Below are 72,089 nucleotides of genomic sequence, written 5' to 3'. Positions count from 1 at the left end.
TTTTCACATAAGCCAAAGTTTGATATATAGATCACTTTTCTTTTTTGGAATTAAAAAAAGAAAGACATAAAACAAAATATATTTAATAATACTTGTATAAAAAGAAGAAATTAAAAAAAAAACAATGATAAACATTGACCATAAAAGGTTTTCACTAAATGGTCAGTGGGGAGGGTCTAATGGACCAGTTGTAGAGTCCAATATTATTAAAGTCTAGTTAAAAAGTCAAGAAATATTGTCTGATGATTTGGATGGTTCAGATTGATTGGATCTTTGGGAATTTAGTGGGTGCATGCCTTTTCATGTTTTAGGTAGGATTCCAATTAAGTAATAATAGTTATTAATAATCAATTATGTCCTAAAACTTATCCAATATTTTATTAGTACATAATCCAAATACATCTCAAAGCTAATGGCTTCAAGTGAGATTATGATGTCATAACTAAAAAAGAAATTAAAAGAAAAAAAATCAGCACTTTTATGATTTTGATAATCACATAGACAAATTAAATCCCTCCAAGTATTTCCTTAATTTATTAATTATAGTATTGATTGAATTAGTGGGAAGTTTGATTTTGCACGACCAATATATTAATACATATGTATCCACACTAAATGCATCCAATAATATATGAGTATCTTATAAAAAAAATGGTGTTGTGGATTTTCCACATCTATATGTTTGGATATTTACTAGTTATAAATTATAAATTTAAACAAACTCTTGTGTTTGTTTTGTTTTGCATTTGCTTTTTTAAAAAAGAAAAAAAGAAAAAAATTCAAAGTGCTTATACATTTTAATATAATAAAAAATAGAGTAACTAGCGGTTAAAGTCTCTATTCTTTTACAAGTGTAACATTTAAGTCTTTTAAATTTTTTTTTTTGAAAAATTCCCTAACGTTACACAATTGGTACACATTTTTCTCAAACCGTTATCTTTCTCTTAAAATGAGGATTAAACATGAATGTTAGGGACTATTGCCATAAAAAAGAAAAGATTGGGGACGTAAATGCTTCAATTTTGAAAGAACGATAAATTTAGCCGCCAATTTTTTTTTTTTTTCAAGAACATCAAATACTCTATAATTAATATATATATAAAAAATATTTCTTAGAATTTTTAAGGGGTTATTGACTACTCTAGACAAGTTGTGGTTTGTTAGGTTTTATACCCTTATAAAACCATGAGGGACATGTAACGTAATTTTATATTGTCAATAAAAGAAGTATAAACTATTTAGTTTGACAACCGTATTGTTTGCTTGTTTTATTACATGATTATTAGAATAATACAAACATTTATAAAATCTCAAACATATAAATAGATATAATTATAGTGACTAGGTCACAATAGATTATACTTGTAATTATGTGTTCAAAAGAATGAGTCCTAAGATTAAGTCAGTGCACTGGATTTTCACTAATCTCGTAATCTACGATATGATCTACTTACATATTCGAGGTGTGATGTCTTATCCAAGGCATTGAACAAGTAGATAAGATCAAATGTATATGAGTACATTGGACTAGGACCGATATTGATTATTGATAGATAAATAAGTATCGTTGTTATTGAATCTAATCAATGTCACAACGTTGATCATGGGTCCAGTTGATCTTAATTCTGAGTGATAATATTCTGCTGATTATATTATTTAAATATTTTGACATGTTCGTTACCAGCTTATACCCTACGGTCTAGCCTATACTTACATCTTGGAGATTTAGTAGTGTAATTGAATAGGAGTATTAATCATAGATATGAAATCTATAGCTTTTGTATGAGAGGTGAAAATATGACTTCCTTAATAGCTTAGTCTAAAAGGGTAAATGATTGAGCGCTCATATCTGTGATTAAGTTCACTGAATTATCATTTACAAGGGACTTAGTGGGAGTTAAAGATAAAATACAAATGAGGGGTTAAATGGCAATTTGTACCCGACTCGTTAGTAAGTAATCGATAGAGGATTGACTGACTGTAATAGTTATAACAGTGGATAAGTATTTGTGGTTTGGTAAAATAGGTTCTGTGAACTCAAGAGTCCAATTTATGAGTCTATAGTAGAGTCGCGAGGAATTAATAAGTTGTGAGATAATTCATTGTAATAAATAAACTCATGGAAACTTATTGTAGCTTGGGTTCATGGTCTCCATGTCGTCTCTTATCAAATCAAGGTTAATAGTCTCAAACAATTGATTTAATTATCAATTAGAAACATCAAATTGATTAGGTCAATTTAGTGATATTTACATGTAGTAAGAATTTGGGAATAAAATAAAATCTTTGGACAAATTAATTAATATTGATAAATTTGTGTCAAAATAAATAAATAATATTAAATCAAGTTTTAAATTATAATTAGTTAATTTGAATAAGGATTTAATTAACTAATTGAAAGATATATAAATAAAAAATATTTTGAATTTATGCCTGATTGAGATTTAAATTTAAAACAAAGAAATTGGGCCCAAATCATTTGTGGGAGCCCAATGCTTTGATTTTTTTTGTTTATTATTTTAATTAATTTAAATTTAAATAAAACTAATTAAGTTGCCTATATAAAGAATGTAATGTTTAGGGTTTTCATAAGTAAGTCTTAGTTGATTCATTGGGTAAATGAAAACCTAGACAGTCTAATCATTTCTTGGTCGCTCATTATCTTATTCTTCCCTCTCTAATTCAATCTCATGTATTGAGAATTTATCCACTCTTTGTTAGACTTAATTTAGAGATAGGCTTAGAAGACTTTGACGTAATTTAAGCAGTCAATACCTTGCTACCACTAGGAATCAAATGTTAGAGAATCTAAAGGAATGAATCATTGTTCCGCTGCGTATTCGTAAGTTTCTATATCTTTGTACTCGTTTTAATTTACGAATCTAATGTTCATATATATGTCATGTTATTCTATGTTTCTATCATGTTTTTAGAAAAATAACAGGGAACATGCATCTAGATTTAAATTCCACGATCCTACATGTATCTACCACTATATAATATCATATTAATTTTTTGAATTACAAAATTAAGGCAAAATAAGTTTTTTTACATTTCGTCATATATCAGTTTCTCTAATATTTTCTTTCTTTACATTATTTAAATATTATATCTTTAAACATTTTTATCAATTAAAATAATAAAAAAGAATAAATTTGGAGAGAGAAAGAAAATTAAATAATTTTTTTTTCAATTTTTTTTATAGGAGCTCTAAAAAATCTATAAATATAGATAAAAAAATTATTAAATTAATAATTTCATACTCGACATTTATAGATTTTTAGAGCTCCTTTAGACATTTTTTCAAAAAAAATATTCAATTTTCTTTATCCAAATTTATTAGTTTTTATTTTTTAAAATTTTAATTAATAAAAATTATACAAAGATATAATATTTAAATAATGTAAAGAAAATATAGAAAAACTGATACATTGTAAAAAAAATATTAGCTTAATTTTGTAATTAAAAAAATAATATGGGATTACACAACGGTAGAACACAACTTGTCTAGGATAGTCAATGGCCTTTATCCAAATTTATTAGTTTTTATTTTTTAAAATTTTAATTAATAAAAATTATACAAAGGTATAATATTTAAATAATGTAAAGAAAATATAGAAAAACTGATACATTGTAAAAAAAATATTAGCTTAATTTTGTAATTAAAAAAATAATATGGGATTACACAACGGTAGAACACAACTTGTCTAGGATAGTCAATGGCCTCTTGAAAAATCTAAGAAATAATTTGTTTATATGCTAATTATAGAGTGTTTGATCTTCTTGAAAAAAATTATATGGAAATTGGCGGTTAAAGCCCCCACCATTCTTTCAAAGTTGAAGCATTTAAGTTCCCGATCTTTTATTTTTTAGCGGTAATAATCCCTAATATTCATGTTTAGTCCCCATTTTGACGGACGAATAACAGTCTTTTGAGAAAATTTGCACAAATTATATAATGTTTGAGACTTTTGCCAAATATATATATATATAAATTTCTTAAATGCTACACTTGTAAAAAAAACAGAGACTTTAGCCGCTTATTACCCTAAAAAATAAACATCATGTTTAATTCAACAAGCATTATCTAGGTTTAGCCTCTAATGTTAAAGCATATTAATGGATATATATTTATAAATACAAGGTATTTCTTAAAAAATAAAAGCATGTATTATTTATATATTTAATATCTAAACTAAATTACTAAGCTTTTTCTTTTTGTTTTGCCCATTAAAAAGTGAAATTAACTCTTCAAACTTCCCTAGCCACGCGCATGCATTAATAATGATTTTTTTTTGTTATTTCATGATGGCTTGTGAAAAAACATATTACCAATAAAAAGTGCTTCTAGCTAAATGCTTAATTAAATTATGGATTAATTTGATTGTCAAAAAAAATTATTGATTAATTTGATTTTTGGAATTTATAATTGAGCCATTGAAATCTTGGCATGTATTCAAAGCAAAATGATTTTTCAATAAGCACATAAAAATAAAAAACTAAGTCCTAATAATGTTAAAATTGACTGAATTCATGACACATTAACTCACTAATTAATTTTATTAACCTATTCAGAAAACTTTATTATGTAAAATTTAATTTTCATACAATTTAGTAGACCAAGGCCCCCACCATATCAAAAAGGGTTCCACCAAACAAGATTTTCTTGACACCTAACTAATTATCAAATAAATATATTTTCAAAACTTTGTTGGAAAAATCCAAACCCACATGATCATATCTTCATCTATCTTAAAACTTTTCAATTAAGCATGAGAATTCTATGTGTGTGGTTTGAAATTTGTTTGAGAAAATCTTGGTGATAATAAAAAAGTAATAGTACTTGAGTTACGCATATGTGAAATAATCACTTGGACTATATTTGGTAGAGGAAAAGGAAAAACGTGAGAAGAAAGAAAAATTTAATAGAAAAATAGAAAGAAAAAAAAATTGTTTGATTGGAAAGAAAAGAAAGCGGAAAAAAAAAAACTAATGTCCCACACTAATATTTTTTCTTCTCAAATTGAAGAGAAAAGTAGATTGAAAGCTTTTATATATTTATATATATAAATATATATATATATATTTATAGGGAAGGATTATAACGATCTTTGTTTGCAATATTGGTGCATTCTTTTTCTATTTCGGCTCCTGGATAGATATAATTCCAAATTTTTTTATATGACGGTGTATATTGTAGGTATTTAGAATATCCTGCAAATTTTCAAGAAATTCTGAATAGTTTACGAAGCCGAAAACAGAGTTCAAACTGTCAAATTTTACACGCGTGCAACATACAATTTAGACCATGTTTTGGTACCATAATTTATTTAAAATTTCTTGAAAATTTGTAGGATGTTCTAGATAGCTATAATGTACACCATCATATAAAAAAATTTGGAATTATAACTATTCATGTGCCGAAATAGAAAAATGATGCATCAGTGTTGCAAAAAAAATGGATGCGTTATAGTTGCTCCCTATATATATATATATATATATATCTAGATCTAAATTAAAATTATTTATTTATCCATATTATTAATCAAAATAATTCAAATAAAATTATTAAATGGTAATTTTACCTTTTTATCCTTATTTTCCTTCTTTTTTACCAAATAACTTAAGAAAAATATATTTTCTCTCCTATCATTTCTATTTTCTATCTTTCATTATTTTTTTCGGGTTTATACTTTTTTGGATTCTATGTTTTATCCAATTACCTGTTTGGACCCTATGTTTTGACAAATGACTTTTTGGACGCTGTATTTTGTAAATGGTTCAAATAGAACCCTAAATTCGATTTGGTCAAAGTTTTAGGAGCTAAAATTATAAATAATTCACCAAACTAACAATTTAAAAAAAAATTAAAAAATCAAAATCATTTTGCTTAACAACTGTGTTGTTATATTCAAATTTTTCTTCATCAAAATTGGATTTAAGGATCTATTTGAATCATTTTATAAAACACAGAGTCCAAACAAATAGTGAGACAAAATACAATGTCCAAAAGGATATAAACCCTTTTTTTTCCTTCAATTTTTTTTTCTCCAACCAAACATAATATTAATTATTGTTATCTTTATTCTCTTGGTTTTATAATAATAATAATAATGAAAGACAAGTGACAAATGAATGTAGGGGCATAACGGAGGACTTCTATTCTACATATCCAAATCAAAAAAACACAAAGTGGGAGTCAGTATGTTTCTTGTTCATGTATCCACTAATAATTTTCTTTTAAAAAAATTATTCATTATATTATTATTATTAGTAGTAGTATTATTATTTTAACTGTGATACATATATAGTGGATGTTCACTGTGTATAAAAATAAAATGTTTTTATATAATTTGATTTTGTTTATGAGTAGTGGATATTGCAAAAGGATTTGCTCCCACATAACATATTGAGATTTTAAATAATAATGCTTTTTTGGTTGACACTGATGTTACACTTGAACGATGTTGACCACTTTTATTACGTCTATATATGTGTATATATATATATATTGTATATGTGTGTGTGTGTGAAAATCATGGATCATGATCAACTTGACCTAACAAGGATTATGGAAAGGTCACGCAAACTAGTTCATAAGTTGTTTGGGGAAGTTCCATTGGTACTTCTTTCTCATTCTGATCATTATGAACTAATGGCGGGTTTTTCCATATCGGTTAGGTTACTTTATTAAGAGGATTGTTATTGGTTTTACAACTTAAACTTTTTCTCCTTTTAACAAATTAACAAAACTTTTCAATAGTCATATATGTATATATATATTGTAATTATTTACAGTATCTGTAAATTTTTAAAAAATTCTAAACAATTTACAATATCAAAAATTAAATTCAAATACTGTTAAATGCGTGAATATATAAGAATTGTCATATAAATATATATACATATATTGATTGTTTATTTATTTTCCCTAATTTTTTTGAGTAAAATTTTATTGGACGGAAGTAATTTCTGAGTGTCTTACTAACAATTTCAAAGAAAATAATTACTTTTTAAATTATTATTATTATTATTATTTTCCACTCTTTACTTTGGAGTTGAGGTGGCAAAAGTTATAAAAGTCTGATCTTGGGCCTTTTATGGGCCTGACCCTATATAGTCTTATTAGGATTTGTGAGGATGAATCCAATTCAAGTTGTCCAGTCCAGTCCAGTCCCCCAAAAAGCAACCAAACATGGGACAGAACACAATTGTCCAATCCCTTCCTTGATTTTGTGCAACAAACATGCTCTTACGGCAACTCCAATCACAATTTTTTTTTTTTGTTATTGGTTCAATACCAAAATAATTAAATTTTACCACCATATTTTTTTTTATCCCAATCATAATACTAAAAGTTATACAATAAAATGTATTTATTATTATTATATTATTTTATTAAATCATAACAATTATTATATATTTATAAATATATTAATACCAAAAGTTAAAAAAATACCAAATAACACTTTTGTTGTAGCTACAATATCCTACCAAATATAATGCGACACTATAGCTCATTACCAAAATGGTGAGGGATATACTTATTGGTTGGAATTGATTTGGTATGAAAAACAACACCAAAATGGTGATATGTCGTCCTGTTGGAGATGGCATTAGGACAACTCCAACTGTGAACAACAAAATGGTGTTGAACCAATACCAAAAACAGGTCATTTTAACACCATATTTTTTTCCAATCCAACCATAACGCTAAAAATTACACCAAAAAATATACTTAACATTATTGTATTCTCCATAAAGTACACATTATATTATTATATTATTTTATCTTATAAATTAAATAATATACATATAATTATATGTATAAAATATTAATATAAAACACAAAAACCAAAAAAAATTACCATGGTGAACATAGTCACATCAATAATGTCGTGGCACTATTCACGTCCACCATTTTGCAATGCTATTTGCAGTCCCATTTGAGTGATATATGGTGCAGGATCAACACCAAATTGGTGTTTTGCAAACAACCCAACTCCATTTATCTCACCAACAAATATAGTACTAAAAAAGCACAAAATTAAACCCAACTCTATCTCCAACCGAACTGCAAAACAACAAATATAGTGCTAAAAAGCACAAAATTAAATCCAACCCAACTCCATTTATCTCACCATTATGCTGTCAAGCTACATTACCTCACCATATTTGGGGGGTAATGTAGCAATGCCAAAAACAAAAGACATTACTATTTTGCTTTTTATATTAGTATTTAATAATAAATATATACGTATATTATTTTATATATAAAATAAAATAATAAAGAATATATTTTTTGGTGTAATTTTTTATTTTGTGGTTTGAATGGAAAAAAAATATAGTGCTAAAATTTCTTAGTTTTGGTGTTGGTGCAACAACATATATGGTGTTATGGGTTGGAGATGGCCTTAGGCCAACTCCAATAAAACTGCAAAACACCAATTTGGTGTTGATCCTACACCATACATCACTCTAATGAGACTCTAAATGAGATTGCAAAATGGTGTACATGAACAGTGTCACGACATTATTGATGTGACACTGTTCACCACGACAAATTTTTTTTTTGGTTTTTGCGCTTTATATTAATATTTTATATATATAAATATATGTATATTATTTAATTTGTAAGATAAAATAATATAATAATATAATGTGTACTTTGTGGAGAATATAATAATGTTGAATATATTTTTTGGTGTAATTTTTAGTGTTATGGTTGGATTGGAAAAAAAATTGTGTTAAAATTACCTCATTTTGATGTTGGTTCAATACTATTTTAGTGTCCATGGTTGGAATTGCCCTTAGGGCAGTTCCAACCAGACTGCAAAGCAGCAAATATAGTGCTAAAAATGAACAAAATTAAATCCAACTCAACTCTATTTATCCCACTATTATGCTGTCAAGCTACAGTATGGTGGGGTACTGTAACAACGGCAAAAACAAAAAGAAATACTATTTTGCTTTTTATATTAGTATTTAATAATAAATATATATATATTATTTTATATGTAAGATAAAATAATAAAAATATATACTTTTTTGGTGATGTGCTTGTAATGGAAAAAAATATGGTGTTAAAATTCCATAATTTTAGTATTGTACTCCATCTTTCTTACCAGGCATAGTCTAACTAAGGTTGTAATAGAGCCAGATGACTTAATACTCAAGCCTAATAGTTACTCATAATACGAAATACGCCATCGTGTTAAACCAAATATTGTAATTAGCTAACCAATTTACGTCTAAAGTATATATACATGTTTGTGAAAAGACTTGACACCGACTAAAGAAATTATTGTAGAAAAGTATAGATTAGTGCGAATGCAAATATGCCCTGAAAATCTTTTCACAAAACATGTATATTTCATAGAAACTTTGTAATATTCTTTTGTATTAGAATGAATATATTTGTCAAATTCAAGTGTGTACCTACATTCATGTTATTCAAAAAAACACAATTTTAAGTTCATATTAATATGGTGTACCACAATTATTTCAAATTAGCTTCGCTAGAAAACAAGTGCAAATGCAAATACAGCCAAGCCAGCATTCCAAGATCCCTTCCTTCTATCATTTTCAATGGAGGACATGACATTACCCACTTCTCAAGGCTTTATTTTGGAATTAAAGTCCAATCAAGACAGCCCCTCTCTCTCAATAAGACAAGGACAACAAAAGCAAGAAGATAAAATGTGAGTGACTTTAATGATCGGTCTAAATTCCTAAAATTCAGATAAAGGTCAATTAGAAAACATTATCTTATTTAAAGCACCTCCCTAAACACCATAAATTTTAGAGATAAGATCACAAGATCAGAGAGATCGAAAAAAAGAGACAATAAATAGAAATAGAAAGCTAAAACAATATTCAAACAAGACGACTACCTTTGCATTTACGTTTCAATAGTAGAAGAACATGAAAATAACAAAAGATATACAACTTCAAATGTTTGTATAGACAAATTGACATTACAATCTCTGTTTTAAAAATCATTTGCTGCCTAAAACCTCCCAAAAACCTGAAAAATACAATTTTCACAAAGTTAGCAAACAACATATTGCCAAATTCGGAAATTACAAGTACCATGTTTACAGTATGCCTGTGGATCAACACATCTTTGAAATGGGTTCACCCTGCAATACAAAGAACAAAAAAAAAAAGAGAGAGGAATACAGAGCAGCAAATCTGTGACCCTTAATAAAACCGGCCACCAAATTTGTATTTTTTTTTCTTCAACATTTTATATATCTGGTTCTTTCTTTCGTTTGTCTGAGCGCGAAGTAGAGTGCGTAAGAATGAGTAAAAAAATTGATTCTACCACCCCAATATGAAGGCATGAATTTCAGCCCAACTAGAAACTGTGTAAAGTATACCATTTGATCCTTTCCAACAAGAAGAGCTCCCTTCAACGTTTTCTTTTTGTTTCTTAACCAAGCCAGGGTACAACGGGACAAAAGAAACACCGAATTGTGTTCCCACTCTCCTAAGGCTTGAACTTGACCCAACCACGATTCCTATATCCGCCTCAAGCAGGCAAAGCAAGTCACCCACAGAGTCTCCAATGTATACAGTCAAATTCTTTTTGTCTTTGTTTGAATTAGCTAAAATATCATTGAAAGCTTGAACCTTATCGATGGGAGACTCAACTTTCTTAACAATTTCGCCAGTGGAAATGGATCCGTCAAAAGTGAACTCATTTGCATGTACATTCATCTCTTGTAGATCTCCTGCTTCAATTTGAAGAAAAGAAGGCGTAATTATATGTATATCACATTTTCATGTCCTATGTAAAGACTAAAGATGACATTAAGCCGAAACAATCCTCAATGCGCAAGAAAAACTAATAAGCAACAGAAGAAGACAGAACATGTAAAAAGACTGACCCACTAGAAGAGTTGGATAAGATGGGACCTCACAACTGACATGTTAAAGTAACACAATTTAAATAGAACTCTTCATCACTTGACATTCCACCAATAAATTTTTTGAAAGTACGTTTAAAAGTTTTAATAGACATTATGAATGGTTATGAGTCAGTCACACAAACGGCAAAAAAAGAAAAACAAGAGTAAGACTACTACGTAAAATGAAAGATACATACCTGATGAAAAAGCCGACCTGATGAGATCGCCACACCAACAGTAAGAAAGGATATGAACATTTGCATTCAAATTTTCATTCTTAACAACATTCTTAAAGAAAGCAGTGCAACCTTCATGAAGAATGAGACGTTCACCGGCTTTTTTGACGTCTTCAAGATTTATACCTTTAAGTACCCCAGACTCTATTACTCTATTATTTGCCCTTTTCTCAAAGTCCGAAAGTTGCTCCAATGCATTATGCAAGTGTTCATAGTTAAAATCCACTGCAAAGCCATAAAAATTAAAAAACAAACACCTACGATCTTATCAAATGCTTCTCAAACACTAAATCAGCTAAGGTAGTTGTGAAACTTCATGGTTGGAAGCTAGTACCTTTTTCACTAGGTACAATGCTTTCAATGCACTGTTCATATTCTTCTGTGAACTGCCTGGAAAGAACACCCCAGGTACTTCTCAAATCAGCTGAAGACATGCGCACAATTTGAGTTTCAGGTTGATTCTGATCAGATTTTGGGGCTGTTACTATAGCAATTTCAGCCAAAATGGCAGATGAGTCAACAACAGTGCAAGTCAAATCAAAATCCGAGAAAATCATAAGCTGATCTTCTTCAGGTTTATGCTCTTTTATCAAAGGAACTACAGTTGGCTGAACAAGTGGTTGAGATAAAAAGAATTCTATCTCAAGTTTCATGGCTTGGTGATAAAGCTTTTCAATGATGTCAAGCTCCTCGCCTGTCAAAGAGACACTCAGCTTATCGAGCAACTCTTCAGTTTGCGCAGAAGACGCCTAAATTCAAAGATAAAAAATATTGAGCTGTTGTAGTAAAGAAGGCCATTCATGTAATGTATGATCCTCCATGACTGTAATCAGTAAAGTATATTCAGACAAATCAAGATAAACATCCCATCTCTTAATAATATAACAAACCTGAAAGCTTTCCGAAGAATAATTGTCTATCCACTTCTGATATGGGTGACTGTCTTCGTTGTCCTTTAGAAGTTCCTGGAACTCCTTTCCCAGAAAAGCATACAGCCTCATGCAAGGAGTCATGGCACCAAGAGTGTAAGCAGCCACTTTGGTTCTCTCAAAAGGGGTAGCAAGTTTACCGGGAGCTTTTACACCTTCAACCTTCCCAGAAGCTGTTGCCAATAAGAAATCTGTATACTTTACTGTTGCAGAGTTGACAACATCCTCTTTAGCAAGGTCTGAAGCCCACTCCTGCATGGAAAAGTTAATTGTTTTCAGCCGCAATGACTTATCAGGAAAAACATATAAATAATCACAGATGGAATAAATTCAAATATTTAGGTCATTTAGGCAAACTTCTTATCACAAAAATGCATCCTTTTCTTATCACAAAATTCAAATTTTTAATTTTGTAAATTTTTTCTCTCAAGTCTTTTAGTCCTTTGGAGCCTTCATAAAACTATTTAGAATTTTCTACTCCATGACAGGTAGATCAAACATCACAACTTATAATAAACTGAGTATGCTAGTTCTCTCATGCCTTAACTAAAATGACGCATAGAAATAATTCAAAGTTCAAAGATCACAATTCAGCACCAAGGTATACTCTAAATGATCCACACCACAAGGAGGAATCCTTCGTAGTTCGTACCTGTACAAAAGAATCATGCAATTTCAACTCATCCAAAACAGCAGTCCTTAATTCTGAAATTGCAGGCTTTACATCATCATCATCATCTGCACACTCTTCTGCCAATTCATAACTAAGAAGACAAAAAGACAAAAAAATCTAGATTCTCAGTAAAACTAAGCAACATACGACAAGCTTTTAAATGTATAGGATAATTCATAGGATTGCAATCTATATAACATCAAAAGATTAACATTTTTCTAATTTCATTGGTTTTAACAACAAAGCTGGGACTTTAAAATTTTATTTCATTCTTTCTCTCATTTCTTGAAGTAACAACAGAGAAACTTAACAACAACTAGCATCGAAATTAACTAAAGGCATGGGCAGTAGGTCATATAAAGTAAAAACAAAATCTGCAAAAACTCAATTCCAAAACAATAAAAGTAAAATTTAAAGGATCAAATATACATATCCTAGCTAATTTTACTGGCGCTTCTAAGCTTCATAACGGAACTACCAAGAAAACAAGATATTCCAAATGTCTTCATCAATATAAATATATAATATATGTATGTGTAGAAACTAAATGTCTTAATCAAATCCTATAAAGATACATAAAAAAATACATCTTTTCTTTTTCTTTTTTTTCTTTCTTTCTTTTCTTAAGAAACGAAAAATCCTATTACTTTTTTCTTGCTAATTGTGTCGCGATCTACCATCCACTATCTCATTTTCCTAAACTTCTTGCAATATTTTCTTAGAAACCAAACAAATTGCAACAGATAGCAAGAGCCTTAATAGTTGTGAATTGTGATATTGTAAAGTCCTACACCAAAGTAGGATATAAACTAAATTTTCACTTTGATTGGACGATCATCTATCAACTATCTAATTTTCCGCTATAGTTTCTCAGCAACTAAACGCATCAAATCCAAGAAAACATTAAAGAAACAACTACATCCTCCGATTCAGGTTCTACAGCTACACAATCAGACAAGAAGAACAAAGAAAATTGAAGACTTACGCGTGAGCAAAGGCCTTAAGAAAATGAAAATCTTGGGCAACATAATGCCGGAAAGTTTCAATCTTAAGGTTCCCAGAGGCCAAAGCGACGGCAAAGGGAGTGTACATAGTGAAAACCGATTCTCTACGGAACTTGATCCAAAACCGGCGAGCTAGGCCGACCTCGTTATCTATGGTGGAGATGGCCGACTTCGGAGGAGGTATTGCCATTGAAGCCGGCGACGATCTCCAAGCCGAGTCGCAAGAAAAGGATCGGAACCAGTTGGGGCGGAGGAGTCGAAAAAGGAAGGAGTTAGAGGAGGAGACGAGGGCGGTGACAACAGCTGGAGCAGGGCTCTTGATTGGGCTTTGGCTTAAGAAAAAACGCATCAATGGAACATTTGTAGAAGAGAGAGAAAGTGAGGATGGTCTAAGCACGAGGTTAGAAAGAGAAAGAGAAAGAGAGGGAAGAAGAAGAAGACCTTAGAGAGAGAGAGGGAGAGAGGTTTGAGTAGTCTGTGTATGAGTTGGCAGTTCGGTGGGTGTGTAAAAAGGAGGGAAGTAAAGTTTTTTATCCAATCTTGTTGTAGATTTTCTTATTTTGTCTGCAAGCTCTTCTTTTGGGCCTTGGCCCAATCACTTTTTTTAAAAAAAAAAAACAAAATTAAATTAAAAAATCTTTTTAACAAAATTTAAAACTTTAAAAATATTATTTCTATATTCGGCCAGTAAGATTGACGGTAGGGTACAATCTTGATCATTTATTAAGATTGTATTAGTATGATCTGGTTATTTATTATGATCGGACATTTTTAATGAATTATCAAGATCGTACCTACCATTTTTTATTAGAGATTTTTCTATATTTTATGTAACAAAATTTTAACTAAATACTACATATAATTGAGTAAATATTATTTTGAACTTTATATTGTATAAAAGTTACCAATGAATGGTATTTTCTGTTTTACAAAATGAAACAAATTAATACTTAAGTCTAACTTTTGTCAATTTTTTTTTTAATATGATCAAAATACCTTTAAATTTTCTATTTAAGAAATTAATTAAAAAACTAAAAATATATTTTAAAATATAAAATAAATTTCATATAACTTAACTAAAAAAACATTTTAAAAAATAAAAGTAAAACATAAATTGCATAAAAGCAAACATAATTATCTAAAAATCTAAAACAAAACTCATAAAACATAAATTACATTTAACCCTAATCATAAATCTATCATTCTTTTTTTTTCTTCTTCTTCCTTGCAGGTCGTCTGACTGGATTGGCGTAGGATATCGACACAGATTTGGAGATCGACCGGACTGGTGGAGGAGATCGATGCAATAACTTCATTTGGCAGAGGAGATCGGCAAGGTTCTGGAGCTTGGAGGCGTTGGGGCAACACGTGGTCGAGGGAGGATGAATTTAGGGTGATTGGGGCAGTTGCAGAGGCTCCCAGGTCCGACTGACACAACAATTGGGTCGACAATAGGAACGGGTATGGAGAGCTTTTCAACTTCTTCTTCGTTTCTTTCAGCAACTGTCGAGGCTCCTAGGTCCCTCCAACCATGTCCCTTCTACTTCTTATTTTGTTCTTTTTCTACAGATCGGAGTCATAGAGTGAGGCTAGATTCGATGTTGGGCGAGACTCAACGCTCGACGCTCATTGACCTTCTAGGCACCACGGCAACTAGATCCGAAAGTCGATTTCATATCTGTATTTTTTTTTCACCTCGTTTTGGATCTAATTTTGGATTATATATGTTTATGAGTTTTCATTCACCCAATCAGAGTGAAATATGTTCTAATCACCTCTGGGTTTGAAGTTTTTGATAAAAGTTGTTGTATTGATTCTTAAATTGGTGTTTGAATGATATACTTGAACATGTTAATGAGTATGTTTTTTAGTTTATTTTAAAAAATCAGGTTTATGTGTGAAAATTTTAGATTTTGTGTTGTAGTGTTATTAATAATATAATTTTTATTATAATGTTTAGTTTTTTTTTTAAATTTTTTTATTTTAAAATTTTTTTAATTAATTTAAATATATTTTTAATATAAAATATATTTTCTTATTTTTTATTAATTTTTAAACCATTAATTAGAAAACTTGAGGATATGTTGGTCATATTAAAAAAACTTAATCAAAATCGGGCTGAGAGAATTAATTTATTTTATTTTGTAAAATAGATGGTCTAAATTGTCATTTAACAAATAAAAGATCTCATTGGTAATTTTACACAACACAGGATCCAATACTGATATTTACTTTATATAATTTTATATTATTTAAATTTTCACAAAATTTCGTGATTATCACAACAAAAATTAATTTAAAATTTAAAATAAGACATTTATTTTATTTAATTTTATTGAGAATATTTAGATTTTTTATTACTATCTTATTAATAATTTGTCTATAATAAGATCAAAAGATATTTATGATATATTTTAGAAATCATGAAATTTGTTGTGGAATTTTTTAAAATATAAAATTATGGGAACAACTATGGTATTGAACCAATATTGTATTGGGCGTTCTAATTCACACGCATGGATAAGTTGCGAACTCAATTTTTTTACATGACGGTATTTATTATAGTTAGAACAACTTTCCTGTTATTTTTTTAAATTTTTGGATATTTTAGAATACTGAAAACAAAATTCTAGAATCATAGTGCCACCACGCATACCGAAAACCTGAATCCTTATTTTGGTACCTTGAGTTATTCAAAACTCCTTGAAAAAATGCACAAGAGATTAGAAGTAAGTATAATTTTAGTTTATTATTTATCATCCATTATTATAAAAAAAAAAGGTTATTATTTATCATCCATTATTATAAAATTACATAATTTGGTGCCATAGACACGTCACAAATTTTTGTTTCAAACATATGGAAAATGAAAAGAGGGTTTGGATTTAGATTGAAGGAATAGCCTTATCTTTTAATTTTGATTTAAAATGTGGGTGTGAGAGACTTAAGTGCTTAAGGGTTTGAAAAAGTGAAGGTTGGGTCCTCCTAAATATAATTAGAGATGTTTTTTCAAGGGATTATGCTTTCAAATTATTCTTTCCTTTTTGTCTTATCACAAGGTTTGGATTGGTTGAAAATGGAGATGAAGCTTAATTATAGTGGAAGTAAGATATTTCTTAATGAATTAAATGGGTTTTTTTTATTTTTTATTTTTATTTTTTATTATTATTATGATGATGTTCTTGAAATGTAGAAATTGGATCATCTTGATTTAAGGTGAACAATATTAGTTTTTATGTGACACAAAATAATTTTCACGAACAAACGCACTAAAGAAGGCTAGAAATGATGATGTGAATGACTTTTATTTATAAAATATAATAGTTTTCTTCCCAATTGCAAAAATATTAGAAAGCCGAAAAGGTTGTCAACAAAAAAAAAGAAACAAGATGTCTCTTTTTCAAACTTTTTTAATTCTAATGACTTTTTCAAACTTTTGAATATAATAATGGAAATTTCAATCTTGGGCTTTAAAAATCCCTACCAGTGGGCTCTTTTGTAATACCGAACATATAAATATACACACAAGTGTAAGTATAATATAATTAAAGTCATAATACATGGGTGATTTATTCTCAAATTCTGGTGCCTTAATTTATCTAAGCTAGTATTGTTTGGGGTACTATAATATTAATTACATTTGATTATTTGAAGTACTTTTTTACTCACGAGAAAATCAAAATATAATTTGTTAGTTTCTTATATAATAATTATATATACATAAATGTTTGTGGTTTTGCAAATATTTTACTATTGAAAGGCAATTGGCTTGGCAGCAGGCACAATGCTGTAATCTTATCAATAAATTAATTATACAAAAGAGCTACAAGACATGTTATATGTCACGCTATTCTCTGACGGTTATTATTTTAATTTTACAGGAATCTTTAAAACAGAATAAAATAAATAACAATTAACCTCATTAATCAACGTAATCACCGAATCGCGTTGTTGATAAAATAGTCCAGACAGAGAACAATTTTTAAAATGTGTATACATTATTAAGATATTTATATGGTAGAGGCATAAAAAAATAAGCGCCTACTTACTGATGCACACGGGGCAGGGCAGGGAATTGGCGGGGAGTGTTCTCGTCTCCGTTCCTTTTTATATTTTTAATTTCTGTCCCTGCCCCATCTCTACTTATTTCCCATCGAGGGCGGGGTGAGGAATTTCTTATTAGGGCGGGAAATACTTACGGAGAACTCATTTATTTAAAAAATAAATTTTAAATTAAAATTTTTAAATAAAGATTATAAATTATATGTAAATTAAAATATTTCACAATATTTATTATTTTAAATATTAAACATTATTCTAAATAAAATTTAAAATATTAAAAAAGTTACTACTATACTAAAATAACATATAAAGAAAGATATAAAATACATATAAAATATTATAAAAAAATATAAAATTTTAAACGGGGCCCCGTCGGAGCGGGGAGTGTTATCCCCATCCCCGTCCCATTTAACATTCGGGAATTTAAAATTATCCCCGTTCCAGCCTCGTTCCTCATTTAAACGGAGATTCCCTGCCCCATTAGGGGCGGGTCCCTGCGGGGTCCCGTCTCCATGGGGAAAATATGCATTCCTACGTCTACCATGAATTATTTTCGATGCAATTTTTTTTTATGATCGTGTGTTATTTAGAGTATCTGTTAGTTTTTGTGAAATTCTGAATACTTTTCAGTACTGAATATAATGTTTAAATAAGTTGTTGCACGAGTATTTAATTTTTTTATGTGTGTGGAAGACAACCCATTTAAATTTAGTTTTCGACACTATAAATTATTTAAAATTTTTGAAAAATTTATAGAACGATCTAAATAATTACAATATACACAGGGCCAAAAATAAATCTACCTAGAAAATTGTTCATATTAGGGAAATACAAAAGAGACACACTAGCCCCTACTATGGAAACACCATACATTCTTAATTAAAATTTTGCTACATAATCAACAATTGCATTATTACATATACCCTCATGAAAATGATTCTTCTTAAATGTAGTTGGTAATCTTTTTTTTTCTTTCTAATATTTGTATTATAGTTTTATGGACTATTTTATCTAAAAAAAGAAAAAGAAAAAGAAAAAGAAAAAAATAAATGTTTGGTGTTGTTTAATGTTTATAAATTTCGTTCATATTTATTATAAATAATGCACCCTAGAATTCATATATTAGATTTTATTCCGCACTAACTTCTTTAACATATTATTATTATTATTATTATTATTATCTCATATTAATAGTTTTGAATTTTTATACAACTGTCTCACCACACCACAAAATCAAAATCAGTAATTATGATTATTATAGGCAATATGACTCTCGTATAAATAATATTATAAATAGTAGTATTTTGATTAATTTTTAGTCTCATCGTATATTTTCATATATATATATATATTATATAAATAATGTACTCATGTTCCAACCGTGGGGGCGTAGTTATCCACATAATTAATTAAAGCTAAGCTAAGCTTAAGCTGTATGAGTTTTACGAAAATCTGACTGACAAAACGCAGAGATTGGCTTTAATTAATTTTAAACCAAATTAATTAAGCCTTTAATTACCAAGCTGCCAGACTAGGCAACTTTAATTAATGCATATTGGCATATGCTTATTAGTTCACTACTACTGGAGCTAGCTGGAGCTCTATTTATTTAGGAAGACAATAAGAAAAGTCTTTAAATGATAATAACTATAAAAATTATTGGATTGTTTATTTAATTATTTATTTTGTTTGCTTCAAATTTAATTTTGATATATGTATTCTTCACTCTATCACACATGATCTTTCTTAATCAACTTTTCTTTTTCTTCTTCTTATATTGAAACAAAGGAAGAAAAAAAAAATGAAGTCGACTTGATACTTTAATTATATTTTAGTAGTTGAAATTTAATCGTGTTGAAATTCCCTTAAAAAGCAAAATTGTTATTTATTATGTTTATTGAAATTAGGTTCTGAGTTATTATTGATGACCAATTAAGGCTGCTAATTAGTCTTCTTATAATCACGTACGTTGCTCATCCTGGGCCGAATTTATGATGGGCTTTATTGGGCTTTTTTATCCTGCAAATCAATTTAGCTCTGTTGATATGGGCTTTAGCATCATGTGTCGGAGGACCCATATAAGGTTAATAAATTGAGCCCATTCTTGTTTTAAAAAATATGTTTGTTAAAATATGGACAAACTTTTTAGTAATTTTTTAAGTGTTAATTGTAGTTATGTAATATCTATATATGTTATGTTTAAAAAGAAATCTTCCTCATCAAGATATTACACTTTTGTAAATTTATTACGGTGATTCTGAAGATTTTGGAGATGATGATACATTATTACAGGACATTCACGGTGTTCAACACCACCAAATATTAGAACCTACATAATATATTTAAAATTAAAATATTTGGAATCGATTTAATATTAAATTACACTAATAATGATATGACATATTAGATAGTCTTATAAGTAAGTTAATAAATTATATTGTCTTCTTCTTAGTCAACTTTAATTACATTTGTAGATTCTGATCATGATTCAATTTATTAAAAAAAAAAATCAAATATAGGTTTCTTGGAAAGCTTATTCACATTGAGCTATGATGTATCCACAATTTTATTGAATTAAACATCTTTTATTTAGCTCATTAGATCAAAAATCTCAAACTTATGCCTTAAACACTCTTTGTAAAAGTTATCAATTAACTTGAAGAATGAGGAATAATAAAAAAAAATATCATATATCATAATTTATATTTTGGAGCTTACAGTTTTGTTTCTTGGGTTATGAAGAAGAATGAGATTTTCATCATGAAGTGGCCAAAAAAAAAAAAAAAAAACTAAATTATTGAAAAAAGAAGAATGTGAGTTCACATATGGTCTTTGTTTTTCACGTAAAAACGGACTTTGTTTTATAATATTCAAGATTTTTCAAAATGTCCCATTATTTTCCCATGTAGTTCAATTTTTTTTATTAATATTCTAATTTTTATAAAAATATAGACCACTTTTTTCATCTCTCTAAAAGAAAAGAGGAAGACCAATTTCTTAAATGTTGTAACAATATAAGTTTATATTTTGAATAGAAGAATGGATGTCATATCAGAATAGTTTGTAATTTTTCCAAGTAAAGTATGTATTAATAACCAAAAACAAAAAAATTATAAATATTTGCTTCCATTAGTACCAATACTTATGTGCACTTTCTTACTTAATCTCAATTCAAAGAATGGCCGATTGAGAGAAACTAAATAAGGTGTTCATTGTTATTTAAAAGTATATACTTTTTAACAATATTTGAATTTTTCTTCTATTTTAATTTTGACCCAAGACTGAGATATGATTATATTTCTTATTATAAGGTGTCAATTCAAGGAATGATTTTGTCTCAAAATCTTGAAGTTAATAGTCAAAATTTTGGGAGCATGTTTTTTGTTGTTGTTATTTTCCTTCTAAAAATGAGTAATAATATTAACTATAAAATTGGGTTTTCTAACATATGAAAGGGTTTTTCTCGTCACTTTGCCAAATAAATGACGAGAAAGGATGTTCTTTCTCATTGCTTTTTTCAGGGAAGTGATGAGAGAGGATAGTAGGGCTGCACATCGGGCGAATTGGTTGGGTTCGGGTTAGTCAAATTTGGGTCTGTCGGGTTGCGGGTAAGAGAATGTAATACCGAACCCGCCTGAAATGCAGTCAGGTTAGATCGAGTTCAGATCGGGTTGGGTTGGGGAACATCGAGTTCGGGTGGTGTCGGATTCAGGTGGGGAAGAAATGTTACCGAACCCGACCGAAATAGACTCAGGTGGGGTTGGGTTCGATGGGCTCGAGACTTTACTTGTTTTTATTTTTTTTCCCTTGTAAAATTAGACTATTAACTTTTTTTTTTTTTTTACAATTGGGTAAATTTATAAAACTATTGAGTATTGACTTGACTATGACTAGAGAATATTGACTATTGGCTATTCCAATTCACACAATTCAATTAAAAAATATAAAACTAACATGAAACATCCAAGTTCCAATTCTAACCAAAAACAAAAATCCACAATTTTCAAAGTCATTAATTAAAACTATAAAGTCCATACCAATACCATAGTCCAAAAGTCCAAATTCAAAGTCCTTAACAAAAGTTACTAAACTACTAAAAAATTAAAAAGTCCACAAAATGTCCAAACTCCAAAGAAAGTAATTTCCAAAACATGTCATATGAGGTTCCCATCTTCATTCATTCAGTTCCTTATGCATCAGACGAGGCTGTAGATGGAACATTAATAGAACCAAAAAGCGAATGCGAAGCAAAAACATTTTCACTATCACTAGCAGCAGTAGTATCACCACCTATGATCTCTGCAATATATCAATAAATTCCATATATTATATACTTCCATTAATATGATTCAAACAATAATTACAACTAAAATACCAAATAAAAGTTTGTTTAACAACTTACCAGACTCGAGAATCTCTAATGTCTTTAGCACTTCTACTTCATCCATGTAGTCTCGAACAATGATTGGTTGATGTGAACTGCTCCACCAGTTTTTGAGAGATATTAAACATTCAACTATTTTAGGAGTCAGTGAAATCTAACCACTAGTCAAAAAGGTAGTCTCAGAAGCAACAGTTGTAACTGGTATGGCTAACACATCACGAGCAATAGTTGACAAGATCTTGTACTTGGATGCATTCTGGCCCACTATTTCAAAATGTCAAAGTTGTCACCCTCAATCATAGGTGTTCAACATCCTTAGTTAGTTACCTATCAACTATTCTTTGTCTTACCACCATCTCCATCTTTCCTTTGTTGTACAAACTTATCATGCAACGAAGCATACTTCTTCAAACTAAAAGTAGAAGTATATGAGGAAGAGGAAGTTCCACTAGGCTGAGGCTGAGGCTAAAGTAATGTATGACCCCCACCACCATACAAATCAAACAGTGATCGTAATGTTTTTTCTACCTCATTAACCATCTGAGTGCATGTCAGTGGACCATAAAAAGCTTTGAAGCAATGGTTGAGATACTTTAGCTTGTATCTTGGGTCAAGAACCAAGGCAATTATAAGGTTCTCGTTACATTCCTCAATCTTTCCCTAGTATTTGTCATATTTCACTTTCACGCTCTGTGCCATACTCGCTAACAACGGGTCATCCTCCTCAACTGCCATTCAATACAAAGTGCACTGCATATTACATATTTCAATAAAGTACTTGTCTGTCGTAACATAGGTTGATCCACTAAACCTTAATGTCACATCGTAGAAAGTCTCCAAAAACTTCACAAAGACTGTTGCATTCTCTCAGTCCATTTCAGTAGGCGACCTCTCTTTTTCCTTCCATCTTTGTCATCCTCATCAAAATACTTCAAGAAATTTGCATCTGACATTAAAATTTCAAATGCCTTTTTTAATGCACAATTAAGTATGAGATATGTAGAGTTCCACCTCGTCTAGACATCTAAAGGTAGAAGTCATTTGCATTCAATTTCTTCTTCTATGACAACTTCTTTAAACCTTTTGAGCCTAGCGGGAGAAAACATAACATATCTTACAGCATGTCTAATTGTAACGACCCAAATTTGCTAATAAGGCTTAGGGCCTTGATTAGCGTGCATGGAGGGCAATAAGTGAATTATTGATATAATATGTGAACTTGTGTGAATATGTGATTAGTGATGCATGTCTAGGTGAATTAAATATGCATGTGGGCCCCGTCTGGTTATTAGGAGCGTGATTGTAATTTTAGCCCGTTGAGGGTATAAATATGATAATTGTGATATATCTGTGTTGCACGATCCGAGACAGTTCTAGGGAGCGGTTAGCTAGAAAGTCACAATGGGGTCGAAAATCCGACTCGGGGTGAGTTGAGGGGTATTAGACATTTTATGGGGTTATCAGGTTATGGAAATAAATATTTGGAGATATATTTGAGGTTAGAATACCTAGGAGGGAATATTGGGGAAATTTTCCATTTTTCCTCGAGGACGTTTTTGGTACCCCGAGCCTTGAGGTAACCTCATAGACTTAAGTTAAATAAAACAAATATGGGAAACCCACAGAAAGCTATAAACTGACCTTGTCCTCTTCTTTATCTCTCTTTTGTCTTCTCTTCTTTGAAAGCTAGGGGAAAACCTTGGAGAATTACTCAAAGACTAAGGAAAATTCAGCTGCGATTTTGGGAGCTAGAGGCTTGGACCTTAGAGAATTGATTTGGGGATTCATTTTTGTCCAAGGTAAGTTTCTTTAACATGTTGAGTTGTGTTGAATTGCAGCTGGTTTTCTGCTAAGATGTTAGAATATTGCATGTGTGTGGGTAAGGAATCATCCATGGGTTTGATGAGGTTTTAAGCTTGAATACCTGTTGTGTTTTGTTGCTAAATCCATAGAATAACTTATTTGTTATATGTTTGGATTGTTGGGTTAACTTTTGTGGATAATTGGCTTGGTTTTAGAAGAGAAAATGGGAGATTGTTCTGGGTTCGAGGGGTCGGGCCGCGACGCTGTTCTTGCTGAGCCACGACCCCTTAGAACTTGGGGCGTTTGGAATTGAAGGCGCGCTGTGGCGCCCTTCGGGAAGGGCCGCGGCGTGTGTAGGCTGTTTTGAGGTAGGGCCTTGGGTTGAGCTGGGGGCCGCGACATGAGTCCCTAGGGCCGCGACACTTAGAGCATTTTTGGGTTCTAGAGAGGTTTCAGGCACGGGAATTCAATAGTTAAGGCTCGGGATGGATTTTATCACCCAGATTGATAGAATTCAACGTCCCGGAGACTAGAACCATAATCTAAAGCTATTTAATGGATTAGAACTTGATGGGTGGAAATTGTTAATGCGTTGTGACTAGGGGTTTCGGCGAGGCTCGGACTGGGGAATTGTGCTCGGGACATCGGTGCTCGGGAAGCTCGGGACACAGGTAAGAAAACTACTGTTCTCCATAGAGCTTGTGTTGCAGGGCTCGACCCTATATGATTGAGTTGTAGGGCTTGGCTCTATATGACTGTGTTGCAGGGTGTGGTCCTTTGACTGGATTTATATGTGTTTTGATATATGTTTAGTTATATTATGTGTGAATATAAATGATGGAACGGTGATGGCCGGGAACGGCGAAGGCCGAGAACGGCAAGGGGCCGGGAGCAGGGTTTAGTATGCGGAGTGCGAGTTGCCAGGGTGAGACCCTAAAGGATACCTGAGATATCCTTACGGTATAGACCACGAACCCAGGGCCTGGTAAAGTGCCTGGGACGGCATGGTCGTATGTGTATAACCTGATGATGTCTTGGTTTTTATGTTAAGTGTTTGATATGCATATATTATTTGCTTGTGAGGGTTTTCTTGCTGGGCTTCGGCTCACGGGTGCTCTATGGTGCAGGTAAAGGCAAGGGGAAAGTCAATCAACCTTGAGTATGGTGAGCATGACGAGCGGCGCGTACATGTCTGGTATGCCTGGCTACCACGGCCAGGGGTACTTTTGGGGGATGTTTGCACTAAACTTAAGTTTTGTCGTTTAGTCAAATCTAGTTATATTTCTGAGTTGTAAACATTTCTAAACAATGTTTTTTTTTGGATCCCAAATGTTGAACGTTTTATAATTTTCATTGAAAGGTTTATTCTCAAGTTTATAACTCTGATTATGGTTTAATTACACTTTTGTCCTAAAACCTCGATTAGCGAGTTAATTGCACATTTTAAACCCACTTAGTAACGGCTCTAAGGCAGTAGGACGTTACACTAATGTTAGCAATCAAATCATGCTTCTCTTTTAATCCTTCACTGAAAATCAAGTTTACAATATGAGCACAACACCTCATATTTAAAAACTTCACATATAAAATGAGACTATTTTCCTTTTCTCTAAACCATCTCTTCAAAAACAGAATAGCAACATCATTTGAAGAAGCATTGTCCACCGTAATGGAATTTTTTTTTGAAATGCTCCACTCATTTAAACAATTGTCAACCTTTTTGCCAATATTCTCCCCTAGTGATCTACCACTAGGCAAAAATTTATGATTCTTTTTTGATAGTGGAAATCAGAGTCAACCCAATGCGCCGTGATGACCATATAGTTCAAATTCTGAATAGAAGTTCATGTATCAGTGCTGATGGAGACCCTCTCATGCTTTAAAATATTTTTCAAATTCATTTTTTATTCACCATACAATTTCAACACATTCCGAGCAACAGTCATCCTGGAAGGGATATCAAACCAATATGGTTCTAACAAATTTTCGGAAACCATCCCGCTCAACATGTAAGGTAACTCATTCAACACAATGTACTTTGATAAGGCAAGCCTGCATGCCTCTTTGTTATAAGCCACTGGAACTAAAGATTTTTCCCCCTCATTCCCTCCTTTCATCGGCTCAAAACTTAAAACCTTTTGCTTTTTCTCACCAACCTTGTATAGACTAAACTCACAAACATTCCTAAAGTGATTCCATAGATGACTAGTCCCATGCTTTCTACTATCACAGAAAAACTCATTACCACAATGACAATAAATGCACTTGGGTATCTCTTTTTTATCGTTAGGATCAATTGGGGACAATTTTTCGAAATGCTCCCAAATATTTGACCATTTTGTTTTTTTTTTTTAGGCAAAATGAGGTTTTTATCTTTTTTTACACCTTCTTTTAGGTTTACCCTGGGCCTGATTTGTAGGAGTTTCATCATTGGTAGGTGCAGGTGGAGGTGGTGAAGTTTCATCTACTTGATCTTGATCTATATCCATAATCTATAGAGCAAAAAAACATATATAATATATGTTGGGGTTTTATACCCTAATTAAAACCTAATTTCTTTGTAATCTCATTTTATTATCAATAAAATAATAGAAATCAATTTTTGACTTGGTCAATCACTTTGCTCACATGTTTTATTTTCATGATTATTTGTTTAATATAAACTTCTATTAAATCCCGAGCACAGAGCTAATCGTATTAATAGTGACGTAATCACAATAGAATATAAATATGATTATATGTTTAAAAATAAGGCATAACGAGTCAGGCTCTATGGTCAGGGGTCCTCCACGACATAATAATGCACGGGGACCCACATACCAATGCAAGCCTCCTGCTGATGCTCGGGAAATGCCAGCCAGAGGAGGAAACAGCGTGACCAGATGGTCGCGCCAAATTCGGCCGCAATATAGAGACGACCATGACTACAATGAGGCCGATTCCGGCAGGGGGAATGCTGGTCGAAGGCATGAAAAAAGAGGTGGAGACAGGAACCCCCCACCAAGAGACAATAGGCCTATAAGCCATAACGTTGGGGGGCAACCTAGACATCATATCGTCTTTGATCGGCTAGGAGTTAGTGAGCAAAGGCGCAGAGATGATGACTTGAGAGACGTACTCAATGACAGGCGCGAGAGGCATGATGAGTATGCTCCTCCAGCGCCAGTCGCCCCAGCAATCCCAAACGTGGTTCTAGATCAAATTGATGCTTTGAACCAGGCAGTACAGCAGCTGGTCGGGAGTCGGACATCTCACATAGAGTACGACTGGAGGAGAGGCATTGAACAACAACCACGCATGTCATATACACAGGGTGCAGTTTTCTTACCTCTGGTTCGAGCGAGAAATAGAACAAGAACGACCCCTGAGAACGATCGACATTTTGATTCCTTAGCGGATACCTAATCATAACAAATTATAACCTTCATTAATGAAAATCAACAATACTAGGATCTTGACCCAAACCCCACTCTCGGGACCCTGAAACGTACCCACACGGTGAGTAGATTCGATCTCGGGCCTTAAGGATTGAAACCCCAAGCCAAAAACCCTTAAAAACACTCAAAACGGGATTCGAAAGGAACAGAGTACGCCCCAATGCTACTCACTAATGCCCCAGCGCTCAACACAGAACCAAAAATGCCCAAAGCCACCCCTGGGTAGCACTGTAGCGCCCGCCCCCTTGTAGGCGCTATAGCGCTAAACCCAACCTGTTTTGCCCTTGAACTTCTCCCCTTCGACTCCTCCATTTCCAACTTGATTTCAATGCTTCCAAACCTCATTTTAAGTGCCAAATGAACCCAAAAACCATCCCCATGTGTCCTAGGCATCACAACCCCAAGAGCCCTAGCCAAAAACTCCAAGAAAAACCAATCAACCAACCTAGAAATCTTAGCTGAAATCCATAACAAAAACAGAGCAAACCAGAGATTTAATGGCTAGAATCTTACCTCAAGTTTAGATTATGATGCTCTTCAATGGTGGAACACAATCCCAAGCCCTCAAGACTTACTTCCCAAGCTTGAATCCTCAAGTTAAGCTAACAAATCACAAAGGAAAAGGAAGAGAAAATAGGTACGGGAGGAAATTTTCTATACTCTGTTTTCTTCAAGTTTCTACAGCCTTCAATGGATTTAAACAATCCTAGGGGTGAAAAAACTAAAATACCCCTAGGTCAAATAAAGGTTTCTAAAGACTCCCAATGGTAAAATCAACATTTTCCACCTATTTCGTTAATCATAATTAACACCCTCCAATTCCTGCTATTCTCGATATTCTCAAATACCAATAACTCATATCCCGTTACTCTTTAATTCTCAGCAACGCTCTAATCATTAAAATCACCCCGAGACTCACCCCGAGCCCTGAACTTAATCCCGTTATCACTAAACCGCTAGTTTGCACTCAAAGATCGTCTCATGCCGAATGGATCGAACAAATCCACATTATAATGTGGCCTCAACAATAGATCACCGACATGCATACAGATATACAATTACACCTTCAACGGGCCAAATTACCAAAAGACCCCTGTAATGAAATGTGGACCCGCATGCATGCATTTAACATCATTTTATAATATAATTCATATAAACATGCATATAATCATTTAATGGCATAATAAAACAATTATGGCCCTCCTGGCCTACTAATCCAGCCACTAAACTGCATTAGGGATTTCGGGGCATTACACAAAGCATATAGACATAAAGTATCTCTTTATTAGAGAAAAGGTTACTCAAGGGAAAATAAAGATTTGAGAAGGTGCCAACAGAAGAAAATCCTTCAGATATGGGAACCAAGGTGTTACCTCTCAGTAAGTTTAACTATCACAACTTAGTTTCTTAGTAGTCATTGCCAATGAATCCCGTTCATTAGAGAGTTTCATCTACATAAAACAATATGCAAAAAAGTTGCCCACAACTCTTAGTATATATATTAAAAAAAGAGTGTGTGGAAAAAAAAAAAAGCACCATCATTTGTACCTCTATAATAATTATATATAATTTCAGAAACATAGAACCATGAATGGATATCATTTTATCATGTACGGTCAATTCTGTCAATTTCCTGGTTCCCCTGCCATGATTCATCACAAATATTTCTACCTGAGTCATGTACTTTACAAGTAAAATCTATAACTGAAACCAGAAAAAGAAATGTGAAACACTCAATAATGTCCAAGCAGAGAAAAAAAACATAGATCGAATTACACAAGGAAAGCCTTATTTTTAATTAGAAGAAAATTCATAACATTTAGTATCAACGTTCCTTTTGCCCCATTCTCTTGCTCCGTTGGACCAGAAGCATCTACAATCAGTCCAAGCCCAAGAATCTGTCAGATAATTAGAAGCAAACTCATAAATAATTCTAACAAAAACTTTGAGCCACAAACAAATATAAAATCAAATAAGTCAAGAAGATAAGGCGCATGAGCTTACAAAGTCAAGAGGACGTCGAACTTCAAACGATCGATGGCGGCGCGTGAGCTTAAATTGAGAAATTGGTTCCCTTTAACCCAGATGACCAATCCTGCAAGAAAGAAAAGGTTGCGAAAGAGAGAAGGTCAGTCATGGAGGAAAAATCTAACACCAAAGTCTGAAATTAAAAATTGAACAATTAAAACTCATCAAAACAATGTGATCAGTGATATGAAATATAACCATAATGTTTCTATGACATTAATATTTATATAATTAACATAATTTAAAAAAACAACAAAATATATTTGCATAATGAATGGTTTAGTAACTTAACATATTATTTTAATTTTTTTTTATCATTTTAAGAGCAACGTATTATAGCCATGAATTTGTTTTTTTTTTTTTCGGTTAGATTATAGCTATGATTTGAAACAATTACACAATTAAGAATCGATACAAATATATTAACCATGCAAAATTTGAATTGTAAATTGACATAATAGAAAAACAAACATTGTTATGACCTTTTTTTAGGGAGGTTCATAAGCAACTATGTCTCACTTATGACTAATATATTTCACCAATAACTTTTTCCAAACAAAAAGAATTAATAAAAATACTAACATAATAGAAACAGAGAGAAATAGAATGAATCAGTTAAATTTCTTTGCCAATAATCTAGCCCTTAAATCCTCAATTTACATAAGTAAATTACTAGCATTTGTAGAGTACAAACTTGTGTTACTATGAGAATTTACATTAATATAATATAATTTAGATTATTAAAAGTTACATATTGCACTGTAGCTTTTTTTCAAAAGAGGCAAGCCTATTTGGAACAAGTAATTCAACTCTTAATTAAAAATCATAATATATATTAAAAATTTCATTAACCTACTAGAATTGCACCTAAATATATTTCATAATCTGCTGTTTTTCATTCTTGTACACAAGCTAATCTATAGAGAACATAATTCAATAGAGTATTATTTAGAGGACCCGGAATATTACTTACATGAGAGTTCGAAATGAAAATTGCACAGTTGAGTTTAAATGGCCAGCTTTGATGTACATTCAAATATGTGAGTATGGCCACCTAACAAAAATAATGAAATGAACTAAGGACTAATTTTGTTGATCAATCAATCTAAGTTAAGAATTTCTCCAGAAAACAAAACCTAAGACAAAGCATTGCAAAGAATTTCAAACTACTAGGAATTAAAAGCTTATTGATATTGCAAAGCAAAGCAAAGATAATTGGATGATTTAAGTGAATTACAACTTATTGAAGTACCTTTCTGATTGAAGTATATATGCTATCCTTTGCTGTACTTGATTTCTCATGTCTTGGTACACACAACACAATCAAACTGGGTAATGCAACCACTTATTACCTAATTTGTACAATGCTAATTATGGAACATAAACTATATGATGAGAACTCAGTATTAACACTTGTGTTTTATCAACCTTCATATAGCCTTCGATCAAAGTGAATCTGGTAGAACCTCGTTCGATAACATCAGTTCATATAACTCTTTCAGTTTTCTCCATTTTGCAAAGAGAACCAATTACAATACTATATGTTGGATGTCAGCTATAATAAGAGTAAATAGTTTATATCATTAATTTGACATCAAATGTTGGATGCAAGTAGACCTAATATGTGTATATAGAAAAAGCTCTCATAAAAGCATTTATCACACTTTAGTCATCCCTTTCCTATTGCAAAACAAAAGATAAGTCAAAATTTATGATTCAGGGTATTTGCTACTAAATTTACTGGCTAACATAAATAGAAACCCATTAAGAACAACTCCTCAAACAAATTCTTCAATATTCAACATGAACCAGCCACCAGCCAGTTTGGATCCAACACAAACAAATATATATTTATATATATTGATTATTGTTGACGCGGTTCTTCGCCAACAGGTAATTAAGAGAAGAAGAGAAAGGGATTAGTGCTGAAAGTAGAACCGTCACAGATATGAAATCTTAGAGAATGAACTATGTGACTCAAGACACGTTTTTTAAGTGGTTCAAAGGTTAAAATCCTTCTACTCCACTAGTCAATATTATTGATGTATCCTGGGTATTTGGTTTACAAAGTATATGGCTCTTCAGAGACTATTTTTTCCAACCCCTATCAACTCCCAGGGTCCTCATATTTATAGGAGAAGGCACCTGGAAGTTGGTAGGGAGGTCATCACGTGACCTTACCATTGGTCATATCAACTCTGTAACATTTATGATTAATTCCTAAACCTGACACATAAGTGTGGTCTAATCAGTATGTAAGGAGATAATGGGCCGCATGGCCCAACCCAGCCGTGGGTGTCTGAATGCGCACGTTCCTGATGCGTGCTCGGAAAGTCAGGGAGATATCGGACACGTGATGTCAGATATAGGCACGTTTATCTTGCGTGTGTTGACTTCACAAAGGATCAAGAATCCACGAGCATCAGCTCGCACAACGAGCTGTTTCACTGACCCAACATTCGGCCTGAAGGACTCCTCCCCCCAGTGTTAGGCAGCATTGGCGAGTTCTTGAGGATACCTCGAGCTAAGTGGGTACGACCTGGAAAACCAGGTCTCTGACTTGGGGAGGCTTACAGACTAACCTTGATTAGTCCGTGGCTCGACCTGCTAACCAGCCCGTGGGAAAAACCAGGGCGTACATCTGCCCCCCAAGCTCCTGCTTGTGGTATATGACGTCATATATAGAAGACCACAGTAGGGGCTTTTAGACTTCCCTACAACCCTTCACATTCCACTTTTTGTGCAGGCGTCTGATACGTGGAACGCCATGGGTGGTGACAGTACGTTTTACGAGAACCGCATTTAATGGCCTAGCCTATTGCCGAGCCGTCGTTTCATATTTCGAGTGGAAGGCCTCGGATCCCTCACTAGGGTCATCCAAGAGCCTTCTTCACGCGATCCTTCCCTTATATAAAAAGGGGGTGGCCATCCTACGCACGGACCACCCCTTCATTCAGAAATTTCCCCAAATCTCTTTCCTTCTTCCTTCTCTGACTCTCAGAAGAACGAAACCCTCGCCTCTACTGCTACCATTTTCCTTGTTCTCGAAGCTCAGGCGCACGAGTTTCTCCAAAGCTTTGGAAGCTACTACATTGACGAGGCTCCTACCAACGCAACACTCACGTTTTCCATCCAGCTATATACTGTAAGTTTTCTGACCCTGTTCATTTTGAAAAAGAAATGCCACTGTAGCTTAGGTAAATTTTTTTACTGTAGCCGCATGCAAGGGTTTTCTGGGCTGCGTGGGTAGGAGGGTGACAGCCCCTTTTAGGCTAGGGCACACTTGTTGTAGGAAATTGCCTTAGAGTATGGGTTTCAAGATGCTTCTTCAGGAACAATTTCTGGTTAGGATTTTTAGGAACTTTGGGTGCAAAACCGGGTAGCTTAGGGGATACGCTTCAAAAGCGGTTTTGCATCGTTCTGCCTGTTGGAACTTCCCCCCCAAGGCAAATTTTTACTCTGAGCCCCCTGACACACGAATTCCGAGTAACCTGGGATCTGTTGGGATCATATGCGCGTGTTCATTGAACCGCGTGGTTCCGCTCTCCACGGGCTGGGCTTACCTCAGCTCGTGTAAATAATAATTGCTTCGTCCTTCTGCTTGGGTCGCCTTTTCTAAAGTGTTTTCTTTTGTTCGATAGGCGACCAGATGGCTCCAAAAAGGGACTTGCCTCAGAAGAACGTGGGAAGCTCGATCTCCCAGCAAGAAAAAGGAAAGGCGGTGATGCCCAGCTCGCCGATCCCCCACTTTGGCCCGGCCGTGGAGAGACAAATCGAGGTGGCCCCCGACGCATTCTTTAAGGCGGAGAGGATCGTCTCAAAGGTGACCGACCAGGCGAAGATCACTAAACTTTTCCTCACCCACAAGATCCCACTGGGGAAGGCCTCAGTCATAGCCCGACCTGCCGCGGAGGGCGAGCGGAGCTGTACGCCGCTAGACGAATCGTTCGCGGCCTGGAGCGGTGAGCACTTCAAGGCAGGGGCCTTCCTCCCCCTGGACCAGTACTTCGCCGATTTTCTGAATTACGTGGGGCTGGCCCCATTTCAGCTCCCCCCCAACTCCTACCGTCTGCTGGCGGGGTTGAGGTACTTGTTCAAGAAGCAGGAGTGGGAGGTCCCTACTCCTGCTGATATTTTATATTTCTTTTGCCTCAAAGCTAGCCCGGATCAGCGGGGGCGAGGTGACGGGTTTTACTATTTAACCCGTTTTCCAAATACGGCGGCGGTCATCGAGCTGCCAAGTCATCCAAATGACTTTAAGGACCAGTTTTTCATGTCAACTGGGTTCCGGAACTATAATGCCTCGAATTTCCTAATAAGGTCTAGAACCTTGATTAGGAGGCCGGGAGGGCCATAATTGATTTATTATAGTATTTAATGATTGTATGCATGTTTACGTGAATTATATTATTATATGATGGTGAAAGCATGCATATGGGAGAATTTATTATTATGAGGGTATTTTGGTAATTTGGCCACTGTGGGCGTAATTGTATATCTTGGGTGCGTGACTGTGATTAATTAATATAGCCACATTATAAGGTGGATTGGTTCGAGCTTATCGACATGAGACGATCATGGGGTGTAAGTGTTCGGTCTAGTCATAACGAGTTTAAGTTCGGGGCTCGGGATGAGTCTCGGGGTGAATTTAATGATTAGAGCATTACCGGGAATTAAAGGGTAATGGGATATGATATACTGGTATTTGGGAATATTGAGAATAGCGAGAATTGGAGAGCATTAATTATAATTAACGAGATAGGCGAGAAAGGACGGTTTTACCCTCGGAAGACTTTAGAGGGGTTTATTTGGCTTAGGGGTATTTTGGTCTTTTGACCCTAAGGATATATATAACATAAAGGGCTGTAGAAAACAGAGTAAAAACAGAGCCTATCCTCTCATTCTCTCTTCCATCCCGTACAAGATTTTCCCTTCTCTTTTCTTTGAATTTTGAGAGCCCAAATAAAGAAGTTAAGCTTGGAAATCAAAGGTGGCAGCTAGGGAACCTGTAGCAATCATCTAAGGGGATTCAAAGCTGTGTCTGAGGTGAGTTTTAGACTTTGAGCTAAGGTGATACTCTGTTTTCTTCTTTGGTTTTGCAGCTTTGATCTCTTATTGGAAGTTTGGATTCAAAGGGGTTTTGATGGGTGATTAGATTGGGTTTTGATGAGGGGAGGTTATGGGTGGTGTCTAGAGGTTTGAACGAGTGTTTGGAAGGGGTTTTGGGCTAATTTGAGGGGCTGGTTCTAAGGGAAAACGCAGGGGCAATTCTGAGTTCGCGTGCTGGTTTTAGGCTGAACTGGGCTCGGTGCCGCGGCACGGCTTTTGCGTGCCGCGGCCCAAGCGTGTCTGGCAGATGGGGCTTGGGGGCGTGCCGCGACACAGCTTTTGGGGGCCGCGGCCCTTAAGGCCAAATTTGCTAAAAAGTGGTTTTTAGCTTAGGGATTCTTACCATAGGCCTCGGGGTTGGACCTAGTACCCGGTTGGGTAGTATTTGAGGTCTCGGGGGCTGGGATTTGGTTTGGGAACCCTCAGTTATCATTTTTATTAATGATACCTTATATTTGGTTATGACTAGGTGACCGCTAAAGGACTAAAAGTTGATCGTTCTCAAGGGTCGTTCTTTTAATCGTTCTAGCTCGGCTTTGAGGTAAGAAAACTGCACCCTGTGTATATGTGACATGCATGGCTATTATGATGCATGTTAGTTGATTAATGAGTATGACATGTGTGGTTATCATTGATGCATGTCGGTTGATTATTATGTATGACATGCATGGCTATTCTTGATGCGTGTTGGTTGACTATTAAACGTGACATGCATGGCTGTTATTGGCGCATGATGGATGGCTGGATATATTGCATACGATGCATGAGACACATGTGATTAGGACATGCTCTGTATACTGGGTATGATATTGTTCAGAGCTTGAGCCTCTGTGGTTGTGCATGGTCCTAATTGTACTGGTATCTGTTAGTAAGCATGCTAAATACCTTGTTTATGGATATTGAACATGTGATATATGATTGGTGGCATGTCTTACTCGTGAACGACACTGACTAGTCAGGGACCGACTCTAAAGTCGATGATTACGCATTGAATGGCTCTATGGCATTAATGCTAGACCGACCCTAAGGTCGATGATTACGCATTGAATGGCTCTATGGCATTAATGCTAGACCGACCCTAAAGTCGATGATCACGCATTGAAGAGCTCTATGGCATTAATGCGGGACCGACCCTAAGGTCGAAGAACTTATAAGCGCTTGCCTGGTCTACGACCAGATGACTATAGCCAAGGTATATGACCCCGGTGACTGTTTGTCACATGGCTAAGGGACGTTGTCCGTAGTTTCGACTCTAGAGTCGTGAGGAAGGTTATGTTGGTGACTAATCGCCTTGCACCTGTCCTAATCAAACTTATGAAAGGATCATGTATCAGTTAAGCCCTGGTGACCCTATCGTCACATGGCTAGAAAAAGCGATGCTCATTACTGTGACTTTTGGCTATTGTCACCTATTTGCTTGGACTGATAGTCCTGAATGGTTATTATGATCGTTGTTGGTATTATATCATGCTTTATTGTGTTTTCTTGCTGGGCTTCGGCTCACGGGTGCTACGTGGTGCAGGTAAAGGCAAGAGGAAGCTGGACCATCCTTGAGCTGGAGAGCTTAGGTGATGACGTGTACATATGCAGCTGCTCGTTCGCCACGACCGAGGTTTAAAGTGGAACTAGGGTTGAACCCTGTTTTGCCGCCTAGAACGGCCTGTTGTAAATATTTTCTGTAATAAACTCTGAAACTATATTTTCGGGATCCCAATGTATAAATTAAACGTTCTAGTGAAACGTTACATCCTAACCAAAGTTTTTAATCCCTAAACCGTTAATCATACTTAGTTCACGATTTTGGCCAAATGACTCGATTAGCGAGTTTAGCACTGTTTACAAGGCACACAGTAACGGTCCCTGGAGGTTGGGGCGTTACAGGAACTGTGAGCACCACTACTTCAATCGTCCTCGTAAGTGAACCCTGACCCTAGCTCGCCTTTTGAGTTTTGTTTAATTTTAGCTCCCCCGTACTCCATTCTGACTCCAGCCCAACCTTGCAGCCATCTACGCGAGGACCGAGAAGTCTGCGACCCTCGGGGGTCAATATGAAACACTGGCGGGCTTGCCCCCCAGTGAAAAGGACTACCGCGTGCTCGTGACGGACGAGACGATGGTGTTCTGCAAACTGATTTTTCCAAATCAGACTCTGAACCTGAAGAGACCCCGGGGGCCGCCCCCAGCTCGCGCAAATAGACCTATCCCCATGGAGGAGGTCACGGAAGAGGAGGACGAAATAGCTGAAGTTCCGCTCGTGAGGAATAGAAAGAGGACCTTGGAGGTCGCTCAGGGGATGGACGAGGAGAGGATCCAAACCGGAGCAGCCACGGGTCCTTCCGGTCAAGGTAACCCTTATTTGTTTAAGAATGTAGATAGGGCCACTGCAGACCCCCGGCTGGTTAGGTACAACCCTAGGCAGATCGTCCACCGTCACGGGAGGGACCCGGACCTGAATACACTCCTGCTCCATTGTGTTGACCGGCTCGTGCTGGATCACCAAGAGAGCCGGCCTAGGGGTACCATAGTAGTAGATAACACCCTAACTTTTAGGTCGATCCTTTTTTAGGAGTATGGGACCAACTTACGCACATGGCCATCACTTCAGAGGGGTGCCTATGCCCCGGGGTTTAGACAGTATGTAGAGGAGTCGAGCCCCGAGTCAGAACCGGACCTAGAATCCGCGCCAGTTCGTGAGATAATTGTCCTAGGCTCTTCCAGCTCGGGGGGTAGGGCTCCCTTAATATTCGTATACTTTTTTGCTTTTAACCTCTGCATGTTTGCTAACTTGTAATAACCATGTTTTTGTCTGTGGCAGAAGAGATGTCTCAACCCGGGGGTAATTTGCGGGGTGTAGTCTTCGGCGGGAATCCCCTAGCAGGGCCAAGGTTGAAAAGGCTCCGAGAGTCCAAGAGCGCGGCCGGGGCCTCCACCAAATCCCCGGCTAAGGAGAAGGAAAAGACCCCGCCATCCCAGGTCGAGGGGGCGATCCTCCCCGTTTCCCGAGCAGGACACATGCCCCCGCCGCGCCAGCGGTCTCCACCAACCGCCCAGAACGTGGTACTGGAGGTTAGGACTTCGGACGTACGCATCCCGGTCGACCCCCAGGATCTGGGAAATATCCCAGAAGCATTCCGGGGGACGGTGTATGAGTCGGCGAGCTATGCCGTCGGCCGCTTCTACAAGCTCAAAGAGAAGGATCTCCGGGCTATCGAAGCAACGAGCCCGGTCCGAGTCATAGAGTCTTCGTTGGACATGACCCTAACGGTAATCTGCCCCACTCCTTTAAAGCTGTAACACTTGCACAATGCCTTGTTTTTTCCACCTAGCCAACTTATCCTTCCTTTCTCGCAAGGCATTGCTGCCGCCCATCGAGGTATCGCTAGGACCAAGGCTCAGCTCGAGGAGATGGAGGCTGAGCGCCAGACCGCCCTTCAGGAAGCTCAGGCGGCGAAAGATGCGCTGGCGGCTTCGAAGGCCGAGCTAGAGAGGAGTCGCTTCGAGAACCGAGAACTTAAAACCTCCCTTGCCACTTTGCGAGCAGATCTCGAGGCAGCGAAGACCGAGGCCCAGACTGCCCTGGAGGCCGCCTTGGAAGCCGAGCGGGCCATCTCGGAGCAGTCTATGCAGGATCTGTTCTATCACTGCTGGGCCCATAACCCGAATGCTGACTTCTCCTTTATGCCGCCGGACCTCTGGGCTTTTTTGCTGCCTAAGCTCCAAGCCCGCCTAAACAAAGAGGCACCGCCCTCGGAGACTGGGGAGGCCTCTGGCGCGGTGGAGCAGGACGAGATTGCGACCTCAAAAGGACCAGCTGACGGGGCCTAGGGCACTTCTCTTTGAGCATTTTTAATTATTTTTATTTTCTTTGTAACCTTTTCACGAGGTGTTTCCACCTCGAGACGATTTACTTGGCAATCTTAACTTATATATATATTTTTTATATAAGCTTAGCTCATGCTAACCGTTATTTATATCCCGAGCTTTTTAAGAAAGAGCCACGACCAATAAACTTAAGTTAACTTCCAAGTTTTATGACCTGGTTAAAACCAGGACCTTATTTTGAATACTTAGTGATGGTCCCAAAACGGGTATGTTTAAAAATTTATATATCGCAAGCGCACGAATCGTCCATATAGAATAGTGATCGTAAGCAAGGATGTCGAACCCAAAGGAGTTGTCTAAAATCGAAAATGAAACTATTTTAAATCAAAAGTAATAAATTCTAACCTAGTTCCAAAGATTGATAAGTTTTAATGAACATAAAATAAAAGATCGAAAAATAAAGCTATTTAAGATAATGAAAATAAACCAATAATGAGTTGAAAATAAGTATTAAAAGAAAAGATTATTAAGATACTAGAATCCACAAAATGTAAGTTTAATAATATTTATTAGTATATTGATTCCCAAGTTTTAGTAATAGTTAAAATAATTTAAACTATCATTTTTCAAAAAAAGATTTATAATTTTAAACACAAATTTCTTATAAAAAGATAGGATTTTTCTTCACTTTTCAAAATTATAATTTCAAAGCATTTAGTGTAAATCAATCTAATGAAATAACAAATAAATCAATGAACATTATTTATAAGGCAAAACATAATATTTTTGTTCTAAGCATGGATGTGTACAATTTAATGACACACCTTACACAAAGAATATTATGTTTATGCACTAATGAAGAACAAAGTGTAAATCTAACAATCTAAAATACAAGATATTTAAGATGAAAGAAATATATGAAGAAGAAAAATCCATAAACTTGTTGCATTACAAGGGAAATCAACATACAACATAAATATTACCTAGTTACAAGTTGCTTCATCATGATCTTAATAATCTTATGAAAAAGATTAGAAGCACATAACTAGAGTAGAAATTACACTAAAAATTACAAACATAAATAGGAAAATTTGGAGGAGAAACCCCCAAAATTTCCTCTAAAAATACATAGAAAATAATAAAAAGAAGAAGAAGAAGAAGAGAATGGAGATGTTTTGAAATGTGTAGAGTCTTTGGTATAGTAACCTCCTCCTCAAAATGCACTCCCTAAATCCCTTATTTATAGCCAAAAATGAGGTATTAAAATAATCAATTTAAATTAATTAAATTGATTAAATTAATTTAATTAATTATAATATGGTAAATATGGGTAAATTATAGGGTGTAATAATTATGTTTTGGGGTAAAATGTGTATAAAGTGGTGTAAAAATGTGATATTTTTGGACAAGGGGACAAATGGTACTTTGTGATATTTTTTGTGGGCTCAAAATGAAATGGCAGCTGCTTTGGGGTTTGTTGGCTGCTGGAGTGCAGCTGGCGCAGGCTGCTTGGAGGGATCTGGGCCGACTGGGTTGAGCTGCAGCAGAAGGCCCATGTTTGGGCTGGCAACTGGCCAGGCGGGCCTGGGCCGTGGGTGACTTGAGAAGGCTGGAGGCGTGGAGCTGAAATGGTTGATGCTTGGCTGAGTGATGTAGCAGGAGGTGGAGCATATATATATATATGGGAAATTTTCATAAATATGGCTTTTTAGCCATAATTGTGCAAAAATATGGGAATAAATCTTTTTATAATATGTATGGAAGATTTTATACAAGGAAAACTTAGAATATGGGAAAAATAAGTATATGCCATAATTGAAATTTAAACAACAACACATCAGCACAAATCAGGGGTACACATGTAATTACCCTGCTCATTTTTATTCAATCCTCCTCTCCTCTGCTCATTTGCTCATGCGTGAAACATGATCAAAAAAACACGTTACTATTTCTTCCATCTCCGGCAAGCAATTCTCCGGTGATAGCTTCCTTCTCCGGCAACGAGTAGTATCTCCGGCGATCACCACACCAATCGACCAACTCTAGCAAAGGTTTGACCCCATCTTCTGACAAAAAAATGCAAGAAAAATCTGATCACTAAACAAATGGTCCCTTTCTGCAGAAATCAAAAAAATTCCAACATTCTTCCAATCAAACTAGCTGCAATCTTTGAAGATTCTGGCGTCCTGCATATCCACTACACGATCAAGAAAACAAGGTTAGCAAGAAACCATTTCCTCTGTCAACTCTGTTCTGTTGTCATTTTTTTTTTTTTTTTTTTTGCGCAAACTATGTTCAATCTACTATATTATTTGCAACTATTATCTTGATTATAATAAAAATGATCATGATCAAATGTGCTTGCTGGAAACAAAAACAATTTATAAACTAAAAAATAGAAAAAAAATATCAAAGACTGGTTTGTATACATTGATTAACCAGAAAAAAACAAGAAACATTCAGAAACATTACGACAACCAGTTACTTGGAATAACATGCAATAAATTCAACTCAAATGTTTCAGTACGGTATGCAATTACAGATTAAGGGAACCAGTTACCTTCCCACTGGTTTTTCTACATTCATTAACCAAAAAAAAAATAGGCAAGCAACAAGAACTCTGAAAAATTATTTGATGTATCTGGGAAGATTTACTACAAAAACAATCAGTAACAATAGGGTAACCAGTTACCCTGAAAAACAGAAAATAAATAAAACTAAGAGGAAATTACAACTATATAAAACTAAGGGTAAAAATAAGCAATATATGATTCATTATTAAGGTAACCAGTTACCCTGCAAAAAAAAAAAACAAACAATGTGTAAAACTAAGTGTAACAAGTTACCCTGCAACAACAATCAATATATATAACTAATTTGAAAAACATAAAATATATAAAACTAAGTGTGACCAGTTACCCTACAAAAGCTAAATGCTTCAGGATAATATGTGATTAAATATTAAGTTAACCAGTTACCTAGCCCATTTAGAACCAACTAACTGCTTAAAAAATTGCCAAATTTTACAGATATGGACAATATTACTTCTTTGGTTCAATATGGAGGCAATTGGAATGAAAACAACGAGTACCAAGGATACACAATGTCTGGGATATTAATACCACCAAATTGTTCTCTTGACAACTTGGTGAATCTGATAAAAAAGGAGATAAAGGAAAAAACAGCAACTATTGAAGTTTCTTATCAAGTAGAAAAAGGAACACCACCAATGAAGGTTGTAACAGACAATTCAGTGTTGTTCTTCCTGGAAATAAATAAAAAAGTTGCTACTAAAATAACAGACTTACCATTGTGTGTCACTATAATTCAAGAATCAAACAATGAAAATGACCTTCTTCTACTAGCAAATCAGAAAGCTACAGCAGAAGAAATGGAGGTGGGGACATTATTAATGCAAGCAAATCAAGCTTCCATCAATGAACAAATGTTACTTGAAGAAGGAATGTCAAGCACAACAAATGAGGGCACAAATGTGTCATACATACCCCATTTTGCTGAAGAAGTAGCTGATTTCATAATTGAGGACAATACAAAAAGAAAAAAGAAGTTGGATGAAATCCAACTAGTAATATCTGATTACAGAGTGAACACAATAGAGCAAGGACAAATTTACAAGGATAAGAACACAGTCAAATCAGCCCTTAGCTACTATGCAATGCTGCATAACTTCCAGTTCAAAACAAAAGGATCAGAACCTAGAGAGTACCTAGTTACTTGCGTAGATGAAAAATGCAACTGGTTGGTGAGAGCATCTAAGTACAGAAATCAAGATTTATTCAAGGTACGGAAATGCAATCCAAATCACACTTGCTCTGTTGAAATTGTTTTGGAAGACCATAGGCAAGCAAAAAGCATCGTAGTTGGGGAATTAATAAAGAATAAGTACAAGTCAATCAAAAGAAATTACACTCCAAATGACATCATGAATGATATGAATGATGACTTTGGAGTAACTATGGGATACACAAAAGCATGGAGATCAAGAGAGAAAGCTTTGCGTCTAGTAAGAGGGAACCCCGATGATTCATATCAGAAGTTGCCAATATATCTTTACATGTTGAAAAAAGCAAATCCAGGAACAATAACACACCTACTCACAGACAAGGAAGATAGATTCAAATACCTATACATAGCTTTCTCTAACTCAATCAAGGGTTGGAGATACTTGAGGCCTATAATTGTTGTTGATGGAACTTTTTTGAAAAATGCACATGGTGGTACCCTGTTTTCAGCATCAACGTTAGATTCAAACAACAACATTTTCGTGTTGGCTTTTGGAATAGCAGACTCCGAAAATGATAACTCATGGCTATGGTTCTTCTCCAAACTGCGAGAAACCTATGGAGAACCCGAAGGTATGATAGCTTCAACGATATATTCTTGTTTACAAACAAACATGAACATTTTACCAAAACAAAATACACAAATACATGCTATTTCTTTTAGAATATGACCAAAGTAACTGGTTACCTTCACTAAAATAATAATAAAAAAAAAAAATTGAAAAATACTTGGTTTTTGTTTTTTTATATTAAAATATGTGTACTACACAGGATTGGCTATAGTTTCTGACAGACATAAGAGCATAGACAATGCAGTACATATGGTGTACCCAAATGCTTTCCATGGAGCTTGCATGTTTCACTTACTCAATAATTTGAAAGGCAAGTATGGGAGCCATGGAGAAGAACTACAAATGAAATTCATTGCAGCAGCAAAAGCATACACACAGACAGAATGTGAAAACTACATGAAAGGCCTTGATAGAATTGATAGACGCATTAGGCCCTATTTAGAAAAAGCCAAGTATGAAACTTGGGCAAGATCATACTCGCCAACAAAAAGATACACCATGATGACATCCAACATCGCAGAATCACTCAACGCTGCACTAAAAGCTGCAAGAAATCTCCCCATTGATATCTTGGTTGAATGCCTTAGAAGTTTGGTTCAAAAGTGGGTTTGGAACAACTCAAATAATGCAAATGGAACATTCACAAAAGTCTCTACAGCAACAGAAAATGAATTGAGACATGACATTGTTTCAAAAATGAAGTATGAGGTATGCAACTAAACATATTCTTACAAATCCTTATACTGTCAATTGATGGTAACCAGTTACCTTCCATAAGAACATGAATTTTTTTTTACACAGAAGCATAACTAGTTACTTTAAATCTTAAGTCTACTTAAAATGTTTATTATCTGATTCTAATTCATGACAAACTATTTTTAGGTCTTGCCTTTCAACACAATAGAATACCAAGTTCGTGATCAAAAGGGGATAAATTTCACAGTAAATATACATAATAGAACATGCACTTGCAATAGGTTCCAAGAAGATGAAATACCTTGTGGCCATGCAGTAGCTGTCATTGCAAAAAGAAACTTGAGTGTCTATGATTATTGTGCAAAATTCTACAGAACAGAAACGTTGAAAGCATTGTATCAAGAAAATGTTCATCCTTTGCCCCATAAAGATGAATGGAATCTCCCACAACACTTGGACATACTAGTGCTGCCTCCAAATTCAACAATCCCTGCAGGAAGACCAAGAAAGAAACGAATAAGATCAAAAGGGGAAAATAACGTAATAATCACCTGTGGGAAATGTGCACAACCAGGACATAACAGGAAGACTTGCAGGAATCCTCCATTTCAGAAGCCAAATAAACAGAAAAAGCCAAAGACATAGATTCACATTCTACAGAAAAACAAACCTTTCATAGCTTTCCTCATTGAAAGAGATACTTTCATATTCATCAAGTATCATTCAGAATTTTAATAAGATTGTTTCAAAATAAAACACATTGATTGGTTATGCAAACTTATAAAATCCTTTCAAAATAATTTTTTGGATTTGTTTGCTTTTATTTTTCAATGCTACAATCACTAACAACAAAAACAACGATATAGGTAACTGGTTACCCTGAAGTTTCAATACAAGGTAAATTACCCCACTATAACAATCTCAAAGCCAAAAAAAAAGAAAAAAAGAATTAAACCCTTTACTTTCTTCTATCACAAACTCGTCTATATATAATATTAAAGTTACTTTAATATTAATATAATAAACTGGTTGCATAACCATTAAAAAAGACAAGCTTAGGGGAAAAAAAAAAAAAAAAACACTTAAGTAACCAGTTACCCTCGGTATATTATGAAACAAACAGCCTGAGTACCTAGTTACCCTCCAATATCACCATTAAAATTAGTTAAACAAACCAACTAGGAATTAGTTTCCCTCAAGTTATTCCATAAAACAGTGGAAAAAAATACAAAAACAAACAGAAAACTAGCTACCTGATTTAAAGGGTTATCTAAAATATATATTAATAAATGTAATTAACAAACAACAAACCAATGGGGAAAAAATTAAAAAGAAAACAATTAAGTAACCAGTTACCCTTGGTATGTTAGAAAATAAACAACCTGGGTACCTGGTTACCCTCTAAATTATTCTTCCAAAAAGCTAACAGCAAAAGAATTAACAAAACGATATACTAATATGTATATATAAAATGACCTTAAGAATCCCAATGTTTTACATAAGAAGAAAATTAAAAAAGCTAACTGTTAAACTAGAAATTGATGCACCATTTAATTACAGTTGTAGAAAAGATTAAAAAACCAAAAGAAATATAATATCACTAAAAGCCTATGCAGCAATTTTCATTCTTTTCTGTCTCCTCTCCAGAAGCTTCTCAGTGAACTCATCGCTAGTTAAGTATCCCTCAAGTTCTTTGTTCTTTCCATGATAGTACAAGCTGACAGCAATGTCTTTACGAAGGAGGCGAACATCAATATTTTTAGGCATCTCATTCTCTTTCCCAAGAATTATTTGCTCAGCAAAATAAGTACAGAACACACCACAATCACTGCATAATAGAAAAAAGAAAAAGAAAAAAAAAACAACTAAGAACATATAAACAAAACAGAACACAAAAGAAAAAAAAAAACTAAAATCAAATAAACAAACTAACCAATCAGTCTGTTGAGGAATGCCTTTAGCAATGCTCAACTTCAAAGCCTCATTCTCTACCACATCATACGGGCTAACATCAAGATGAATATCTTTACGAACATAGAAATCAATCATCTCCAGAAGAAGAGGAATCAAAACAGCAAATGCCTCAACGACAGGTAAAGTCTGATTTTCATGCTTTGCACCAGACATTGAATCATACACCGTAAGAGATCTCTGCTGTACATTAAAGTGCAACAAAATCCAGTGCATAAGACCATTCACATTAACAGGCATGACAACATCATCAAGCAAATTCCAATGAGTTGCACAAAACATGGATTCCCCCTTCATTATCTTCAAAGCAACGCATCTCTCATCTATTTTAAATGCGCCACTACCTTTTTTCTTAAAATCTTCATACATAAACACTATGTTTTGCCCAAAACAAGTGTCAGTCGTAGATACTCTTCTCTTCAAATCTGTAGACAATTTAACCTTTCTCCTCAAGTAATACATCATCACATCAATATGCTGCATAATAAATAAAATACATGATTATAAAATGATATGGGTAGAAACAAATCTACTATGATTTGGGTAACCAGTTACCCAATGAACTACAACAAAGCAAACAGTAAGGTAACTGGGTACCCAATAACATCATAATATATAACATAAAATAGATCACCAGACTTATTACCTTGTAAAAAAAAAAAAGAAAAAAAAAAGAACTCCAACATGAAAAACCAGATAAATTAAAAAAGCGAGAATCTCACCGATGAGTCAACGAATTGCCCAGAGAAATAAAGGCTATGAAACCAAGCCTTCTCAGAAATATGAACAAAAGTGAAATTAATTGGTGGCTCCACAGAATTATCATCATATTTTTTAAACCTGAAAAATACATTAAAAAACAAAATAAAAAGCTTAACAAATTAATCATACATATTACACATATAACAAACTTTAAAACAAATAATGGTTATACATACTTGTTCCTTTTCTTCAAACCATGATTAATCCAGGAATCAAACTCAGACAGTTGTTCTTTAGTGTGATTATCACCAAGGTCATTGGAAAAGGGACAAATATTATCCAATATCGTCCTCTTTCTTTTTTGTTTCACTCCAACTTCAGAAGATCCAAATTTTGTTAAGAAAGGAGATTTTACAACAGCGCTTGGCTTCGCTTGCCTTTTCCTTCCCAAAATCAGTCCAGTATCAACTGCTTGTGCATCATCATACTTCACAATTGACCACTTACTTTTATCCTCCAAAGAACTACTCTCTTTAAGTGGCCTCTCAACTGAATCATTAATAACTCTCCATATTGCATTAGACACATGAAATGTGGGAGTTTGAGGACTTGAGCATACACTTGAGTCAACCTTAATTGGCTCCTGAAAAAAGAAATAAAAATATACAACCAATACTACATTACAAACAAGAAAACACAGAGGAAAAAAACCAATTGCTTAAACAAAAAAAACGAAAATAAGATCTTACTTTAACAGTAGAAAAAAATTGTGAAACAATCTGAACGGAATGCTCCAAATCAGCCCCCAACTCCTCACCAATATCAACATTTTGGTAACCCCCAGAGGAATGACCATCAAAAAAATCCTAAAAAATACAAAAACCAGCAATTTTTAAACAAAATAGAACCAAAATAGACATCATAAAAGGGAAACACACACCACAACAGAAACCAGTTACCTCCGAAGAAGCCTCAGCATGCATAGGATCTTCAAACTCTCCACCAACATTATGATTACCAGCTGCCATAGATGCCTTAATACCATCCAACAAAGATATAACAGAAGCAAAATCAGATGCAAAGGCTGCCTTCAATTCAGAAATTGCAATCAATATAGACTTCTGCGAATCTTGCACTTCAACCAATTTTGATTGAATGGCAATAAGATCCTGATGCATATCTGAGGAACTAGTAGCATCGTCATCGGGTGGATCTGTCGGCGAAAACTTGCTTTCAAAAGACAACCCTCTCAGAATAGGCAGTCTCAATTCTTCAGTAGTAGGCATTATGACATTAACATCATACTGCAAGAATCAATTTTTTTAAAAAAAAAAACAGGCAACACAAAAATAAATGAGACAAAGTAACTAGTTACCCAACTATAAAACAAACATAATAAAAAATAGAAAGAAAACGACAAAAAGAAAAGAAACATTGAAAAAATAAAACAATATCAATACCTCTTCCTCCAACAGAACGTTATCAACCAAATACTGATATGACACACTTCCCCTACTTGTCCAATTCAGAATCCTTGGAAACAAACAATTAACCCGTCTACACAAAGCTTGAGAACAAGAGGGAATTGTCTCATATATCCATATAAGGAAAGCAATAGGGAAACCATAGCACTTATAACTATAGTTATCCAGTGATCCATCAGCTTTCCTAGGAACACAATCATACATGGCATTCCTATCTTTCAAAACTGCCCGCATCACACATCTAGTTCTTTGCCACAACACTTTCCCAAAAGCAAACTTCTTCATCTCAGCAAAATTGGAATCAACCATGGCAAACGGACCCCGCCCTTCCCGGTGGGCAGGGCGCCCACTAGATCTATTCCCCAAACGGCAAATGGCCAAGGAGCCGAGATCATTTTTAGCTCGACCGGAGGAGCTCGGGCAACCACAGCGAATCGCTGACACTTGTCGCACCTTTTCACATACGAGACTGAGTCTTTGGACAGAGTCGGCCAATAATAACCTTGCCTGAGAACCTTTAAGGCCAGGCTTTGCCCCCCAGTGTGGTCTCCGCAGAATCCTTCGTGAACTTCCTGCAGGATGGCGTTCGCTTCGCTTGGAAGAACGCACCGAAGGAGAGGTAGGGAGTGCCCACGTCAGTACAACACTCCTTCGACTAGCGCATATCTAGGAGCTTGATAAAGGACTCGTCGTGCGTCGTTACGCTCTTCGGGTAACCTGCCTTCGACGAGATACTCAAGAATGGGAGTCATCCAGGTCGCCCTAATATCAATCATCTCGATCCCTACCCGATCTCCCTCTATACTTGGCTTTTCCAAGAATTCTATTGGCACCAACCCCAGGGTTTCTGCCTCTCCCGAGGTGGCGAGTTTGGTGAGAGCATCTGCGTTGGCGTTCTGCTCCTGAGGTATTTGTTCGATCGAACCTCGCCCAAACGCGGACAGCTCGGCTTTTACTTTTGCCAAGTAGGCAGCCATCTTTGGTCCCCGCGCCTGATATTCGCCCAGAACCTAGTTCACCATGAGCTGGAAGTCACTGAAGCACTGGACGAAGTTCGCCTTTAGCTCGCTAGCTACCCTCAGCCCAGCCAACAAAGCCTCGTACTCTGCCTCGTTGTTGGACGCCTTGAACCCGAACTTTAGCGCCGAGTGGAATCTATGTCCCTCGAGGGATATCAGGATGATTCCGGCCCCGGAGCCGTTCTCGTTAGATGAACCATCGACGAAGATCTTCCACGACGAATGTGGGGAGGCGACCTGAGGCAAGCCTTCTGATGGATTCTCCTGGAATCCCGTGCACTCCGCCAAGAAGTCGGCCAAGGCTTGACTTTTTATGGCAGTTCGTGGAGTATAGAAAATCTCGAACTGACTGAGTTCGATCGCCCACTTTAGCAAACGTCCCGATGCTTCAGGCTTTTGCAACACCTGCCTTAGAGGCTGATCGGTCATGACGTGTACAGAGTGGGACTGGAAGTACGGCCTGAGCTTTCGCGAGGCCGTGATTAGGCAGAACGCCAGTTTTTCCATCAGTGGGTATCGTGACTCTGCTCCGAGGAGTCTCTTGCTGATGTAGTAGACTGGCTTTTGAACTTGGTCCTTTTCTCGCACTAGCACGGCGCTTGCTGCATCCTCAGTGACAGCCATGTACAGATAAAGAGGTTCTCCTGCCCTGGGCTTGGATAGTATGGGCGGCTCAGCCAGATGCGCCTTCAAGTCGAGGAATGCGCTTTCGCATTCTACTGTCCACTCAAACTTCTTGTTTCCCTGGAGCAGGTTGTAGAAGGGCAAACATTTGTCGGTTGAATTGGAAATGAACCGGTTGAGTGCTGCCACTCTTCCTGTGAGGCCTTGGACGTCTTTCCGCGACCTGGGGGGAGGAAGCTCGAGCAGTGACCTGATTTTGTCGGGGTTTGCCTCGATTCCTCGGGTATTGACTATGAACCCCAGGAATTTCCCTGATGCGACACCGAACGTGCACTTCTGAGGATTGAGCCTCATGCCGTATTCTTGTAGTATTCCAAAACATTCTTCCAGGTCGGGAACATGGTTGTCGGCAGTATTTGATTTGACAAGCATGTCATCAACATACACCTCCATGTTCTTTCCAATCTGGTCCACGAACATTCTGTTTACTAGCCTCTGATAGGTAGCTCCGGCATTCTTCAGACCGAATGGCATGACTTTATAGCAATAGACATTCGTTGGGGTCATGAAGCTGGTATGCTCCTGGTCCGCCGGGTTCATCGCGATCTGATTGTAGCCTGAGTACGCGTCCATGAAGGACATGAGCTCGTGCCCCGCTGTGGCATCCACCAGCTGATCGATCCTTGGCAATGGAAAGCAATCCTTGGGGCAGGCTTTATTCAGGTCGGAGAAGTCAATACAGGTCCGCCACTTCCCGTTGGGCTTTGGAACCAGCACGGGATTAGCGACCCAAATTGGAAATTTGGCTTCGCGGATAAAGCCACACTTTTTGAGCCGGGCCACTTCTTCTTCAAGGGCTTCGGCTCGGGTCGTTCCTAAACGCCTCTGCTTTTGGGATTTGGCAGGAACACTTTTATCCAGGTGAAGTGTGTGCATGATGATACTCGGAATAATCCCCACCATGTCCTCGTGGGACCAGGCGAATACGTCCAAGCTATTCTTCAAAAATGCAATCAGCTCCGCCTTTCTCTTGTTGCAGAGGTTCTTCCCAAGCTTAACCGTCCGTGACGGATTTTGTTCATCAATGTTCACCTCCTCGAGCTCCTCAATAGCCTGGAGCTCGGATCTGTCCTCGCCTACTCGGGGGTCAATGTCCTCATTTAGGGCGAGCTTTTCCTCTTCGGAAATCTGAGGTTTTTCAATCTCGGGAGCCGCCTTGGGTCCCTGAGATTCCTCTTCGCCCTGAATGGGCATTGCCAACTGCCCGGGTTTAGACTTTCCCTTCATGGAAATGCTGTAGCATTCCCTGGCAGCGAGTTGATCGCCCTTGATGGTACAGACTCCTGTTGAAGTAGGGAACTTCACGGCGAGGTGTCGAATGGAAGTGATGGCCTCAAAAGCTATGAGCGCAGGTCGTCCCAGAATGGCGTTGTAGGCAGCGGAGCAGTCAATGACCACGAACTCAAGTAGCTTGGAGACTGTCCGAGACTCTTCTCCTAGGGTGATCACCAGCTCGATCGTCCCTATCGCTGCCGATCCTTCTCCCGAAAAGCCATACAGCATCATCGAGGTGGCCTTTAGCTCGGCGACAGTCAGACCCATCTTTTCTAAGGTGGATCGGAATAGGAGGTTCACCGAGCTCCCATTGTCCACCAACACTCTCCTTACTTTCCGGTTGGCGAGCTGGACTGCTACGACCAAGGGATTGTTATGAGGGAATTGGACATGGCTTGCGTCTTCCTCCGTGAAAGTTATCGGTTGTTTCTCTAACCGTTGCTGTTTTGACTGACGTTGCTCCGGGGCGAACCCCGCTCCGTTATGAGTCTTTAACTCATTCACATACCTCTTCTGTGCACCTCTGCTCGTGCCAGCCATATGCGGCCCTCCAGAGATGGTGGATATCTCTCCCTCGATCACGGGAGGAGGGACGTCCTGATCTACCCGAGGCCCGGGCTGATTGGCTGGGACTTCTGGAGTTGGTCAACCCGCTGGGACCCTGTTTCGTGAATATTGCGCCAAGGGGCCTGCTCGGATGAGAGTCTCGATTTCATCTTTGAGATGTCTGCAATCGTCGGTATTGTGGCCGATGTCGTTATGGAAACAGCAGAACTTCGAAGTATCTCTCTTTCCCTTGTGGTGCTTCAATGGCTCCGGCTTCTTCCAGGGGACCCGAGCAGCGTTGGCCAGGAAAATATTTTCCCTGGACTGGGTGAGCTCGGTATATGTTGTGAATACGGGCTTGAATTTATCCACAGACTTATTCTTCTTTTGACCGTGCTGGCTGTTTTCACCGTTTCCCTTTCTTTTGCCCCCGCCGGGCTGGTTGTTCTGCGCGTCACCGGGAATTGCCACCGCGATCTCCGTCCCTGCCCCTGCGGGCTGCTCAGGAACCTGGCTGGTCCCCGCGGCTGAAGCTTCAGCTTCCTCTAAGTTTATCCATTCTTGGGCTCTGTTAAGGAATTCGTTAACCGAGCTGACTCCCTTCCTCTGAATATCTTTCCACAGGTCTCCTCCAACCAGGATTCCGGTTCTCATGGCCATGAGCTTAGAGCTATCGTCAGCGTCCCGAGCTCGAGCAGCGACATTCGTGAATCTGCTCAAGTAGGCTTTTAGCGTCTCACCGGGCTGCTGTCTTACGTTAGCTAGGGAGTCTGCCTGGATTCGGGCGGCCTGGGAGGCGCGGAATGCCCTTTTGAAATCAGCTGAAAAAGTCTTCCAGGAAGTGATTGACTGTCTTTTACTTTGCTTGAACCACTGCCTGGCAGGTCCGATCAGTGTGGAAGGAAAGATCAAGCAACGCAGCTCCGGGCCAATGTTATGAGCCATCATTAGGGTGTTGAACATCCCCAAATGATCCGACGGGTCCCCGTCCTCGTTGAACTTTGACAAATGGGGCATACGGAAACCAGATGGGTAGGTCGTCGCTGCTATATTGGGGGCGAAGAGTTCCATTTCGTCGCCAAAATCATACTCGTCTTTTTCTTTTTCTGTTAGGAGATTTCTCATCAGCTCCTCCATCTGAGTTAGGCGCTCGAGGGTTTTGTCCTGAGATCCTGGGTTATTCCGGGGCTGTTCCACAGCTCCGGACCCATTGTACACATTAGGTGGGTTGTTGCCCCTCCTTTCTTGAGATAGGTTATTTGGGACATTCCCTCCGTTATGTACTTCTGATCGGACCCCCGCCGAGCGGGCCTGCCTACCATCTTTGGTTCAGTCGTCTCTGTGAGAGTTGAGGTGATCTCGGAGGTCGCCTCCTTGTGTAGTCTGGTGAGTTTGTGCCGAACTCAGTCGCTGACGCAGGTCTCCTCCCGAGAGATCACTCCGGCGACTACCGGTCCAGCGGCTCCTGCTGGATAGGCTTGGAGTGCGTCTTTGGCGGTTATGATCTGATCCTTCCCCTGGCACCCTGCTGCGCCAGGAAGGCCCAGCCGACGGCGGGTCTCTCCTACTATTCCCATAGGCTGGGACGTCCCGAATGGGCTGAGGAGATGGGTATCTGATTGGAGAAGGAGGATGCCTGACTGGGGAGGCGATCCTAGTTCCGTCCGTATGGATCAAATTTGGTGGGGGCCTTTCGGCCCTGCCAGCTTGCTGGTCCTGCGCAGGGCGAGCTGGACGAGGTGCAGGACGGTCTTCTGGGACGGTCTGGCGCTGCTGGCCCGCCCCGGATCTCCTTCGGGAGTTTCCTCGAGCTCTCCTGGGCGCCCTCGAGGAAGGTTGAGAGCTAGGGGTTGACGTCCTCACTGAACGGCTGTATTCCTGTTGTCTGACCCCAGGCATTTCCCTGAAGTTTGCCTCTTGATGGTGTGATGAAGGGGCAGAGTTGGCTGCATGAGGCCTATCTGAACGGCTATGTCTGGACCGATTACTCCGGCGAGACTTAGGAGCCTCACCTTGCCTCTCTCCAACGTTAACGTTGGTTGTGAGAGGGGGTAGTCGGGCCAGAATATCCTGGATTTGCCGACCGGCTGTTGCTAACTGGCTCCTCAGTTGAGCATTCTCCATCTCCACCGCAGTATAATAACACGGGTTCGGATTAGGTGGCCGGGGTGCTGAGCTACCAGTGTCATCCTGGCCCGCCGGCTGCTTTCCTGGCCTCTGCTGGACTTCAGGAATTTGCTCATCAGGGATGGCAACCTGGTGGGCCTCCTGCCCATCATGAGGTTCTGTTTCGTTGCCATGTCTGGATCGAGTGGTCACCATAGTTGGATGTTTGCGGTAGCACTAATCGAACTTGCTCTCAATGAAAGCACCAAACTGTTGACGCGGTTCTTCGCCAACAGGTAATTAAGAGAAGAAGAGAAAGGGATTAGTGCTGAAAGTAGAACCGTCACAAATATGAAATCTTAGAGAATGAACTATGTGACTCAAGACACGTTTTTTAAGTGGTTCAAAGGTTAAAATCCTTCTACTCCACTAGTCAATATTATTGATGTATCCTGGGTATTTGGTTTACAAAGTATATGGCTCTTCAGAGACTATTTTTTCCAACCCCTATCAACTCCCAGGGTCCCCATATTTATAGGAGAAGGCACCTGGAAGTTGGTAGGGAGGTCATCACGTGACCTTACCATTGGTCATATCAACTCTGTAACATTTATGATTAATTCCTAAACCTGACACATAAGTGTGGTCTAATCAGTATGTAAGGAGATAATGGGCCGCATGGCCCAACCCAGCCGTGGGTGTCTGAATGCACACGTTCCTGATGCGTGCCCGGAAAGTCAGGGAGATATCGGACACGTGATGTCAGATATAGGCACGTTTATCTTGCGTGTGTTGACTTCACAAAGGATCAGCAATCCACAAGCATCAGCTCGCACAACGAGCTGTTTCACTGACCCAACCTTCGGCCTGAAGGACTCCTCCCCCCAGTGTTAGGCAGCATTGGCGAGTTCTTGAGGATACCTCGAGCTAAGTGGGTACGACCTGGAAAACCAGGTCTCTGACCTGGGGAGGCTTACGGACTAACCTTGATTAGTCCGTGGCTCGACCTGCTAACCAGCCCGTGGGAAAAACCAGGGCGTACAATTATATTCAAAGTATTTTCTTGATATTAAATTGAAATATGAAAAAATAAGCATTACCCCTGAGACAAACGGAGGTCTGCAGATTGGTGTAGAACGTCGCCTGGTTCTTCAGTGACTGCCTAGTTCTTTAGCAGCTCAATACGTTGCCTGGCTCTTTAACAGTTCAGCTGCTAGCACGCCTGGTTCTTCAGTGGCTCAGCGGCTACCACACCACAAGGGACTGTGTGATAGAGAGGTCGTGGTGTGTTTCAGCATCGATGTCGCCATGGTGTGCTTCAGCGGCTCATTGGGAAGGAATACAGAGTACCGGTATGAATGAGAGAGACCCGAAAGATTGTGTGTGATAGAGAGAGAGAGAGAGCATGAAGGAGAGAGAACCAAGTGACTGAGTGTGATAGAGAAACAAAGGAGACATGAAGGGTTATTAGGGATAATAATTTTTTCTTTTGCTTTTGTCTTTCATTTGGCGCATAAGTGTATTTCATTTACTGCGTAAACTTTTCATTTCATTTTAGTAAAATGTCCGTGTCTTTTTCTATTAGCATGCGACAATAGCACTTTTTAAAATATGTGATATTTTAATGTAATATATGGGCATAATTGTTGTAGTGTGACATATTCATTCCGCTGCGTATAATGTAAGTGTTCTTATCACTATCTCTGTTTAAATTCAATTATAGAAACATGTTCTAGGTTGTCTTATATTAATTTATTTAATTATGATTTACATGAAAATAATTAAGATCCTGTATAAGTTTTCCCAACAATATAATGATTAACAACAGAGCAGACCTAAAATTCACCAATCCAGTCCAGTACAACATATAGAGGAGAGGCATAGCAAAACAATCCAATTTCAATATCCACTAAATATCGAATATAGTATACATCAAAGTTAAACTAATAACAATTTTAATTTTACATATACATTCAAAATTCCAAATATCCAAATCCAATATCCATTAAACAAACTATTAGCAATTTCAATTTAATCTCAAATTCTCATTGCAATCAAACTCATCATTTATAATCACACATTAACATTTATAATATAAATATATATTGTAATATCCTCTTCTACTATTAAGGGTATTTTGGTAATCTGGCTTGTGTCAGGGTATTATGGTAAATTGTATAATATTATGTGTTTAATTATATGAATTAAGATATGCATAAATTATGATGTATGTTTATTTTATGTGTTATGTCAAGCAATCCACACACATTAGTTTCTTCAAGTATTAGGGGCCAAAGTGTAATAGAAGTTGTGTATTGGGGGTCAAAGTAGAATTATGAGTTTTATGATAGAAAATGTAATTATGAAAAGTTAAAACTATTAGTTATGGTTGGAAATTACAATAAGGGTCTTAAGTGATTATTAAGGATAAACTAGAGGTTGGAGACAGTAGGGTAATTTGGTTTTATACGATTAAAATCATATTAAATAATTAATTATTAAGTAAAATATGTTTAGATGTCGTACGATTTTCAGACTATGGTTTTGCGATAGACTAATGGAGAAACAGACCAAGAACAATCTCTCGTTCTTGATCTGAGTTTTTAAAGCTTGAGGTTTGGAGGAAATCATCAATCTGGAATATTGAAGGGCTAGGAGATCCCATAGATGTCAAGGATCTAAGATTTTGGTGGCTGGATCTTGATCTAGAAGTGTTCAAAACTTTTGTATAAAGCTTTGTCAATCTATGTTTTTGAAGCTTGAGACTGTTTTTATTGTTTATGGGTTTATGAATGTTTAATATAGGTTTAGGGTTGTTAATATATGGATTCTAAGGGTTAGAAACATGTTAGGATAGTTGTTTTGGTGGTTTGGGGTCGAGATTTTTCGATTTGGCTCGATTTTCAGGTTTAGAAATTGCAACTGCGGTCTCTAAAATTAGAGACCTAGCGCGACCGCGGCCAGACCTAGCGCGACCACGCTACTTGGCTAGTTTGGCCTGACGAGCGCGACTGTGCCAGTTGCCTAGAAATGTGATTTTTGAGGACTTTTATGTACCTTTTAGATATAAGTTTGTAATGTTTTAAGACTTTCTCAAGGATAATATGGGGATGAATTAGTTTTAAAAAGAATATTAGTGTAATATCCAACATTTTCATAATACATTTATTTATAATAAATCAGAGTTTTAATACATAAAATGTACAAGTTTACAAATTTAAGAAATAGTAATGGAAAAACAGTGTTTAAAATATGATTTTATGTTTTTAATGAGATTAAAGAGAGAGAAACTTGAGTAGTCAAGTATTGGACCCAAATGTCATATAATTTTAATCAGGGATTTTTATAAAATTAAGAAAGTTTTGCTAAAGGGCTTATTTGAAAAGAATTTTAATATTTTGGGTCCAAGTGTAATTTAAAAAAAAGAAAAGAAAAGAAAAGAAAAGGCTTCAGCCTTTCTTTTTTACCCGAGTCTCTCTCTCTCTCCTCAGAAAACCTCTCTCTCTCTCTCCTCTGCGTATTACTGTTGCCGACGACGCAGGAGTACTTTCCGGCCACCATTTTTAGCCACGCGCCGGACCGTTGGATTCAGAGGCCTCCGAACTATCGACCCACGCGGGAATCTAGAGCTCACTCGCTGATTAAATGCCTCAACCACTCGATTTAAGTTCGGCCACCCCGCGACTTCAAAGTTGCGATTCGGCCACCTCGGGCATCCGTTTGCCGATCTGTCACCACCATCGTGCTCCTCGTGTTGTGGGCTTCAAAACCCAATAACTTGTTCCTACATCTACCATAGTTGGGTGGTGGGCCCACCACGAGCCACCGCGATCCACCGTAGATCGATGGTCGAAACTTAGTGTTCGAGGTTCCGAAGTACGTTTTGAGTCTCAGAAAATCATCGTTTGACTTATTGTGGAACCCGATCATTTTGGTATAATTTCTTTAACCTATATATTGTGATTGAATTGTGATTGATTAGAGTAATTGTTATTATGTGTATTTATAGTATATAATTATATATTATTGATATATGGAATATTTTCTGTAATTTACTGGCTGTCTGGGATTATATATATTTTTGATACAGGTTTTGATTTTGGAATTGTCCACTATATAGCCGTTGTGCTGTCTAATTTTCTAGAAAATATTAGATATTAAATAAAGTATAAAAATACATATTTAATTGATTTTATATTAATATGGAAATTATTATGATTAGGTAATTTTAATTATTATTGTTATTATTTTGCTAAGTAAATCAAGAATACAGATTCATATATATATATATATATATATGAAAAGTATGATTTATAGTAAACCTATTATCTAATCATTATTATTGTATATTAATATTTGAATATTAAAATAATATCAAATATTAGTTTCCTACAGTTATTGATATTTGTAAGACCAGTGAAGTTTGGAGAAAGTATATTTATTATATCACTGGAATTGATATTATGACTAATTAATAATAATATAAATATTTATATTTATATTATTATCATTATATTGATTATTACAACTTTATGTTAAAAATATGATTTCTTTTATAAAATGACTATTTGAATATATACATCCATATACGTATTGCTATTGAAGTATTTTGTTATTAATATCGAAATAAGTTTAATTATAGACGATAATTATTACTTTTGTTGGGATTATTATTATTATTATCATAAGGGTACATTATCTTATGAGCAAGGTTTAAAGCATGGTTTTATATGAAGAGTTATTTGCATTACGTTGATAATAATTTATTATTATCATTTATATAGTTTCTGGTATTATTAATATACACTATCAATAGTGTATATTTATGATTTTGATAGAATTTAATAAATGATGTGCCTTGAATAGGATTTGTATGGATTTGATTGATTGACTCTTGGTGAGGAATTTTAAAATAAGCTAAGGACCTAAGGTAAGTAAATCTCACCTTTTGTGCTTAAGTGTAGGATGCATGACTACATTGATTGTGTACATTTGATGAGTTAAGTATGGTATGATGATGATGCATATGATAAGTATGTGAAGAATGGTTATATGAACACCATAAGGGTGTTGTGTGATATGTAATTGATGAATTATGTGATATGTGAAAGATGTCTTACTTGGTTAAGAATGATATGAATTATGTGCAAGTATGTGTTCTTATGTTGATGGATATGTGGATTACTCTATGTTCATGATTTGTTATATGTTATGATATATGAAGCGTTTAAGTTTTTAGGCTGGAAACCTTAGACCTGAGCCATAGCTCTACGTTAAGGTATAACAACGCCACCAACCCAAAGCTTCATGTATTATGACTAAAGATGTTTTGAGTTATATGAGATGTGATACAATGCCTTGATTGAATACCATCAACATGAATCATGAACATGAACATTGGCATTTCAGCATCAGGATGTATGCATGGCATGTACAGTTATGTGATACATTATTATGTGATATAAGACCATGCATATGAATATGAGAAAAGTTATGAAATGTCTTGAAAAGTTTTATGTAAAGTTAAACATTTTAATGACACAAGGCTTAAGCAAAGTGATAATAAGATGTTAAAAAGGGTTCCACTATTTCGATGAAGCAATCAAGTAAGTTCAGTAAAGAAGACGGAGGTCTATTAAGGCTTATAGTGGCCGTCCACTAGTGTGGGCTAGGTCAGAGTTGACCGTTCAGATATGTTTGCCATGTTCCCGTCTTTCTCCTCCATATGTGTAATAAGTATGGCAGCTATGGCAACGATGAAATGAGTGTTATGATGAGCCTAGCTGAGATGATGGCTAGCCGGAGGAGAACCCATGGGATTCTATATGATATGTGTAACAAGCCCTGCCGGCATTGGCTGAATCAAACAGTGTGCACAAGTGATATTGGGCCCATAAAAATGTGAAACTAAAAGAAAGAGCATAAAAGTAAAGTTTGAAAGTGCATGAGCAATAAATGAAATGCATAAGTATATAAGTCAGCATATTAGTATATGTGCACTACAAACTCACGACATTCATGTGTATGTGTATGCATGAGATTTGCTTACTGAGCGTTAGCTCATTATGTTATTTTCCAACATTTTTCCAGGTGTGGCTTTAGCTGTTGAGCAACTTGTGGAGCACGGACTCAGTAGCAATGCAATAATGGTTTAGAGTTTTCATATGGCTGCCTTAAATTTAAAGTATTCATACGTGTAATAATTTCTTCTAATAAGTTTATATAAAAGTTTTAAATTTTTCTGTATTTCTTCGTATCATTTTATTTAATTCTTTTGGTCAAGTGCCTTACATACTCGTAAACCCTAGAATTACGAGTATGTGGCAGACGTACCCTACCTTAGGGACGTTACAATTAGTGGGTCTAATTATGGTTTTGTTTGGTTGAGGGTTTTAAAAACTTTGGTGTTATATGTTATGTTTAGGCTCGTTGAGGATACTTGAAGAGACGCGTTAGGGTGTGTGGATTGTTGTTGATTTTGAGGTAAATAGAGTGGACACCTGCATGCAGGGTGTACGCTTGACGTACTTTATGGTAGAAACGATTTTATGGGATATGTTTATGTTAATGTATGATTGTGCTAGTGAACGATTATGTTTAATGAGCTTACATGTAATTGTGGTAATGTGTTGTGTATCTGTATGTGATAACTTCTTGGCATGCTTACGTTTTAAAATGCATGTCTACATTACGAAACTGCATGCTTATTATATGTTAAAATTTCATGCTTACTGTTATCCCCAAAATTTTAGTTCGATGACGTGGCAATCAGAAGTGACAAGTGGCATTGCATGGTCAGTAAATGGCACATTAATAGTCAATAAATGTGTTGGCTCTTCGGAGTTGTGATAAAGTGATCTGACCGATCTGATAGAATTTCTGTCCGACCGGTAAAGATTTTTGACTAACCAGTCAATTATTTTGGCCAACCAGTCAAGTGTTTTGCTAGACCAGAGATGTATCATGCTAGACCAGAGAAGTGTCATGCTAGACCAGAGATGTACCATGCTAGACCAGTGAGGTGTTTGGCCAACCGGTGGAGTGCATGGCCGACTGGTGAAGTATTTGGCCGACCAGTGGAGTGCATGGCCGACCAGTTAGGTGTTTGGCCGACCGATGGAGTGCATGGCCGACCAGTGGAGGTGTTTGGCCGACCGGTGGAGTGCATGGCCGACCAGTTAAGTATTTGGCCGACCGGTGGAGTGCATGGCTGACCAGTCAGCTGTTTTGGCCGACCAGTCGAGTGTTTTGGCCGATCGGTGGAGTGCATGGCTGACTAGTGAGGTGTTTGGCCGACCGGTGGAGTGCATGGCCGACCAATCGAGTGTTTTGGCCGACTAGTCGAGTGTTTTGGCTGACCGGTCTTTCTTCAAGGAGTGAAGTTGGCCGACTAGACAGACCATCGTTATGCAAGCGAAGTTCCAGTAACGGCTTCGGCTAGAATTAGTCGTACCTACGCGGGAATCTCTCAGTTTATCCCAAAGAAGTCGCATATTGTTGTATATTAAATGTTATTATTAATTAAATACTGTGAGAGTAACATAAATGACCCGGTCAAAGGGAATATCTGAGGTACGATCCATGAGCCTATAAATAAATGGCTCATGGCATCATTTTGGGGGGATCTGATCTTTTTAGACTGAGAAAAACTCTCTAGTTTGGAGACTTTGGAACTGTTACTTTGGGTATTCTTGAGGCATTATCTGAGAGAGTTTAGAGAGAGAAACTATGTATTTTTCTACTTACACTTAAGAAACTCAGTTGGCTCAAGTTCATCTGATCTTAAGTGTAGGATATATATCACAACTCCAAGTGGATTAGGCTATTACCAATAAATTGGGGCTGAACCACTATAAAATTATTTGTGTTGTATTTTTCTCTTGAAGGTTCATTGTAGTTTTGACGTCTACTTGTCGTTGGCCAAAATCGTGGTCAACATTTTGGTGATTTCATTGAGAGCCTGAAGAGAAGAAACACACGACTATCATACCAAGATGGCGCCCAAGAATACCAATGTGGCATCCAAAAAGTCAGGCACGTCAAAAGAGCCTGCTAGATTAGAAGGTCCTGGACCGCAGAACCCAGAGACTGAGCCCAGGATCTTTCTCGAGGAGACCACTCCAGAAGTTGAAAACTCCAGGAAGCAATAGGTGCTTTCCAAGAGGAGATGATGCAATTCAATGCTCGACAAGAGTCTTTCGCTGAAGAGATGGCTAGGCAGAGAGCTGCGTTAGAGCAGCAAAGGCGCGATATAGAGGCCAGAAGCGAAGAGCTCAGACAGCGACAGGAGGAAGTCGATCGGAGACATCGTGAATCAGCACTTGCTCTAGAAGCGGCTACCCAATTTTCCCAAGACAATGCACAAGCAGCCACCCAGGGAGCAAGAAATAATAATGCTGGTCGGAGGACCACTGACAGAGCCAATTCTGGGGGACCGGACAGAAGCAAGAGTAACCCCCCAGGCCAGGAAGATGATGGGGACCGATCTAGAATAGCCTCGACGCAAAGGGAGCACTCTAGAACCCCCTCCAGGAGCCACCGATCAGAAACTTCTAAATCAGGGAGTCACCGATCGGGCAATAAAAAGACTCCACCTAGGCAGGATCAGACCAGGACTCCTCGAGATAAGAGGACTTCACAATTCAAAGATGGGCATGGTCGTGATGAGGCTGATAGTCATCACACCGACCAGTCAAAGGAAAAGGAGGGCAACGACCAACAAGGAGGAAAAGACTGCCCGGGACGTACCGAAAAGCCTCCATTGCATCCCGGTCTGTAGTGTAGTGGGAGAGAGCAAGTCCAGCGTAGTAAGCCCTCTGAAAAATCGAAGAGTACAGTGTTCGATCGGGCAGGAGAGCATGCTTCCTGGAAGTATCTAAGGGACGTTATCACCAACAAGAGGAGGACCGTCCCGGTCAAAGGGCAAAATCTGAACTGCCCTGCCAGTCAAGTAGAAATACTTGACGGCAGTGCACTAGATGGTAATGCCCGACCAGGCGGTCAAAACCTTGGAACTTCGTCAGTTGCACCAGCCATCCAAGCCCAGCTTGACGTGCTAACGGCTGCAGTGCAAGGTTTGTCAAAACGACCTTCCGGGATGGATGCGATAGACCACCGAAGTGGCAGCCCATTTTGTGCCCGGATTAGAGCAGCTCAGCCGCCGGCAAAATATAAGGCACCAGTTCTGCCAGTATATAAAGAAAAGGTAGATCCCATTAGACATGTTGGGAAATTCGAGGACCAGATGGAACTGCTCGGGGTAAGTGACGATTATCGGTGTAGAGTTTTCCCGACTACTTTGTCAGATACCGCCCAGGAATGGTATTGGAAGTTTAAGCCGAACTCCATTACCTCTTGGGAAGCATTCAGGAAGGAGTTTTGTAGACAATTCAACACTGCCCGGAATCCACCAGTTTATGCCAACCACTTGGCGGATATCAAACAAGGAAAAGATGAGTCTTTAAAGAATTATATACAGAGATTCATGAGAGAAGCCAATAGAGCAACTGCTATAGGAGACAAGGGGAAGATGGTTGCATATCTGCTGGGATAAATTATCGGAGCCGTTTGTGGGATAGTATACATAGAAATCCAATTTCAACACTTCAACAATTTCTTGACCGAGTAGACAAGTATATGAAATTGGATGATGCAATCGAGAAAGAGGAGAATGGCATAAACAATCCAGGCAGATCAACTGACCCTCCTAAGAATGATGGAAATAAACGTGGAAATAATGGGTCTGACCACCATGAGGAAAAGAAAGAAAAGTTGAGTTCAAACGAAAAGCCAACCAAGTATGGGCATCAGTTCACTAATTACACCACTCTCTCAGCTAGCCGAGCGGAGATATATCTTACTAGTCATGAAGAGGTTCCCTACAAGAAGCCTCCCCCCATCAGGAAAGAGATGAGGAAGAGAGATATGAATAAATTTTGTCGTTTCCATGGAGATTATGGTCACGATACGAATGAATGCAATCACCTCAAGGATGAGATAGAATTTCTTCTCCGGTCGGGCAAGTTGAGGAAGTACCAGGCAGGGACACCATAAGGAGAAGGAGGCAGCAGTAATCCTGGGTTCAAACGACAAAGGTCTCCGCCCTTGCAGCCCGGGCCTATGGACTTTATCTTAGACAGTATATGTGGAGGTCCACAATTGGTTAAGGATAGCAACAAAGCAAGGGAGAGGTATGCCGAGACACTTCGACATGAGCGGGAGTGCTAGGATCAAGAGCCATTAGAACGGCGAGCGTCTATGAATATATTATTTCTAAATTTCGCTTTCAGAGTGGTAGTTTAATTTCAAGTTGTTTAACTTGTTATTTAAATTTGGTTTATGAGTTGGTTATTTGCTGACCAGTAATCTATTTTTGAACAATTTTTGTCGTTTAAGACTCGTTATTAGACATGTTTTGTCCTTTTTAATTTACGAGTAATAAAAGAGACTACGCGCAACGTGGTCGATTCTTGCTACAAATGTGCATGTGTGTTAATTATTCGAACAGTGTTCAACTGGTCGGTAAAATCAGACAGTGTTCAACTGGTCGATACGTTCGAGCAGTGTTCAACTGCTCGAATATTTTCAATATATTCTATGTGTTTCACGAGCAATTAACTGCTCGAACAAATTCGGTCAAGTAGCAAGTGACCCAGGATCTTTCAACCCTCGATCAATTGGGGGGCACATGGGGTATGCTGGTATATAATTTAACACAGGCAATAAGAGCATGAGTAAACATATTTGGTTTTAGGCTGACTTGTAAAATTTTGAAGTCAAAAAAGGCCATTAAGCTAACTTGTTTGACAAAGCTTAAGTAACTTGGAATTTTTCAAAATTTCAAGTTAGAAGCAAATATTCGTGTGACAATAAACGTCATGCTCATAAAATATTAGAGCAATAAGAGTGTGAGAAAGTATACTTAGTATGGACTTATGAAATGTCTAGAATTTCTAAGTTAGAAAACTAAGTACTCATGCGAAAATATAAGGCATACATCAGAGTGACTTTACTATTCGCAAAAAACTTATAACTTTTTAAGTCTAAAAAGACTTAGAATGTTTCAAGTTAACAAAGAAAAGTAAAGTATAATTGCATGAATCATAAAGATTTTGTGCAAACTCGAGGAAATAAGGGCATGCATCCGAGAGGTTAGGCTGTGGTGTCTGAGTAGCCAAGCGCGCAGCGAAGCGGCTATGCGTGTCCGAGCGGTGAGGATGCATGTGTCCGAGCGGCGGCATGCGCGATCGAGCAGCTACATGTGTCCGAGCGGCTGGGTGCTAATCCGGGTAGATGGCGTGCATCCGAGGAGCCAGGCAACAAGAGGTGTTCGAGTGGATTTGGTGCGTGTCTGATTAGCTGGGAGATAGTGCTGCATCCGAGGAGCTAGGCAACAAGAGGTGCCCAATGAGCTGCTGCAGGTGCGCATCCGAAAGGTTGGCATGTCCGAGCGGCTGGCTGGGCATCCGAAGGCTGGTGCAGATTTGGTGCGTGTTCGATCGGTTGGGTGGTGGACGAGCGGATGCCGAGTGTGTCCAGCAGGCCTGCGCGCGTCCAAGTGTTGGGGTGCATGTTCGAGGAGCTGCTGGCTGGGCATCCGAGAAGCTGCGTCCGAGCGAATAGTGGCTGCGTGTCCGAGTAGCTGGGGGTGCATCCGAGCGGATGTTGGCTGCATGTCTGAGCAGCTGGGCATGCGTCTGAGTGGATGGTGGAAAGTGTCCGAGCGGCTGGGGTGCGTTCGAGGAGCAGCATGTCCAAGGAGTAGCATTGCCAATAAGCTGTTTAGGTGCCGAGGCACAAGGCTTCCGAGGGACAAAAGAAATTTGATCGGTTAGGAATGGTAAAAGAAACAAGTTTGATGGGCTAAAGGAAACGTTTGATCGTGGGTTTACTACAAAAGTGAAAGTTACTGACCGGATGGAAGCTTTTGGATGACCTCAAAAACATTTTGCTAGAGAAAAAGTTTATAATACGAGTAAATCATATAATAAACTTGGGGGCAAATGTTATCCCCAAAATTTCAGTTCGATGACGTGGCAATCAGAAGTGACAAGTGGCATTGCATGGTCAGTAAATGACACATTAATAGTCAATAAATGTGTTGGCTCTTCGGAGTTGTGATAAAGTGATCTGACCGATCTGATAGAATTTATGTCCGACCGGTAAAGATTTTTGACTGACCAGTCAATTGTTTTGGCCAACCAGTCAAGTGTTTTGCTAGACTAGAGATGTGTCATGCTAGACCAGAGAAGTGTCATGCTAGACCAAAGATGTGCCATGTTAGACCAGTGAGGTGTTTGGCCGACTGGTGGAGTGCATGGCCGACCGGTGAAGTATTTGGCCGATCGGTGGAGTGCATGGCCGACCAGTGAAGTATTTGGCTGACCGGTGGAGTGCATGGCCGACCAGTGGAGGTGTTTGCCCGACCGGTGGAGTGCATGGCCGACCAGTGAAGTATTTGGCCGACCAGTGGAGTGCATGGCCGGCCAGTCAGCTGTTTTGGCCGACCAGTGAGGTGTTTGGCCGACCGGTGGAGTGCATGGCCGACCAGTCATCTGTTTTGGCCGACCAGTTGAGTGTTTTGGCCGACCAGTCTTTCTTTAAGGAGTGAAGTTGGCCGACTAGACAGATCATCGTTATGCAAGCGAAGTTCCAGTAACGGCTTCGGCTAGAATTAGTCGTACCTATGCGAGAATCTCTCAGTTTATCCCAAAGAAGTCACATATTGTTGTATTTTAAATGTTATTATTAATTAAATACTGTGAGAGTAACAGAAATGACCCGGTCAAATGGAATATCTGAGGTACGATCCATGAGCCTATAAATAAATGGCTCATGGCATCATTTTGGGGGGATCTGATCTTTTTAGACTAAGAAAAACTCTCTAGTTTGGAGACTTTGGAACTGTTACTTTGGGTATTCTTGGGGAATTATCTGAGAGAGTTTAGAGAGAGAAACTATGTATTTTTCTACTTACACTTAAGAAACTTAGTTGGCTCAAGTTCATCTGATCTTAAGTGTAGGATATATATCACAACTCCAAGTGGATTAGGCTATTACCAATAAATTGGGATTGAACCACTATAAAATTATCTGTGTCGTATTTTTCTCTTAAAGGTTCATTGTAGTTTTGACGTCTACTCGTTGTTGGCCAAAATCGTGGTCAACACTTACGTTATACGACACTTGTCCAATTAAACTTGGGCTACGATCTTACATGATTTATGTTATATTATCTTTATCTACACAACTCTTTTTGCTGGGCTTTGGCTCATAGGTATTTTGGCTGCAGGTAAAGGCAAAGATGTGGTTACTACACAATAAGTTTGAGAGCTTTGGCGGAGGGCGTACATGTCAAGGATTTAACGACCATAAGGGAACGGACCTACATTGGAAATTTACTAAGTATTTTTAGAATAATGCTTTAGTTTTATCGATTGGATTTAAAGTAGTTTATTTTATTTATGATAACTACGAAACTCCGGAGTTTCATTCTTTTAAACATTTGAGTTGTATTTACGATAGATTTCTATAAATAAAAGAGTACTTTTATTTTAAACCTCAATTATTGTTTGTCAAATTAACGCTTCAAGAAATTAGGGCGTTACATATATATAGTTATATAAAATATAAAATAAAACTAAAAAAAAAAATTACCTCTGCTGCCGACTGCCGTGGGTGGCCCGTGACTGTGACCTTGCCTGCCTAGTGGTGCCACCGACTTCCCCTCATCCCTTCCCTTTTCCTTGTCGGCATTGACGAGCCGTTGCCGCACCGCATGTAGAACGGTGGTTTTCGGAGAAGAAGAAAAGAAGGGGCAGTGGTGGTTGGTCTTGGTGGGTTCTCGGAGAAGAGCAGAAGGGGCGGTGGTGGTGTGGTGGTGTCTGATGGTAGTGGTGTGGGTGGGTGGTGGTGGCATCGCATGAGGGAACGAGAGAGAGAGGAAAGAGTCGGGCTGGCTGGGGGGTCTTTATTTTTTAGGGTTTTGTTTTTCTTAAAATAAAAAACTAAAAAATAGAAGAAAAAAAAGTGTGATTGTGATACCCGAACCCAACCCGACGGGACCATCGAGTTGAGCCCGACCTGACCCAACCTTTTGGGTTTTGTCATATTTCTGGATTTTTCAGGTGCACGTTGAGCAGGTCCTACGAGTTTTCGGGTCCATATGTACACCCCTAGATGATAGTCTTTCTTGTGGCTTTTTAACAAAATGAAAAAAAATTTGTTGCCCAAACAAACAAACATGACGTTATTTGTTAAAATTACAAAAAGCGATCAGAACTAGACAATCTATTATTGTAAAAGTGAATATATACTAACATTCCATAAAAAAACAACATTTTCTTTAAAGCAAGTGTGAAAACAACATATACGTACTCTAAATTCTTTCTTAAAATAACAGAATTATGGAAGTGTCAAGAGAAACGTTGTGAAAACTCTAGAAGCTAGTGTTTTCGTTTTCTACCAATTTGTGCCTCACAATTACGTAAGGCTATAAAAAGCTGCATATATATATATATAGTTCTAAATCATATATATAACACATAACATGACAAAAAATCTCATTCATATGGCTTAGTTATATAGAGAAGAAGCAAGAAGCTGTAATTAAGCCACGTATACTGGTCATTTTTGCCTCTTATATAACCACAAAAAAAATTATTTCAAAAAAAGACATGGGTGGTGACGGGCTCAATCTGAAATTATTAACTAAACTTTGTCATTTAATTCAAGATTTCAACTATTACTACATATATTTTCAATAGAAGTCGTTGCAGAGTTTTTGATGGTCTGTGGTGGTGGACCACATATACCTAGCTGCTAAATATATATTTGTTTGGCTTATTTATATGTAATAATATTGGTATATTATACTCAACTCTCATGCAAAATTTGGCAAATAAAATTTGTCATCACTTCTCTTTATTAGAATACCATTTTAGAAGACTTTGACAGAAAAAATATATATAAAGTGGTGGGAAATTCATTCGGGGCAATTTTTTATTTTTTTTATTTTATGACTTTTTTTATGATGATTATTAACTATGTTATATGTATAGCACTACTACTATTAATCTAATTAATATCATGCCGTACTTTTCGAAGTATAATATATATATATTTATATATTTATACATGGATGTTGTAAATGGAATCATTGACCAGTGTATCATTAAATTTAAGTCCAAACACAAAATATTCCAAAAAGCTTTTCGATCTATATTTAGCCAAAGAAAAATATTCTATAAAGCTCTCAACTACGAAATATGAATGGTACCAATTCAATAGCCAACATATAGAAAGTTTTTAATATATATATATATATATATATATATGATAATTTTGGGCTTTATTTTAATCCTTACCAGTAGGGTTCTCAATGATCTCGACCCGTAAACAATTTTCAGTGCGATTTTTTTTTAATCTGTGTATATTGTAGTTGTTTAGAGCATACTGCAAATTTTCAGAAAATTTTAATAGTTTACAGTACAAAAAACTAAGTTCAAACATGTTGCACGCGTGATTAGTTTTTTTTATGTGAGTAGAAAGCAATATGTTTGAACCTAATTTTCGGTACTGTAAATTATTCAGAATTTTCTAAAATTTTGTAAGATACTCTAAACAACTACAATATATACGGTTATAAAAAAAATCGCGCTAAAAACTGTTCATGAGTCAAAAATACTGAAAAACCAGTAGAGTTTAAAGAAAATGCTTATAGGAGAATTTATATATATATATATATATATATAGACTTTTGATGAGTACGGCCAAAAACAGTATGTAGTAGTGTTGTTGAAATTTACTCATATATATATATATATATTCATGTGTCTCCACCACAACTGGCCGATCAGCATAAATTCTTGATGTCTCAGCTTCTACCTATAGGCAAAGCTCAATATGTAGTGGGAGAAGAGATAAGGTGTATTAATTGCTTCTGGTTTATTATGTGCACCAAATATATATAATTAAAAGTTATTGTACATATATATATATATATACTTTATAGAAATCCCTTTCTTTAACCTGCAGCTGAGTTGGGAAATTATTAATAAATTTATACGCAACATTAATATTAAATTATACGAATAACTAAAGTAAGATCGATCGATCGTCATAATACGTGATCATTGCACTCAATTATTTGTATACTAGTAATTTTATAAGAACATATATATATATATATATATATCAGTAGACATATATATATTAACTGTGTACTTTGTCAAACTTACTGTTTTGATGTGTTATTAAATCTATATATTCATATATCTATAGTTCATGACATGTCGCTCTGAGCATTGATTCTCTGAAATAATTGCTCACATCTTTATGCATGTTGATGATAGTTTTATTTTATTTATATTATCCACGAATATATATAATTGCTCTTGCTCCCTTCATTATATACGAAGAATAAAAATCAGTGTTTATATTTGGCACTCAAATCAGTGGTTATTTAAGATTGGTTACTCCAATAATATTATACTTACTCCTCGATGTTATGTTATGATGGGCACCATTATGCTGAAATGAAATATAGTAATATTATTAACTATATATATATATATATAAGAATACATAATGATATATTGCTCACGATATGGCAGCTAAAAACACCTTAATATGGCCTTTAATAATATACATACAAGCTACATAGAGATACAACATTTAATTAAAAGATAATTTATAAACAATTAACCTCAAAAATATATTATTAATTTTAAACATATTCTCAATGGAAAACCACAAAAATATTGACACGTACCATCATCAATTTTTGATTTCCAAAAGAAAAAAAAAACGCAGACCTTTTTTATAGAATAGAATTTCCTAGACATTAATGGTGGTGGAAGATGGTCCATGGTTACTATTATCATCAGTGTTATTAGAATTGTTGGCTGGACTCATGAAATTCGAGTTGGTTGGCTCGATCTTGCTCATCATAAATTGATGATGATGATGATCAGGTTTAATGGAAGGATCTTCGTCGTGGTACACATAAGCAAACCCACCATGCCTCGTCAAATCCAAACCGGCCGTCTCATCATCTTCCGATATCCTCAACAGCTTCAGTTTCTTCAAACCGTAAAACAGTGGGCCCATCGTCGCCGTCACCCACCCCGCCACCACCAACACCTGAACCACTTGCGCCGCCAGCAGCCTCCCTCCTCCGCCCATCAACAGCCCGTACGGCCTGTCCGCGGGTCCGCCGGAGTAAACCTCCGCCACGTACTGTTTCGTTGCGAACAGCCCCGTGAATATCAAACCCCACGCGCCGCACCCTCCGTGCAGCTGAGCCGCCTCCAACGGGTCGTCGTATTTCAGCTTCTCGGCTAGCTTGTTGAAGCCGATTAGAACCCATGAAGCCACGAAGCCGCAGACGATCGCCGCCCACGGCTCCACCACCGAACATCCCGATGTTATGGCGGCGAAGCCGCCCAGGAGGCCGTTGCACACGTCGAGTACGTTCCAGTGACCGACCAGTAATCGTTTTCCGAATAAAGTGGTCAGTGCAGCTGTTGAGCCAGCCAATGTCGTCGTGACAGCTGTCCTCCCAATCGCGCTCCATTGTCCGTAGAAAGTCTGGTCCGTACCGTAGCTCTTCACGATGGTAAGGAAAGAACCCGGGTTGAACCCGTACCATCCGAACCATAGAAGGAAAGACCCGAGAACCACAAGCGACGCGCTGTGGCCCCGTAGCACAACAGACCGACCCGACCGGTCGAACCGTCCGAGTCTTGGACCTTCGATGAAGGCTCCCCATAACCCGGCTATTCCTCCAACCATGTGGACCACGCCCGAACCCGCGAAGTCGATTGCGCCCGATCCGAATAAGAAGTCCTGTCCGGGTCGGGTCGGACTGGCCCACCCGTCTGGAGACCAGAACCAGTGGGAGACTACGGGGTAGACAAAGCCGGTTAAGAAGGTGGAGTATAAAAGGTAAGCGACGAACTGAGTTCTCTCGGCGATAGAGCCGCTGGTGATACCGGCGGCTGCTATGGCGAAGGCCCACTGGTAGAGGAAGAAGCTGTAGTCTCCGGCGGGGGAAGGGAAGGACTTTAGTCCGAAGAAGTGGCGGCCGATGAAGCCGTTGGAGGGTGAGCCGAAGGCGAAAGCGAAGCCGAAGAGGTAATAGGATAAGCCACCAGCTGCTGCGTCGAGTACGTTGGTGAGCATTATGTTCATGGTGTTCTTGGCTCGGACTGAGCCGGCGCATAGCATGGCGAAGCCGAGCTGCATGGCAAAGACAAGGTAGGCTGAGAAGAGAAGGTAGGTGTTGTCTATGGCGTAGGTGGTTGCAGTCAGCTGTGCTGATACTGCGTTGAGTTGGCCGCAGAGAAACTGTGCAGCTGCCGCGTTAGAATTGTTTGTGGCGGCGCCGGAGCTGAGGAGAGATGATAGGTCGGAGACCGAACAGGTTAGGGAAGCCATGGTGGTGTGTGAAGATTATTTTCAGAGAGATATGGAATTTTTTTCTTCTTCTGTAGGAGTAGAGTTTTGTGGTTTGTATTTATAAAGACAAAAAGAACTTGAAAGCTAATTATGGGGTGGACAATATTGTACATTTATGTGATTTTTATTTTAGCCATAAAAGAAAAATTATAATTAATTAATTAATTATTTTTATATCATACGTGTAAATATATCATTGGTCTGCAAACCAATAAAAAATATTTATAGAGAGTGTCATGTATACTCTCAAATTTTTGCTAATTAATAAAGTATTTATTTTTTAGCAATTAGATTCTTAAATTTAGTTTAATTTTAACTTTTAAAATTTTGGTAATTATAACATTTTTTGGACGTGTATATTTTTTCTAATGG

The 72,089-nt window shown here is 37.1% G+C and overlaps 3 protein-coding genes across 4 annotated transcripts; 1 reads left to right on the top strand and 2 right to left on the bottom strand.

Annotated features, from left to right (window-relative positions):
• Nucleotides 1-9,873: 9,873 nt before the first annotated feature.
• LOC133790653 (bifunctional TH2 protein, mitochondrial) lies at nt 9,874-14,230 on the bottom strand. Of its 2 annotated transcripts, none has more exons than XM_062228353.1 (6): nt 13,737-14,230; nt 12,731-12,842; nt 12,040-12,330; nt 11,484-11,898; nt 11,111-11,374; nt 9,874-10,739 (listed from the first exon to the last, which is right to left on the bottom strand). In XM_062228353.1, the coding sequence occupies exons 1-6, from the start codon at nt 14,102-14,104 to the stop codon at nt 10,324-10,326; spliced, it is 1,866 nt and encodes a 621-aa protein (XP_062084337.1). In that variant the 5' UTR covers nt 14,105-14,230; the 3' UTR covers nt 9,874-10,323. The 2 variants fall into 2 exon arrangements, with proteins under 2 accessions (XP_062084337.1, XP_062084338.1); XM_062228354.1 differs by having other exon boundaries at nt 9,874-10,736; nt 13,737-14,228.
• A 27,201-nt stretch (nt 14,231-41,431) lies between these two features.
• LOC133791363 (uncharacterized) lies at nt 41,432-44,116 on the top strand. Its single transcript, XM_062229292.1, has 3 exons — nt 41,432-42,776; nt 42,975-43,483; nt 43,658-44,116. The coding sequence occupies exons 1-3, from the start codon at nt 41,432-41,434 to the stop codon at nt 44,114-44,116; spliced, it is 2,313 nt and encodes a 770-aa protein (XP_062085276.1).
• Nucleotides 44,117-69,947: 25,831 nt separating this feature from the next.
• LOC133790649 (ammonium transporter 1 member 2-like) lies at nt 69,948-71,749 on the bottom strand. The gene has a single exon (XM_062228347.1). It carries the CDS (start codon nt 71,694-71,696, stop codon nt 70,095-70,097), a length of 1,602 nt encoding a protein of 533 aa, XP_062084331.1. The 5' UTR covers nt 71,697-71,749; the 3' UTR covers nt 69,948-70,094.
• Nucleotides 71,750-72,089: the final 340 nt, after the last annotated feature.

The sequence above is a fragment of the Humulus lupulus genome, chromosome 7 (genome assembly GCF_963169125.1).
Source record: "Humulus lupulus chromosome 7, drHumLupu1.1, whole genome shotgun sequence".
Taxonomy (NCBI): domain Eukaryota; kingdom Viridiplantae; phylum Streptophyta; class Magnoliopsida; order Rosales; family Cannabaceae; genus Humulus; species Humulus lupulus.
Note: the sequence above shows the minus strand (reverse complement) of the source record. Positions and strands in the feature narration are given on the sequence as shown.

Excerpts from the sequence above, each read along its gene's own strand:
- LOC133790653 (XM_062228353.1), bottom strand. The coding sequence starts at position 14,104 with ATGCGTTTTTTCTTAAGCCAAAGCCCAATCAAGAGCCCTGCTCCAGCT. Across the intron at positions 12,331-12,730 it reads TGCATGATTCTTTTGTACAG|GAGTGGGCTTCAGACCTTGC; the intron begins GTACGAACTACG and ends TTTTCCATGCAG. Across the intron at positions 10,740-11,110 it reads CAGGTCGGCTTTTTCATCAG|CAGGAGATCTACAAGAGATG; the intron begins GTATGTATCTTT and ends TTCAAATTGAAG.
- LOC133791363 (XM_062229292.1), top strand. The coding sequence starts at position 41,432 with ATGGACAATATTACTTCTTTGGTTCAATATGGAGGCAATTGGAATGAA. Across the intron at positions 42,777-42,974 it reads AACCTATGGAGAACCCGAAG|GATTGGCTATAGTTTCTGAC; the intron begins GTATGATAGCTT and ends TGTACTACACAG. Across the intron at positions 43,484-43,657 it reads TTTCAAAAATGAAGTATGAG|GTCTTGCCTTTCAACACAAT; the intron begins GTATGCAACTAA and ends AACTATTTTTAG.
- LOC133790649 (XM_062228347.1), bottom strand. The coding sequence starts at position 71,696 with ATGGCTTCCCTAACCTGTTCGGTCTCCGACCTATCATCTCTCCTCAGC.